General features: G+C 46.8%; 2 protein-coding genes across 2 annotated transcripts; both read left to right on the top strand.

The window, feature by feature from the left end:
- Positions 1-3,050: 3,050 nt before the first annotated feature.
- On the top strand, positions 3,051-28,014 carry STT3A (STT3 oligosaccharyltransferase complex catalytic subunit A). Its single transcript, XM_077839759.1, has 19 exons — positions 3,051-3,122; positions 6,320-6,399; positions 6,890-7,015; positions 7,380-7,440; positions 8,525-8,646; positions 9,858-10,003; positions 11,483-11,573; positions 12,833-12,939; positions 15,116-15,280; positions 16,430-16,610; positions 17,639-17,794; positions 19,021-19,112; positions 20,131-20,286; positions 20,631-20,819; positions 23,320-23,436; positions 23,680-23,782; positions 25,074-25,262; positions 26,042-26,157; positions 27,745-28,014. Exons 3-19 carry the CDS (start codon positions 6,928-6,930, stop codon positions 27,781-27,783), a joined length of 2,118 nt encoding a protein of 705 aa, XP_077695885.1. The 5' UTR covers positions 3,051-3,122; positions 6,320-6,399; positions 6,890-6,927; the 3' UTR covers positions 27,784-28,014.
- A 6,666-nt stretch (positions 28,015-34,680) lies between these two features.
- CHEK1 (checkpoint kinase 1) lies at positions 34,681-52,472 on the top strand. The gene is made up of 12 exons (XM_077839718.1): positions 34,681-34,745; positions 36,941-37,164; positions 40,064-40,128; positions 40,223-40,292; positions 41,254-41,442; positions 42,754-42,858; positions 44,013-44,108; positions 45,160-45,268; positions 48,862-49,039; positions 49,256-49,387; positions 49,617-49,718; positions 51,258-52,472. Exons 1-12 carry the CDS (start codon positions 34,681-34,683, stop codon positions 51,351-51,353), a joined length of 1,431 nt encoding a protein of 476 aa, XP_077695844.1. The 3' UTR covers positions 51,354-52,472.
- The last annotated feature ends 7,840 nt before the right edge of the window (positions 52,473-60,312 follow it).

Genomic DNA, 60,312 nt, shown 5'->3' with positions numbered 1-60,312 from the left:
GTAACCGATGGGAGATTTAAGATCTGTAGACTAAAAATGTTTGTGGGTAGCTTGGAGTGAGGGGTTACACCGCTGCTGTGCCATGTCCTTGGGCAGACTCTCCTGCCCCTTTTCCAAGCCCTACCCATGGCCCTAACTCACTTTTATGTGGCCTCCTTTTGCAGCGTGCTGAACATTGCTGTGTGCGCCACATAAAATAGGAGGTAGCACTGGCCGCTAGATGGTCGCTAATGGTTGTGTAATTAGTACAGTGTCACCTTTAGCATGATTAAAGCTCTGGGTAAAATCCTGCTCACAAAGGCAGCCACACTGAAGTTAATGGGACGAGTTATAGGAGTATAATGAGCAGAATTTGGCTGAGATAATATCTCCTGGGATTCACAGAAGAGATAATCTTTCAGATACTCCTCGGCTCTCAGCGTAACTTTAAGGCTGCCAGAAAGTCATTGCATCATTCTGTGTTGATGCAGCGTTGGGATGTGATGGGAAGATGCTGCACTCCAGAGGAGTCTCGCACCAAAATTCCCTTTCAGTCTGAGAAATTTGCAAATCCACAGGAATCCAGCCTCTTCTCAGAGAGCTATGTGAGCATATAGTCACTCAGTGTTGTCCCACTACACCTGCTGGAATTGTATTTAATCCACGGCAATACATAGCCCATAGACTCAGATCTATTTAAAGATACAGAATGAGTACATCAGGTAATGGAGTTCCCCCTCTTTTCCAACTGATTGCATCCACAATTTGGAGGAAGTGTACCCAGATGTGAGGAGAGAGAGTCAGGGGGAAAGAGACAATGTAACATTGTAGAAAGCAAGGGGTAGACAGTAACAACTGGACAGAAAAGTCACTCTGCAACAAGTCAAAGCAGCACACATGAGAAGAAAAAAAGAAAAGAAAATGGCCTGGAGATGGAGAGAATGAGTCGAAAATGTAAGGAGAAGGGGGGTGGGAAATGAAAAAAGATAATCAAGTTCACATTGTTTTCTGGTGAGTAACTTCAATGATGCTGCTTTAGTTTATTATACTATCTCCAAATTTGGAAAAAAAGATCTTGAGCTTATGGGATGTCAATAGTTTAGGCTGCTCTGGATCCTGCAGGCAGCTAATCAGAGAAGCCAGGGCAGATACTGGGATATTCACCAGGCTGCACGCTGCTCTCCATGCGGGATGCAGCTCTGGGTGTCTCTTACAGCAGTTATCTAGTTATCTTGAGTTATAAATCAAATGTTACCCCAGCTTGACTCCCACCCACCCACAAAATTCTCTAACTCAAGGTTAGTGGTGCTTGAAGCTCAAGCTGGCTGGCCCATCCAGGCATGTGGGTTAAAGCCCCAGTTAGGCTGATGCTGGAGCTAGTAATGCAGTGGGGATGCAACAGCTCCAGTTACAACTGCTCAGCAGCAGCCAACCCCATTGCTCTGGGCTACTCCTAAAATCGCTGTAACACCAGGGTATGTCTACACAGTGAAAAAACTCCACAGCAGCAAATCCCAGAGCCTGGACCCCCAGCCGGAGCCCTCATCGCCCTGCCCCGACCCCCTTCCCCATCCTGGTGAAAATGAGCGAGGGTGGGGGGAGAGCGAGTGAGGAAGTGGGCTGGGGTTTTCGGTTTTGTGCGATCAGAAAGTTGGCAACCCTGGGGGAACGGGGGACCCCACCAAGCCCGACAGCCCAGGGGGCGGGGAGTGAGCCCGCGGGGGTCCCGGATAGCCCGGGGGGCGGGGCGGGCGGGGAGTGAGCCCGCGGGGGCCCCGGATAGCCCGGGGGGGGGCGGGCGGGGAGTGAGGCCGGGGGGGGCCGGACAGCCCGAAGGAGGGCCGGGGGGGGCCGGACAGCCCGAAGGAGGGCCGGGGGGGGGGTGGAGGCGGGGAGTGGGGCGGGGGGGGCCGGACAGCCCGGGGGGGGCGGGGAGTGAGGCCGGGGGGGGGGGGCCGGACAGCCCGGGGCGGGGGCGGGGAGTGAGGCGGGGGGGGGGCCGGACAGCCCGGGGCGGGGGCGGGGAGTGAGGCGGGGGGGGGGCGGGGGCCGGACAGCCCGGGGGGGCGGGGCGTGAGGCCGGGGGGGGCGGGGGCCGGACAGCCCGGGGGGGCGGGGCGGGGAGTGAGGCCGGGGGGGGGCGGATAGCCCGGGGGGGCCTGGACAGCCCGCGGGAGCGGGGAGTGAGCCTGGGGGGCCCGGACAGCCCCGGGGGGGGGTGGGGAGTGAGGCGGGAGAGGGGGCCGGACAGCCCCGGGGGGGTCGGGGTCGGGGAGTGGGGTCGGGGGGGGGGGGCCGGACAGCCCGGGGCGGGGCGGGGAGTGAGGCCGGGGGGGGGCGGACAGCCTCGGGGGGGCGGGGGGCGGGGAGTGAGGCCGGGGGGGGGGGCCGGACAGCCCCGTGGGGGGTGGGGAGTGAGGCGGGAGAGGGGGCCGGACAGCCCGGGGGGGAGGCGGGGGCGGGGACTGAGGCCGGGGGGGGGCCGGACAGCACGGGGGGGCGCGCAGTGAGCCGGGGGGGCCGGACAGCACGGGGGGGGGCGGGGGCAGGGAGTGAGGCCGGGGGGGGGCCCGGACAACCCGGGGGGGGCGGGGAGTGAGGCCGGGAGCCCGCCCAGCCGAACAGCCCGCCGGGCGCAGCGGTCCCAGGCCGGCTCTGCCCACACCTGGGTCGCGCCGGGCGAGCGGCTGGATCACGTGGTTCAGGCTCGCCCCAGCCCTAGGGGGCGGAGCCGGGAGCCGTCCTCAGGCGCCGCCGCCACGAGCGGGCCCCACCTCGCCAACACCACGTCCGAATCCGGTCACGTGACACCCCGCCCACCGGCCCCTTCCGGGCGTCTCTCGCCTGGACCGACACGTCACTGCTCGCGCCTCAACCAAACTCCCCCGCTCTCCAGACCCCGCCCCTCCTCTCACTTTTCCACCAGCCACAACTCAGTCCTCGAGCGCCAGTCCTGCCCATCCCCGCGCTGAGTGACAGGCCTGACATCCAGTCAGCTCAGGCACCGCCCGCGGCGCGATGAGGGACAGCGGTCTGTGCCAATGGGGTGTGCCCAGGAGCGAGGGCGGGGAGGAGGCGCGAGCCGGGGTGGGTGCGCCGAGCAGATGGCTGGCTGAGGGAGCGGGGCGGAGAGCGGCGCCCAGGTGAGGGGGTGAGGGCCCGGGCCGGCCTGCGGGGTCTCCGCGCGTGCAGCGTCGGGTCGCCGGGGGCAGCGTCCGCGTTGGCGGGCGGGCTCGTTCTCGCTCCCCCGGCCCCTCCCCCCCGCCGCCCCGGCCTCCGCCGCCCCCTCCCCCGGCTCTCGGCCTCTGCGGCTGGGGGAGCTCCCCGCCCTCCTTGGCCCCCAGGCCTCTCGGCCGGCGGGTGCTCCGGGGCCCCTGCCCGCCGGGCTCTCGCTCTGGGCGTCAGGCCAGGGGCTCCTGGGGGCAGGGCCTGTCTCTTGTGTCGGTTTGTACAGCGCCTAGCACGGGGGGGGTCCCAGTCTAGGACTGGGGCTCCCGGGTGTTACGGCGACGCTGTCACGCATGACGGCGGGGTGCGGTAGCGGGTGCGCCGGACCTGCTGAGGGACCGGCCCCGGGGGGCAGCCGGGTGTGGGTCTAGCGCTGAACACGCCGAGGCCTGTGGCCACGTCGCTTTTGTGGCAGCGGGTCCCGTAGTCTCGGCCAGTGGGTCTCGAACTTTTTTCTTTTTTTCTGCAGACCCCGGGAAATGGCCGAGGGTCTTAGCGGACCACTTAATAATCTTTCCGAACTCTGTTCGGACCCTTCGCTAACCGTTGTAAAGCCCTTTGGATAAAAGCGCTATATATAAAAAAATTAATAATAATTAACGGTTTTTTGTTCTACAAATAAAAGCCCACAACTCATATTTTAATATCCGTAGGCTTACCTTTCAAATGTGATGGATGTGCCCCCTCTTCCCCTGCCACGGCAGCCCCCGAGCTGGAGCTGGGAAGGAGCGGGAGTCTCTCCCCAGCCACAGAGCTGGGGCTGGGAAGGAGGGCCATCTCTTCCCAGCAGCTGCAGCCCTGGAGCTGGAGAAAGTCGCCTCTTTCTCTGGCCGCTGCAGCCTCGCACATCCCAAATTCCCCCCCACCCCCTCTTCTCACCCCACTGCCCTCTCCCGCCTACCCCCTATTCCCCCACAAGCCGCCACCTCACCTTACATGTGCGACTTCTCCAGGGTCCAGGCACCTAATCAGTGGCTCCACTAATTAGGTGGGTGGCCCTTCATTCTCTTGTGTGCGACCGCCCAGGCGTGCACCTTAGAGGGAACTATCCGCGGACCACCTGAATGGAGCTTGTGGACCACTGGCGGTCCACGGACTACCGTTTTAGAACCTCTGGTCTAAAGTCAGCTCTCATGAAATTTCTGTCTTCTGCACTAAGGAGCCTTTCCCTGCAGATTGACAGTTGCATAGCCTCGGTGGAAGGTAGCAATTGTGAGAGGCCATGCTCGAGGTGGGGGTACCGAGGGTCAGTCCCAGGGCGGGCTATTGGGCTAGAGACTTTGAACTGGACTGTTCATTGGTGAGAAGTGCAGAGGGTGGAGACCTGTGATGAGTGACTTATGGTGCTAAGCTGATGGGCTGCTGTATTTTGTACCAGCTGAAGCTTTTTCGGGGCATGTGGCCTCTTTCCTCAATATGAGTTGCAATAATCAAACCCCAGAGGCCATGAATGACATTTATTATATTGATCACCACGAGGAGCTCTGTATCTGATAAGAGATGTGCAATCACCTGGCCAGTCATAGATGGCAGGGGGCACTTTTTTACATCATGATCATTTGGGTACCCAGTGCCATGGAGGAAGTTAAAACGGACTCCAAGGTTACTGACTGCCCTGCCCTCACTAGTAGGGAGTGCTGTAGAGGAGCCAAATTCCTTGAAGGACTTTCCCTCATCCTACAAGCATCACCTTCATCTTGCCTGAGTTCAGCTTTAGGGAGCTGGTCTTCATCCAGGTGCTGATTTTGGCTGGACATTGAGAAAGCTAGGAGATAATGCTGGCACTTTCACCTGTGTTAACTCTGTAGCTCTCCCAAAGGTATCAGAGAGCTGTTGAATGATATGGGGCAGAAGATTGAGTCTTCGGGGACTGCAGAAGAGGGAACAGTTGACTGTAATGACTCTCTGTTCAGTCTGAGAGGAAGGAGGGGATATGATGTCTCGGTGGTATCCGTTCCACAGTTGTTCCGTGGCCCTGAGCTCTACCCTTTTGCTTATTCCTCTTACTGAGGGCAGTTACTGTACAGGAATTGCAGGTTGCCCCATCTGGATGACAAAACCATGGCTGGACAATGTTCCTTAGAGCCAGCTTTGCCAGTTAGTAGAATGACCTGTGAGGCAGACTGACTTACTGTGTGTGTCACCTTCTGGAATCCAGACAATCTATAGGCAGCAACTCCAGCACCATATCCTTTGTTGCCCTGAGGTTCCTGGGGCTGCTGCCAAGCTCAGAGCTAGATTATCCGTTATCTAGAAAATCTCCAGAGCCAGTGCCAGATTCTCTTGCCCTAACGCTCCATGGGCATTTGCATTCCGTTACCTTTGAGTAGAATAATAATGGTCTTTCTGTGTCCCCCGAAATTGGGAAACTATTAAAAATGTAGCATCAGTGATTCGGTCTTGACTATTATTTTTGGGCAAGTTTGTAACTTTTCTGATAGGTAAAGCAGATCTGGAAGTGTTTCTGCACGTATCTTTATTTTATTTACAAATCCCAGGATTGTCAAGTCTGGTCTCCCCTGGCTTAATTGAAAGGCTCATTGGGTGTCTCAGACATATGGATATGGAGCTTTCTTTGTCCTTGAAGGGTTAGGGTGTCTAAATCAATAACAAAGAGAACTTATTTCCCAAATGTATTTGTTAAAGAGGTGAGGTGTCAACAAAATCAAAGATTCCCTTCTCTTTTTAATCAGGTTTCACTTCCCTCTTGTCTGATATCATAATCCTATTGGTTTTATATTTATAGTGTCTTTGGGCTTGTCACGATTAGAAAAGTTTCACCGGTTGATTTTAAATTGATTGATTTAAACTGGTGCAATTTTACTACCCTATCCTGGTCCACAGTAGAAAAGTCCTGAATTTCTAGTGTAAACAAATCGGGAGTGGGGGGGAGATCCTTTCAGCCCTCTTCATGTATCAAATGGGAGTAAAAAAGGGCACAAACTCTATGTGTACTGTTTTGTTTGGGATTTTTTTGGCCTTTGCAGGTCACTTTAAAAGTTGAAGGGAGGGTTTTAGTCCAGGGAATGCTTTCGAAGTATTACTTTTTGAAGTATTACTTATTGCTAATTGCTTATAAAACTTACATTTACATGGCACTTTACACACACAGAAACAGACACATCCTCTGCCCCAAAGAACTTGCAGTCTAAGGCAAGACAAACACAGACAAGACTGAGGACAGCTGATCAGGTGAGGGGGTTACTGGTGAAGAGGGATTGCTTGAAGAGGTGTGTTTCAAAGATGAATTTGAAGGGGAAAAGGATATCTGGCAGGTGAGGGCAGGGAGGGTGTCCCAGCCTTAGGGGGAGTATAGCAGAAGAAGCTGAGAGCGAAAGGAAGTGAGGAATGGCAAAGTAAGGGGAGGAGGGACTGAGATCAGAGATCTAAGTAGGGCTGGGATTAGTGAGAAGTTTGAATCAGATTCCATAAGAGACAGAAAGCCAGTGAAAGTATCCAGAGCGGGTGACACAGTCAGAATGACAGGAGGGGAGACTGCCTTTTGGGGCAGAAATGGAGTGTGTTGAGGCATGGGGACGGTCCCATTCAAGGGAATATGAAGCTGTTAATTCCTTATTTAGAGAGCTTCCGAATAAGCGTCCTAACAGGAATCCGAAATGCTGCTCTTGGGCTGCGGGCTGCCTTGCTCTTGGCTCATCCCTTCTGTCCTGTTCCCTTTCAGGTGTTCAGGCATCATCCATCGCAGCCTTTGATGTGAAAATGACCAAGTTAGGGTTTCTCCGCCTGTCCTATGAAAAACAGGACACGCTGCTCAAGCTTCTCATCCTGTCGATGGCAGCTGTGCTATGTAAGTCTGAGCCTTGGTAATTTAACTATGAACATCCTCAAAAGGCAACTTCCAGAATTTTGCTAGCTCAGCTCCATGTTCTGCATTTCTTAGGGTAACGGAACTCAGCTATTTTTAGAATTGCTTTTAAAAAAACCCTTTCCGTTATTTTTAATACATTGAAAATAACATCTCTCCACCCCAACTCCCTCAAGGGGTCAGTTTGAGCCAGTCCTGGATATCAGGCCAAACGCACCTTCTCCGATGACCCCACCACTTTTCACAGGTTTTAAGCTTTCATCGAACAAAGACATTGAACTAAATCAAGTTTCCCTTGCTGTGTGAATGCTGTGCGTTGATTCTCCCTTCTGCCTATGTTTTGCAGCTTTCTCCACTAGACTCTTCTCTGTGTTAAGATTTGAAAGTGTCATCCATGAATTTGACCCGTAAGTACCATTCTTGTGGGCTCTGGTTAGTCTTTTTCCTTGTGAGAATGCAGAAATGGTGCTGTGTTTGTCAGGGTCACATTACCCTTCTGCAATGTCATGCGCGAGGGTGCTGAGCAAATTGCTCTGCGTTAAAGATGGGGGATTGAAAACGTACCCTTCATCACAGACCTTTAGATTGCCCTCCCCCAAAAGCTGGCACTCCCCTGTTGCCAGTGATTCTTGCTGGAGTGTGGAGCTGGCTTAGATGGAGTTAACTTGAACAGGTTCCCTGGTAGCTTTGGTATAAGTATGTTGCTGCCAGGGCGTGCCTCTGGACCTGGTGGGGATGAATGCAGGACCCCCAAAAAGTAAAAGTACAATAAAGTACGCTTAGGTAGTAAAGCTCTGAGTGCCCCTTGCAGGTTTGAGCTCATATTGGGTTAATCTACTAGAATCTGGACCTTTGTGGTCACCTTTGAAACCAGTAGGAAGTAGCGCAGAGGTGGAGACGGACAGGGCACCTTCACTACAGAGGTTCAGGATGGTTTAGCGAAGCTGGAGTAAAGTAGTGAACAGTTTTGTGACATGCTTGCTGGGAGGATGGGGGATCGAATTGGCTCTGCAAGTGATCTCTTCTGGTCCTGCTTTTACTGAGGCTGTCCCAGTAAAAACACAATGCAACTATCTTGCAAAATGTTAGGCAGCCTAGATATGCAGAGGTCTGAGCTGCATTCTTTCTCTCTTCAGAAAATATACTGCCAACTGGGGTAGCTTTGTATTCTGTATCGTTAGTCATAAACGTCTACAGCTGGAGAGAGGTCCAGCTGATCACATTGCTACCTGCTAAAACTCAGAATGCATAGTAAAGAAATGGCCAGAGCTCCTTGTATCTAATACTTGGTGCGTTTGCACATGGATCTCCTAAGGGTTTTATTTCAAGACTGTGTACTGCTCAGCACTTGGGCTGGCACTCACGTGTCATAAATAGTGGCACTTCCTCGTGCATTGATTAGTTAAAGGCTGAGATTGGAACCTGAGGAGCAGTAAACAGCGTTTCCCGTGTCCACGCTGCAGACACACTCAACATCTCATGCTATTGCAGGTATTTTAACTACCGCACGACCCGCTTCCTGGCAGAGGAGGGCTTCTATAAATTCCACAACTGGTTTGACGACAGAGCCTGGTACCCCCTGGGGAGGATCATTGGTGGAACCATTTATCCGGGTAAAGCCAGGGTGTTTCTTTTGCACTAAACCTCACTTTAAAGTACAAGAAGTTCAGATGGTGCAGATTCCAAGCCCTTATCTTGGTTCAAGAGACTTATCCCTTAATCTTGTCTCTCCTGTTCCCTAGCTCCGATATTTTTGTGGCCAGGCAATCAAACTTGATTTTTCTCTCTCACTTTACATCAGCGTCATGAAACATTAGAATTGTTCTTATTAGTTGCGTAGCTGAAATGGTACCTAAGAAATAATTTTGGATAAACAAATTGACTAGTAATGTGGTAGCCCACTGGGCTAGCATCTGATTGTGGTAGTTCAGATAGTCCTTGCTAGGATTTAAGGATTATTCATCTAAGACAATGTGATCGGAGCGGCACATGGGTATGTCTTTCCTCCCCCTTCCCCCCCTTGGTTCGAGTTTTGGACAGTAGCTGGCTGGCGTGAACTATACTGTTGATTCTACTTGCACCATGGTACCTGATTGACCGAGAGGTGGAATTCTCGGAGTTCACACACGTTGCATCCGATGAAGTGAGCTGTAGTTCACGAAAGCTTATGCTCAAATAAATTGGTTAGTCTCTAAGGTGCCACAAGTCCTCCTTTTCTTTTTACACATGATCTGGGCATTCATAATTCTAATACAGGCCTCGAGATAACAGACTTCACTTAAATGTAGTCCAGTTTTGTCCTGCAGGGTTGCACTTTGTTGCAGATTCTCCAAAGGTAGAACATAGTTCAAAGCTGCTGTCTGGTTTACTCAAGGCCAACTGTGGGAGGAAGTCTGCACTTTATCCCATGTTCAGAGCCCAGTTAAGACAGATGCCAGATGTCTTTAAAAGGCTCTGGAGTATTTTGATGGCTGTCCCTTTAAATCTGACCAGCATTCTCTTGGATCAGAGGCACTGGCCAGACATCCCTGTTTTATATCCTCTCCCCACCAAGCCTCTAATTTAGGAAGGTTTGGGGGTCCCTGAGACCTTCAGATAATAGTGTTAAGGGCAATATAAGTACCTAGATAGTCATAATTTACATAAAGAATTAGTGTAAATGCTTTAATCTGACTGTGTCCTTTAAATTCTCTTTACAGCAGCTAAATTATCCCTTTCTTAACTTAAAACAGCATCTCAGTTGCCTTCTGTGCTAAATGAAGTATAGCTCATGTATTGCTGGTGAATCAATGACCCCTTGCTAACAAGATTCTCTGTCATTCAGGTTTGATGATCACATCAGCAGCGATTTACCATGTTCTGCACTTCTTCCACATTACCATTGACATCCGAAATGTTTGTGTATTCCTGGCTCCCCTCTTCTCTTCCTTCACCACCATAGTAACTTATCACCTCACCAAAGAACTCAAGGTAAAGAGTGATAAAGAGTAGATCTGTGCATAACTTCTGAGTTTTGTAGCTTTCCGTAGAGGGCATGAGATTTGCTGTCTGGTGTACCTATATGACAGAGCAGAAGCACTGAGAATTGCGGGGGGCGTGAGATTATGGTCCTTAATACTTCTGTTACTTTGTTGTCTATTGATTATTTGCTGTTTGAGAGCCAGATTCATCAGGTAGTTCAGTTTATTCATCTGGCCTTGAAAAATCCCCCAAACTATTTGGGAGGCCTGTATATTCTTGACTGGGTTTTTTATTGACTCCTACCCAATGGGATCTTTTCCGTGCTCTATTTCATTTTGCACTGACCTCTGAGTGCTTGGCGCTGACTGGCTTTGATGGGAGGCCAGCAGGTTAGCAACCATGCTGGGGTCTTACAGACTAGGAAAAAATAGCAGCTCTCCCCTTCTGTCATGTTTAGGTCCTGTGTCTCACACATGGCTCTGTGAGTGCTACAAATCCCACAATGCCTGGGGGTTTGTAAATGGCAATAGTTGGCCTCGGATTCCAGCTTGAGTCCTGTTTCCTTGCTCCTTGTCATGTTAAATGTGGTAGGGAGAATGGGAGTAGGAGGGGTTGGGGCTTAAATGTATTGCCTCAGCTTGACCCAAAGGCAGCTCTGAGAGTTGCTTCAGGATCTCTATTTGTTTGAGGCATCTGGGCCACAGTTTATTTTGTGCCCTTTAAAATTCTGTGCTGCCTGGAGATGCCTTTTGAATGACCTGCAAGGCTTGTAATTGCACAGGAATGTGTGTCCAGAGCCTCCGCCGTGTCACGTTCATCTGCACGAGCAACGCAATTTGGTCCCAAGTGCCTGGGCTTTATTTTCCCACCAGAGCTGCTTTGCACAGCGATAGTGCAAAATCATTCATGTTTGCTTAGTTCTGCCCACTGGCTTTTAAAAAGATGTTTGAGCTGGAGAGGGTGACCTTGGGCTACTGCCCAAAGATCCTTCCGCATTCAGTCTCATATGTTCGTGTTCCCCATGCCAGCCTGCCCAACTGGGAGTTTCAGCCTTACTGTCAGCATTTTGTAGCCATAATGAAGGTAGTTTCAGGATTCTGTTTAGATACAGCTCTGTGAGTTCCTTCCTTCTGCCAGCTTTTTGTCAGGGTGGTACATGCAGTAATCAGGTTTGACTCTCTGGTCTGTGTTTCAGTCTCTGTATTGATCCCCCTCTAGCAGACAAGAGCCCCTCTTATGGGCCCCAAAGGGGATCCTCCTCCAGCTCTCCTCAGCTGAAGGCAGGCTCTGATACAGGTCTCAGAGGGAGTGGGGTATGGCAAATCTTCTCTAGGGCCCCTTGGGCTGGGAGAATTGATTATTTTACCAAGTCACTAAGCAGGAACTGTGCCTTGGGTTAGTTTGCTTTTGCCAGCCATGCTTGTTTGTAAATCTCTCTTTAAAGACTGAAGTTGAATCTCTTTCCCTCTGACCATATGTGGTTCCCAGGATGCAGGGGCAGGTCTCCTAGCTGCTGCCATGATTGCCGTGGTGCCTGGTTACATCTCTCGTTCTGTGGCTGGCTCCTATGACAATGAAGGTGAGATCGGTGGGACTCCAAAATGGGGTTATGTAGAGACAGAAGGTAACCCCTAAAGAACCACTACGTGCTGAAAACTGACTGTAAAAATAGCATTGTGTGATTCGTCCTGTATTCGCTCCCAGAGACACACAGCTGGGTCATTCCTAATCAATAATGATCCACCAGACAAAATCTTCACTACATTGAGATGTGGCTTTTCTCCTGCCCATCCAGCATGTTTTGCCTGTCCAGTTGAGGCAGCTGACCTCTCAGGACAGAAAGCATCTTTTCTCTTTTGTACAGAAATGAGCATGCTAATCATACTCTAATAGGAATATCGTCAGTTTCATGTCACCAAGCGATTCTACCAGCTCCATAAACTCTACTACGCTTGCCATGTTTCTTCTTCCCCTTACCTCGCTGCCAGTAACAACAATTCTGCAGCTGAAATGGAGACAAGTTCGCTCTTGGTACCTAAAACAGAACAGAATCCAGCTTGCTCTTCTGTAGCTGTGTTGGTACTGCTGGGGCTACCAAGAAGCAACTTGTCAGCAAAGTTAGCAGATGTGACTTGGAGAGGCACCAGAAGCAAATTTGTAGAGTCAGAAGGAACCATGTTTACCTTTTTTAAACCTTGAATTGTGCTTTAAATTGTAATTTAATTTACATATACATTCACATACGGGGTAGATGTTTCTTCCAGGGGCCCAAGGCAACATAGACAGTGACATGTTAAGTTGTCCGTGTAACAGACAGTAATTTTGTAGGCCTCTGCTCCTTGCGATAAGGATTTCTGGCGTTCGCTCTGTGAAGGGTGCACACAGCGTGTAATATATTGAAATCTAGGTAGGCACTGCCACTGCACATGTGGTTCCCAAACCAGTGGGGGGTTTTTCAGGAGCTGGACAGTGTGTGCTGTGCCCTAGTCCCATGGCTGAACTTTGAGGGAAAGACATTTTGACATAGGGCAGTAACTTTCATAGGAGATCACATTGCCAGTGATGCAATGGCTATTACTACTGTGAGGAAATTTTGTCTCCTTGGACAACATGGTGGACCTAGGGTCAGGTTTACCAAGGTTTTTAGGTGCCTAAAGATGCAGATGTTGTCTAGTGAGATTTACAAAAGCGCCTAAGTAAGTTAGGCACCTAATCCCCATTGAATTAAAGGGCTTGTCCTTTTTGCCACGGTGAGGTTGTCCTGGGCCCTTCAGGGGAGATATTTGTTTTTGTGTCCATAGTTTTTCCAGGCTGATTTCTGTACATTATTTTGCTCAGGTATTGCAATATTCTGTATGTTGCTAACTTACTACATGTGGATCAAAGCAGTGAAGACTGGCTCCATCTACTGGGCAGCCATGTGTGCCCTTGCCTACTTCTACATGGTAAGTGTCTGTTTCTGTTCATAGTGTTTAGGAATCTCCAACAAGCCAGTGACCACTTCAGCTGTGGGAGTTGACCAGAAGTAACCAAAATACAGCCTGGGTGTCAAATGTGTCCTGCAGCTGTCTGTCTCTGTTTCAGCATTCAATCTTCCATCCTGTGTTCCTTGATGATCCCTATATGTAGGGTGTATCCTCCCTGCGGCACACCTGGGTATTGAAGTTGCGGGTGACTATATTTTGTATCATTTTATGCCAGTTACATGTGTCTGCCTAGTTCCTACCAGGTTGCTGACGGGGCCAGTGGTTGGGAGCCCTTGGATTGACTCCCTGCTGATTGAGCTTTATTATCCATTGACCCTTTTTATTATAGGGGGTGATGTTGCAGAGTCCAGGTATCAAAGGCCTTGTCCTCATTAGGAGAAAAGGTGTTTTTTTTTAACACATTAGCTGATCAAAGTAAAGCCTAGGGTTTCCATATACAGACTGACATGTTAAAACTACAACTTGCCTTGCCTACATTAGGATTTTAACATGTGTTGGCCTTCACCTCTTTTCCTAGTGTAGACATGGTCAAAGCAAATAGTAAGCAGAGCTGCCTAGCATGCTGTCTGGTGTTCGAGGACTCCAGAGCAGCCCAGCAGAGATGCTCTGTTAGCAACTCCAGTGTAAAGAAAATTTATCTGAGGCGTAAAAAAACTAGAATTTGATTTCAAAGCCAGAAGGACATGTTTCCCCCCTCCTGTGGAACATTCATCCTGATATGTTGAAATGAAGTGAGGGGCAAAGCTTTCACTCCTCCTGTTTCCTGTGTAGTGGGTTTCATTTTGTCCAGTGATCTAAGCTGCCTGGATGCTGTCATTAAGACCCAGCGGTCTCTGTATATTCTCAGATGCTATTTTCTGTTGCTTTTTCTTTATTTGGCTTTTTTGAGTGGAGCAAGTAGGGTCAATGCTCCGTTCAGCTTTTATGAATACTGTATCAGATTAACTGCTAATAATTCCCAGTGTTACATGCCATATTGTTTGTGCATAGTAGTAGCATTGGCGAGTCTGGGTAAGCGTCACATAAGACTATATTCATAATACAGCAGATAATGCAAGATCTGAGATGAGCCATTCTGAAATTCTTCCATGTGGCTACAAAGATAATTCTCTTTCTTTGGGTGCATTTTCCTGTCAGGTCAGTGCTGGAGAGCTCATCTAAACTAGCAGAGAAAAGGCAGATTTTTAAAGAAGAGTCACTTAAAAGGAAAGATGTTTGGAATTGGGGTAGCACTATGACTTTTACATGTTCTCTTCCCTCTAGTGGGATGTACTAAATGTACAAACAACAGTAACATTTGCCCAAGTCTGCTGAGAGAAACAGTGAACTAAGTGTTAGAAAAGCCAAAGAGGGACGTTAACTCTGCATTGTTTGAAACCATCACAAGAAGGCTGCTATATACGGACAGTGTTAATTCTGAAGAACGTTTTGAATTGGTAACTGTTTAAAAACGACTGGAGTGTGATCAAGAGTCCCACGTATGTGGCATTGGCTACTGTGAGAAATTCCATTTTCACATGGGTGTTGATGGGAATTTGTTTCCTTTTAAAGGGAACTTTGAAAGTATTAGTTTGCTTAAGAATCAGACCATTCCTGAGTGAAAATGGTCCTGTTTTTGAGCAAAAGCCCATGATACTTTGTGGGTATCTTGTAAAATTGGACCAGTTGTCCTATGTGGCCTACATGGCAGATGAGGGTAGCTGTAGTCTGTCTTACACAACCTATGAGCATACCATGCATTTCTGTGAAGTTGGCAAGCATGGGCCTGTATTGGATAGAGTTTGGATGCCCTGTAGTGAAAGATGCACAGCTCAGCTTAGCTTGTCTTCCTTAATATATTTTACTTAAATATTGATGGTATTTGATCTGCTGCATGTTTGTTGCTTCCCTGGCATATTCACTGAGTGCGCAGTCTTTCGTCCACTCTGCAGTTACTCTCCCAGTCACGTTAGCCATGATTTGTATAAAAGGGAGAATGGCTTTTCAGCATTGTAGGATTCTGGGCCCAGTTGTCTCCCTGTCAAAAGGAGTAAGGGAATGGGAGATGGCCTGTAGAATATTAACCTCTTTTCCATCCCCACAGTGCAACTGATTCTGAGCATAGAATTGTTTTTTTTTTTCTTTTCTTACCCAGGTCTCCTCGTGGGGTGGCTACGTATTTCTGATTAACCTGATCCCCCTGCATGTCCTTGTGCTGATGCTGACAGGACGCTTCTCCCACAGGATCTATGTAGCCTACTGCACCGTGTACTGCTTAGGAACCATCTTGTCTATGCAGATTTCCTTTGTTGGCTTCCAGGTAAGGGAATTAAATGAAGCAGTGAGATGGAGTATGGTCTAGCGGTTAGAGAAGGGGAACTGTAGGTTGATGTTTGAGTTCTGTTCCTGGCTCTGCCACTAACTTATTGTGTGACCTTAGGGGAGATGCTTCACCTCTCTGTCCCTCAGTTCATATGTAACAGAGGGATGATATGACTGAATTTCCTCCCAGAAGTGTGCAGAGCTTCATGAACTTCGGTAATGCTCTTTGCACTGTTCGTCAGAGGGCTGCAGACTGTTATCAGTGCTAGCAAATATCCTGACCTGCTGTGTTCTGGATATTTTAAGTTATTATAAAACCCATTATTATAAAATAGCTGTAAGTTCCAAATCACTTGGGTTTGCCTGTTCTTAAAACCACTTGGTCTTCACGGACTTACTCAATGCCATTGTGATTAAGGTCATTGTTTCTTATTATGGCTTTTCTAGTCCCAGTGCTAATTATGGAAGGCCGGGTTGTCCAGTGGGGGATGGGTTCTACTTCCAGCTTTGCCATACTGACTTTCTGGGGCCTTGGGCAAGTCACTTAACCTCGCTGTGCGTCTGTTTCCAGCTCCGTGAAATGGGGAGAAAGCTGCTTTACAGCCTTTGTCAAATGTTACATGTTTACAACTTAGCCTGGGCGTGGTTGTAAGGCTGGGTGACTTCTACAGCAGTAGGCTGGTATTAGATTATTCACTGCGTCTTTGTTGTTACCTTTTTATTAAAATGCCCCTATTTTCTCATAAACGAATGAGCCAGCTGAAACCATCTTGAGCTGCAGTTATGTTGTCTTTCTGGGCTCCTGCTTAGATACTCAGGAGACTTAATCTGAGCTACTACCATATGCTAAATGTTACGGTATCAGTTCAGGTCAGCATCTTTGTTTTAACAAGTTCTCGGGGAGAGAGTATGTGGAAAAAGGGATTGGTATGATCAGGGCTCTCATTGTGGCTCCTGGATTTAATTTTCTTTCTGGCTTCCTAAGAACTTTAATTTGTGTGAGAAAATGACTCTTCCTGGCGGAGTGGTGCACTCTCTGCCCAGAGGGGAAGGCTTCATGTGACTCGGTGAGAATGCTGCTGGAAAGCAGATTGAAATATCTGCTGTCGTTCTCCTTCGCATCTGATCCCGCTCTTTCTCCTCACAGCCTGTCCTGTCATCTGAGCACATGGCTGCCTTGGGGGTCTTTGGCCTGTGTCAGATCCATGCCTTTGTGGATTACCTGCGCAGCAAGCTGAACCCCCAGCAATTTGAAATTCTCTTCAGAAGTGTGATCTCCCTGGTTGGATTTGTTCTTCTCACTATAGGAGCTGTGCTGATGCTGACAGGTAGATTGAGATATGTGACAAAAGCTGTGATTGTGTTGGTGATGGAACACATGAATTTTCTGCTTCACTTTCCTGCTATTGCTTTGAAAAGTGGCATAATGGTTAATTTAATTCATTCCTTCAATGAAATAGGAAAGAACCCTTATCTTGGCTGAGAAGTTGTACTAGCTCTTGTACCAAAATCTGCATGCAAAGTGTAGCTCTACTCTGATAAGTAGAAATAGCTCCTTCTTCCTCAAACCTGATCCCCTGTGTGTGTGTTCAGAGTCATCATCTTCTTATTTCAGAGTAGCAGCCGTGTTAGTCTGTATTCGCAAAAAGAAAAAGAGGACTTTTGGCACCTTAAAGACTAACAAATTTATTTGAGCATAAGCTTTCGTGAGCTACAGCTCACTTCATCGGATGCATTCAGTGGAAAAAAAAATGCATCCGATGAAGTGAGCTGTAGCTCACGAAAGCTTATGCTCAAATAAATTTGTTAGTCTAAGGTGCCACAAGTACTCATAATCTTCTTATGTTATTCACTAAAAGCATGTTTTTAGTATTTTTGTTAGCCCAACAGAGCCAGCACAACTCTGGGAGCTGGAGCTGGAGTATATTCTGGTTCATGCTTCATCTTCAGAACAGTTAACTAATCTCCAGCAGCAGAATCTGTATGGCTGGTGATAGAAGTGTCAGAAAGGACTCTTGGATCCCATACTGAGTTTGCTGAGCTAGAGGTTACACAACTGCTGCTTGACTTGGAATCTGAACAGATTTGACCTGGAGTCAAGGAGAGACTATTACAAATGGCACTGTGGAGCTCCATGCTGAGAGTGCCTTTCAGAGGAGAGCTGCACTTTACAGCTATTTTAAAACCTAGTAATTCTGAGGAGTAATAAATTCAGTATATTAATAGTATTGCATGTGATCAATATTTGTGAGATACAATTACAGCTCTACATATTCGTCCTCTGTAAAAGAACTTTCTGGTGTAAACTGACCTGTGACTCCAGTACATAAATGTGGATTTCTCTCCTCTCTGCCAGGGAAAATCTCTCCTTGGACTGGCCGTTTCTACTCTCTGCTGGATCCTTCCTATGCAAAGAATAACATTCCCATCATTGCTTCAGTCTCTGAGCACCAGCCCACCACTTGGTCCTCCTATTACTTTGATCTGCAGCTTCTTGTTTTCATGTTCCCAGGTGAGTTCAGTGCACTTGTTTATGGAATGTGCTCACACCAATCCGATTCCGATGAAGAAAAAAATTGCTGCAGAAATTCTAATGACAGGCCCCTGCCCACACCAAGTGGGCAAAGCCCTAGAGTGGAGGAACTTTATACCAAAAGCCAAAACCCTTGTCCAACAGAAGATCAGTGGGAAATTGCATTGCAATGTACAGCTGGTTAGGCCTACATTTTAGGGCCACTTAAAAGCTTCAGCTAGTGCACCATGGAGCTGCCCCCGGCTTAGCATTGTCAGCCATGCGTTTCATACTACATCCACTCTGAAACCTGCACTTTTACTTCTGGATGCAGTCCAGAGTGTTGACCTTATGGCATGGCCTGTGTGGCTTGGGTCCCAACTGCCATGAAAGAGCATTATATAGCAGAGAGAACATTGGAATGGGAGTTAGGACTTCTGGGTTCTGTTGCTTTCTCTGCTACAGTGTGATCCTGAGCAAGTCATTCCATTCTCTGTAAAATGGGATGATAATGCTTAAACTGCCTTGTAAAATACTTTCAGATCTATGGATGGAAAGCTATAAACACAATAGGTGCTGGATATTATTAACACTGGAGAGACAGCCTATCCCTGCCATGAACTGTTGTCACTGCTGAGATTACCCCATGGCCTTCTGCCCTCAGTCTTTAGATCTGAGCATTTGGGGTTAATTGGTGCTAATATTTTGAATTACACCCAGATATGAATAAGAAGCAAGTGCAGTCTGCAGAGCATTGGTTGGTTAGTGAGGGTACTACAGCCTTGTATGCTTCGTACACAAAAACCCCCTAAATCAGCTGAATCATTCGTTGCTGTGCCAATAAAATGTCCTGCTCATTGTCTTAATGCTGTAGCACACCACATACTTATGGGTCCCTTGTTATGCACAGTAAGCCCAGCATTTGCTCTGTCTTCTAACCCTCAACCCCATGTTGACGGGCTAATTCATCACAAGACAGCCTTACAATACCTGACCAGCACTGCCCCATCCCTGGTGTTAATGCATTGTAGCCTTGCATTCTCCTTGGACAGCCTAATGCTGCATGTAACTGATTTCATTGTTGGCAACAGGTGATGCATTCTAAAATCAGGTGATTCATAACATTCTGGTTTGGTCCTGCATTTGTTTAATACAATGCGTTTTAACTCTTGGCCTAGAAGGAAATTGCCAAGCTGGCTGCTGACCTGTCTCTCCCTCTCTTACAGTTGGTCTGTATTACTGTTTCAGTAATCTGTCGGACGCCCGCATTTTTATCATCATGTACGGCGTAACCAGCATGTATTTCTCTGCAGTCATGGTGAGAGCTGCCACGTGCTGAGGATTGAATGTGCGAAGTCACGGGATTGACCATCCTGGGGATGGAAAAATGGGTAGAAAGAGGAAATGAGTAAAGTGGAGAACTAGGATGGCTCCTAGTCAGTCTGTTACTGACTCACTAGTGGCCTTAGAGTAATTTCTCCTCCTTATGTCTGAACTTTTTCAATTGTCAAACAGAGCTAATGTTACCCACAGAGTTAGTTAAAACAGTCATGACATTTTTCTGTTTTTCAATCACACATGGTTGTGAGGTTTTGTTAGGGAATGCGCCCTTGCGAGATTTTTGAAGCGGCAATGAAATATCATTAGTCTCTCTCTTGCCATCGCCGTGGGTGAGTAGATTTTTGGGAGGGATTAGTGAATGTTCTTTCTAGTTTTTCACAGCTGAGTTGTAAAGCCCATCAAGCTTCTAGGTGGTAGGCTCTGGATTTCATTATTAAAGCTGAGTGGCTGATGGTGAGCTAGTAGTTCAGGATTTTGGTTTAGCACATTGTGCCCCAGGTGAGAGTTGACCTCTGTGCATGGAAGCATCCGTTAATTCTTGGTTACAGTACAACAGTATTAGAGGTTGTAGAAGTGATGTTAAATTAAGATCCCTCCTGCACATGGCTGGTGGCCATCCCTGAGAAATTCAAAGACCCCATGGCACTAGGCATGTTGCCTTGCATTCCCCTTGGACAGCCTAATGCTGCATGTAACTGATTTCATTGTTGGCATTAGGTGATGCATTCTAAAATCAGGTGATTCATAACATTCTGCTTTGGTCCTGAATGCCAGTGTGTTCAACATAATGATGGTCCACTGGAAAACAGTCTTATGTCCAGGCTGGGATGGTTATTGCGAAGTACAGTATGGCTGTTTGCCTGTACAGTCACTGCATCCATGGGGAGGAGCTATATGCACCCACTGTCTGTATTTCATTTCTGTGCTCATTGTGCATTTTGCTAGGAGCTCATCATTCTGTGGCCAGGTACTAAATGTCCTGTTGTCTTCAACAGGTGCGTCTCATGCTGGTTCTGGCCCCAGTTATGTGCATTCTATCTGGCATTGGGGTTTCTCAGGTGCTCTCCACTTACATGAAGAACCTGGATATCAGCCGACCAGACAAGAAAACCAAAAAGCAACAGGACTCTACCTACCCTATTAAAAACGAAGTGGGTTTTCATGCATGATTATAATCCAGGTTTCAAGGGGAAACCATGTGGGCACTGATCTGGGGGAAGTGCTCCAAATCTCTATGGGGGAATGTAATTAAAGGAGGTGGGGGAAGGAGATTGCGGGGTGCGGGGAAGTGACATGGGGATGTTCTCTAGCCCTCCTTTTGAGTAGCTCAGAGAGGATCAGTGGTAGAGTCTCTTTTCTAAGCATAGAGTAGACCAATCATCGCTTGTGATCCCTGCACTTTGGTTGAGCACAGCTCTGTGATATGAGGTTGAGCTCTCTTTCAAAATGAGTGAACCTTCTGACATGCTTTTGATACTGTCTGTTGCTTCCCTAGGTTGCCAGTGGCATGATCCTGGTTATGGCTTTCTTCTTGATCACCTACACTTTTCATTCGACTTGGGTAACCAGTGAGGCCTACTCCTCCCCCTCCATAGTGCTATCTGCTCGTGGGGGGGATGGCAGTAGGATCATCTTTGATGACTTCAGAGAGGCGTATTACTGGCTGCGTCACAATACGCCAGAGGTAAACTGCCACAGGGTCTCTGCACAAACAAAGTGATCCTAGGGCTTGGTTTCAGGTGGAGCAAGGAGACTTGAATCCTGACAGCTTACAGGGCTGTTGCACCTTCTGTCGCTGGGGAGACAATGGCAACAATTTGGGCTTAAATGCCAGAATATTTGGCTAAATTAGATTTATTCCGAGTAAGAGGAGGAGGCACTGATCAGGTTTTTATTTAAATGTGCTAAATCAAAACTGAAACAGAATTAAATCTGTTTCTGACGAGCAGGGTTTTATGTTTATTTTCTCTACTGCCGTACCTGTCCACGGTGCACAACTGGGAGTCTGGACTCCTGGGTTCTAATTCCCCATGGTGTGTGACGGTGGGAGGTCACTTATCCGATATGTGCCTCAACTATTCCATCTGTAAAATGGAGATAATAGTTGCATAGCTCCCTTCTAGGAGAGTGAAGAGGCCTAACTAATTAATTACTGTTTGTAAAGGGCTCTGATAGCCTGGTATGAAAGGTACTACTTGAGTGAATATTATTACACTGAGTAAGCATGGGGTTACATTTGTAACCCATCCCTAGGTCCCAAGCTTCCTGGCAGGGGCCACAAGGCCCTATTTGCAAGATACTAATATTCAGCCTGATGGCATCACACGCTAATGGAAAACTGGAAAAGTAAGTTAGCTGCTTTTAGTGTGTCTGTACAGGAAGGGCCCTGATAAATTGCCCTTCATCGCTTGCAGAATGACTTGCTTTTACACTGTTCTTTTCTTGGGGAGGTGAAGGTTCTTTGCCGTAGTGTCTGTTGCACATCAGCTGGTTTGTGTTCTGTAGAGCTGCAGGTGGCACATGGATCTGCTGTTCACAGTGCTGGGCCGCTGGCCTAGACTTGTGGGAAGCAAACAGGTTTGACACATTTGTTTCATTTGTGGGAGGTTATGAAAGTGTAGGTTAGGTGTTGCTCTAACTTTACCATTATGTCCCTTTGGACTGGCACTGGGGAGTACAGCTCACCTCTGCAGAGGCATTGCCTATGAGGATGAACCTCAGAGTTCCGAACACATTGGGAATGGAGGTTTTTCGTAACTCTGAAATGTTTGTAACTCTGAACAAAACATTATGGTTGTTCTTTCAAAAGTTTACAACAGAGCATTGACTTAATGCAGCTTTGAAACTTTACTGTGCAGAAGAAAAATGCTGCATTTAACCATCTTAATGTAAATGAAACAAGCACAGAAACCGTTTCCTTACCTTGTCAACTCTTCTTTTTGTTTAAACTTTCCCTTTATATTTTTAGTAGTTTAACACAGTACTGTACTATATTTGCTTTCCCTCCCCCCCCCCGCTGCTGCTTGATTGCATATTTTTGCTTCCACCTGTGGTGTGTGGTTGACCAGTCAGTTCATAATTCTGGTGGTGTTAACTCCAAGATGATACTGTATGTCTCTGACTTGGCCTCCGAGACCCAGTGTGTCACTTTAAATTTAAAACTGTCCGGTGCAGTGAGTAGTTCTGTCACACACAACAAAGGTTTGGAAATTATCTCAGTCCCTGGGTCTCTGGAGCAATTGGTTGTATTGCAAGACTATCAGTCTCCAGAAGCTAACATATTAGTGACTCGCTATACAACTAACGCATGGAGCAGTTCCTGTGTTGGGCCTATCTAGCCATGAAAATCAACCGTTTTAGAAGGTTGCAGTGTAAGGCAGTTTGATCCTACCTATGTAGACTAGAACAAACTGCATCACAACTCCACATTCTAGCATTATAGCCTGGGTCATTGCACAACTGTAACACAATCTAAAGGGGTTGTAATACACCTTAATTCAGTCTGTGAGCAAGAATGCTGTCCACTGACATGGTCAGTTTGGCTGTGTAAATAGGTCTTTGGCCTCAGATTTCAGACTCAAAGAAAGGGATAAAATGGCGAGGTGAGGGTTCCTCTGGATACAGCCTGAGCTAGAGGTGATCTGTATGTTGAAATGGTTGCGGGGAATATTGGCAGGCACAGCATCTTTGAGCCCCTTCTCCATTTTAACAAAGCCTTTCTTGGCAGCTTTCAAGGAATTCCCTGTTGCAGTCTTGCTCTCTGTGTATTTTGTAGCTGGGAAATGAGATCGCAGATAGTTCTTTTCCAGATGTCTTTATTTGCAGAGATGGCCCAGTTTGCTGCAGAGCTCAGCTGTTTGAGCAAGCTTTTAATGCTCTTGCGCGCCCCGCCCCGCCTGCTTTGTCTCTGAACCTTTGGCATACGTGGCTCTATGGCTGCCCAACTTTTTTCCATCACAGACTAGTTCAACTTCAATGAACACTGTAGTGTCCTATAATAATGTTTATTCCTAAGCAACCCTAGAGCCAAAGGACTTTGGGAACCTGATGCAAATGTTTAAGCTTCTCAGAACAAATCACTCAGGCCTGCGACTTAAGTGTGTTGTAGTGGGAATAGGACAGCGCCCTTTCTGAATTTTGGTTGAAAGCAGGTGACTAATTGGTTCTTTCGTATTTGAATGCAGGATGCAAAGGTCATGTCCTGGTGGGACTATGGGTATCAGATAACAGCCATGGCGAATCGGACGATTCTTGTAGACAACAACACCTGGAATAACACACACATCTCCCGAGTTGGTCAGGTAGGTGCAGTGACTCCTTGAACGCAGGACCTCTCTTCTTAGTGTACCACGAAAAACCTCCCATGGATGAAGATGAATTCTTCTTGGGTGCTGCACTGAGTGGAGGTTCTAGCTCTCATTTGAGTGACCCGTGCTCTTATTTATTGATGGAGACGATTCCATGATGCAGCTTGTACTCCCGTGTGATGGGGTTACTGTGGATTTCATGGCTATGGCTTGACTCTGGCTTTGTTTTTCTCCAAGGCAATGGCATCCACCGAAGAGAAGGCCTATGAAATTATGAGGGAGCTGGATGTCAGTTATGTGCTGGTAATATTTGGAGGCCTCACTGGATATTCCTCAGATGGTAACATATGTCACTCTAAAACCCTTTCCTTACAGCTCTGCAGTGCAAACTCCTGCATGCTAACTCATCCCTCTAGCCCAGTTGCCCACACTCCCTTCTTGCATGAATAACCCTTATTTCTGTGCTGTGATGCTCTCATCTTCTGCCTGCACAATGCACAGTAGCAGGTTGTGCATTCAGCCGCTGCACCAGGTGACCACTGAAGAGCTGGCTGGAGCTACACTGCACAAGCAGCAGGGGAAGGAAAGACCTAGCCCATGGTTACTCTTAAATTGGGAGGGTTTGTTATTGGTGGTTTTTTTTTTAATCTAATGTAAATTAATCCCAACACACAGACTAGAATGGACAGGTAGGCTGGAGGTTCTGTTAGACTTCTGGGATGGATAATCAGTGTAGGGATGAGCAGGTGCGTGGCAAGGCCAGAATGATTCATGTAGCTGCTCCATCTTGCTGGTGAATGCCTGGATTTGTTTGTACGATACTGTTTGATCAAAGGGTGTCTAGGGGGCTTGCTAATCGAATTGGATGGTATCTTCTGAGCCTTCAGGCTGGGTATTAGAGAAACACAAAACCAATTCTCTGCCAGGAACAAGAACAATCCTGCAATTCAATTGTAGGTACCCTCTGGAACTTACAATAGCTTGTTATGCAGTAATTTTGCAAAGTATTTAAGTTACTGTGAGACTTATTACCGAGGTAGTGATTAAGTGCCTTATGATGTTTGAGGGAAGGTTGCAGTTTGGGTAGCAGGTGGAGCATATGTTCTGTGTTCCTGGGCAAAGTCACTTACATTCTCTGCCTTCATTTCCCTATCAGTAAACTGGAGATAATTCCCTACCTCCTGGTGGGTATTGAGGTTTAATGAATTCATGTTTCCACTTGAGAAGAATGTAGATGGCACCTTTTACCTATTTGCTCACTGAGCTCCTAGCTTGTGCGATTAGGGGAGATTACAGAGTTCAAAGCAGCTTCATCTACCTTGTTTCTTCACTCAGATCCACATATACAGTTTCAGCCTGAAGTGAGGCTCTCCAGGAGGTCCAGCTGCTACTGACATTTCTGAATATAGGGACTGAGGGCACCTGCCTTTCAGCCTTGTGCCTCCAGATGGGCAGTTGTCTCAATAACCACATGCCCTGTGTGTGGTCCTTCACATGGGTCATCTAACTGGTGGAGGCCTGAAGTCTGAAAGTTGACCCTGCTGAGTGCCATTCTTAGCTGCTTAGACTGTTTGCTTGAAGTACGTGTGATGTGTAAAAACACTTTGACCTCTCTTTCCTACCTCTGTTAGATATAAACAAGTTTCTGTGGATGGTGCGAATTGGTGGAAGCACAGACACCGGGAAGCACATAAAGGAGCACGATTACTACACGCCGACAGGAGAGTTCCGTGTGGATAGGGAAGGTTCCCCTGTGTTGCTCAACTGCCTTATGTATAAGATGTGCTACTACCGCTTCGGGCAGGTCTACACAGAAGCCAGTATGTAGTAATGGTCCTTGTGTTGGTATTGCAGAAGAGTATCAGGAATACTGTCTAGGCATTAGAGCAGGGAACATGGGTACCCAGATCCTGAGGTTCTGTTCCCAACTCTGATGCTAACTTGCTGTGTGAACTTGAGCAAGTCCCTTCCTTTTTCTGTCTCTACTCTGTAAATGGAGAGGATGTTGCCCTACCTCCTGGGGGTGGGGAAGGAGGGCTTCTATTGGCAGGACTGTCATTCCAGCACTGCACACCAGTGCAAAGTTTTGTTCTGGAATATAAAGTGCATTGCCAGGCTCTGGGCTTTCTTTGAAGGCATTGGCAGCTCTGAGCCTGCTGTGCTGATGTTGGCGCATGACTGCCTTTCATGAGAACATCTTGATACCTGACACCCAAAAGTTAAGGATGCATTTGGAAAGGAATACAGCTGAAAGGAATACAAAAAATAACACCTCCCACTTACCTTGTTTCCCTGCTCTGGCTTGCCCCGAGGAGGCTTGTACTGCAGCCCTTCAGAACATAAAGAGATGAAAATCTGACTTTATATAGGGGGCACAGACTGTGTTAGAACTCACAGGAGGCTGTACGTTCAGAATTGAGTCATCTGGGGAAAGAGAAGAGCCTGGCCAGCTCCATGTTTTGAATGCATTGTCTGCCCACTGGGTTTTGAGAGGCCTTGGGAAAGGGTTTTCATTTGGGTTGGAAGGACCTGTATTATTTTTGGCAGAAATGTGGACTCTGAAGCTGTTGGTCATTTTCCCCACTCCCATTCTTTCTAGAGCGTCCCCCAGGTTATGACAGAGTGAGAAACGCTGAGATTGGAAACAAAGACTTTGAACTCGATGTGCTGGAGGAGGCATATACCACAGAGCACTGGCTAGTTCGAATATACAAAGTAAGCAGGCAGTGGGTGCTATCGTCTCTCTACAGAGGAGCGGGGGGAAATTGTGAACAGTCTGGGTATCTGGGGTTTGCCTGTGCTGGGATATGACAGCCTTTTTGGAAGTGAGACTTTGGGAATTTTTTTCTTTTAAACAAAGGATGGAGTCCAGCTTTCTAGGCAAGTTTAGGCTACTGATATGGGCTACAAGTCCTGGGAAGCTGCCAGGAATGCCGTAATAACTGGACTGCTAAATTTACAAAGGAATCAAGCTTTAAACCAGGTCTGATGCTGCCTTTCCTTCAGGGCTCTTTGTTTCTTTAGTTGGCATTTTCTATATTGTTGTACCGGAAATGCCCCATTTTGATTAGGATTCTTGAACATTCCTTGCATGCCCACACAAGTGTCAGAGGATGTATTTTGTTAGCTATGCTGCAGGGGAATTGGGAAGCGTAGGCCACCAGATGGCTGTGAAGGTGATGCTCCATAGATTAGATCACAGATCTTATTTCTGCTATACTAAAGTAAACAAATAATGAATGCAGACTGTGGCACAGGTCTTCAGTTCCCCTGTACTGATGCCATTTGTTTGGTCTTTATATGCGATCACATCATACCTTCTCTGAAACAGCTAATACCGTTTTTGCCCTTTCCATTAAATACTCAAAGGCAGCATGGGTCCAGTGAGCAGGGCACAAGACTAGGAGTTAGTAGAAATAGGTTGTAGTCCCACTTCTGCCACAGATTTGCTCTGTGACCTTGAACAAGTCTGTTCACCTCTCTGCATCTATTTCTCCATCTGTAAAATGGGGTTGATGATGATAGTAAGTCCATCAATGGCTATTAGCCAAGATGATCAGGGATGCAACCCCATGCTCTGGGTGTCCCTAAACTTCCAGCTACCAGGAAATGGACTGGACAACAGGGGATGGGATCACTCTGAAGCATTTGACATCGGCCACTGGCAGAAGACTGGATACTGGGCTAGATGGACCATTGGTCTGATCTAGAGTGGTCTTTCTTAGGTTCTTACCTTAGTTACCAAGTGCTGTCAAAATCCACATATGGCTCCCATCACCATGGTACCTAAGCACTATAGAAGTACAAAGTGGTATTCTGTTACTGTGTTTGAAAGTGGATTATATCTGGATAGTAATGTGCAGCCAGCAGTCTAAAGAATTTGGGCTGAACATTTTGTTAAACTTTAAACACTGAAATTTAAAATTATCCTGTGGCTACTACAGCTAAGAATTGGAACCGATGGAGCATGTGTGTGGAATATAACGTTACAGACAAGTGAAATGATCCTAGATGTTTCTCCCCTCACTTAGCTGGATAGCTTGTGAAAAGGTAGGGAAACTGTATAAGTGAAATGACTTGCCCTTTTGGTGTTTAGAAGTGCATGAGCTACAGACAGCAAAGTACTTGTGAACAGGAGTAAAAAGAATGTAACTTTGAATGTTGAGTTGCCAACACAAAGTGGACAAGTCAGTACGAATAATTTATGATTTCTCCTAAACGTGCTGGAGTCAATACGCAGCAGAGAAGTTCCCTGTGTTAATGGAACTATGGAAAGCTGCAAAGATTATTTGTGTCTTGCAGGTAAAGGACTTGGATAATCGTGGATTGTCAAGAACATAAATTTGCCTTCAGCTTTAACGCAAACTGCACTGACCGAGCCTTTGCCTGTGAAGCAGAATTTTTTTATACAGTTTGTAAGTGCAGAAAGGAGTTGGATTTAACTGCCCGTGAAGTCCCATCCTCATGCGTTCAGTCTGTATTTGATGGAATGATTTTTTATAAATATGAACCGGTTACCAAATCAGAAATAATGGCTTTACGGTGGGTTGATTAAAGGGGGAATGAAAAAGAGTGTGTTTCTTTTTTCCCTTCCACTGATGATGCCAGATGCAGCAATCCAGATGTCTGCACTTCCCCTGATAAACAGGAAACGCATTTTGGCCGCTGTCGATCAACACTCAGCAGTCTATAAAACAGCAGTCCTTGTCCATTTAGAATTTCAGATCAAGTCTATGAAACCTCTCCTCCTATCTAAACAAGCAGTAAACTTCCTTGTGGTTTCCTATACTGGAGGGCACTGAACATATTGCCTAATATGAAGTGGCAGCTCCTGCTCCCCTGACATATAAAACCAAGCCTCTCCCTTCCAGCCTGTATCTTCTGCAGCCTGTGTCATTCTAGGCAGCCTCTACCTGACTGAGCCACCTTGTTCCAGACTTCCCTCTCTCATGCATCAGTGGCATGGTTCAGTGTTAACAGCCTCTGCTTGAACCATCCAGTTTGCTTTCTCCTGGCAAGGTCAGTCCATACACCTGATTAGTATCACCCAAAAGATGATTGACTTAATACCATGTGACATTTTGATTAAAAGGCTAGAATGATATAAAATTAATATGGCACACATTACATGGGTTAAAACCTGGGTCACTGCTTGGTCTCAAAATGTAACTGTAAATGGGGAGTAGTTAGCAGGTAGGTGTATTTCCAGTAGGGTCCCCCAGGTATCTGTTCTTGACCCTATGCCATTTAGTATTTGTATCAATGACAGACAAAAACAATCACTGATAAAGTTTGCAGATGATACAAATTGGTGGTAAACACTGCAGAAGACAGGTGCTTGTTTGAGAGTGATCTGGTTCACTTGGTAAAGTGGGCACAAGTAAGTAATATATGCCTAAATGGTGTGCAGCTAGAAATAAAGGGTATAGGGCTTGCTTATAGCATGGGGGACTCTATGCTAGGAGGCAGTGACTTTGAAAAAGATTTGGGGGTCATGGTTGCTAAGCTCCTACTGTGATGCTATAGCCAAAAGTGCTAATATGATCCTGGGATCCATAAACAGGAATCTCAAGTAGGGAGGGTATTTTATCTCTATATTTGGCACTGGTGTCCACAGCTGGTGACCAGTTCTGTTGTCCATAGTTTAGGAAGGCTGTTGATAAATTTGAAATGGTTCAGAGAAGAGCCATAAGAATGACTACAGGATTAGAAAGCATGCATTCTGGTAACTCAGCTCTTTCTCTTTGTTAAACTAAAAAGAGAGGCAAAGTTAAGAGGTGACTTGAATACAGTTTAATAGGGGTGGCCAAACTTGCTGGCCTTCTGAGCTGCACACAACACTCTTCAGAAGTTTGACAGCCAGGGCATACCTGCCGGGAGCCATAGTTCAGGGCTTCAGCTCCACTCCTGTTGAAGCGCCAAGCCCCAGCAGCCGGAAGCACCAAGATCTCCCTCCCTGCTGGACAGAAGCCCCTCCACCACCGCACTGCAAGGCAGAGGTCCTGAGCTCTCTCCTTTCTTCCCCCCTCCCCCAGTAGGTGGAGAATGGGGGCATGTGGGCGGCTTGCAAGCTGCACTTTTAACGGTAAAAGAGCTGCATGTGGCTTGCGTGCCACAGCTGGCTACCCCTGGTCTATTAAGTTTCTAGATGGGGAACACATTTAAGAATAGGCTCTTCAGTTTAGCAGAGAAAGATATAATAGGATCCAATGGCTGAAAGTTGAAGCTAGACCAATTCAGACTAGAAATAAGGTGTAAATTTTTAATGGTGAGAGTAATTAACCGTTAGAACAATTTACCAAGGGTGGTGGTGGATTCTCCATCGTTGACCATTTTTAAATCAAAATTGGATGGTTTTCTGAAAGATCTTGAGCAATTATTTTGGGTGATTTCTATAACCTGTTCTATAGGAGGTGAGGCTAGATGATCACAGTGGTCCCTTCTAGCCTTGGAGTCTCTGAAAATGAGACTGAACTAATGTTACTGCACCAATCTAGAGCATTTCTCAATGACCAGTCTGTGGGCCAGGGGTGGTCCCTGAGATCTCCCTGACATAGTTTAGGAAGGCAGCAAGCTGATCCCTGGTATCAAGAAGGTTGAAAAAAACTGCTTTAGAGCATACAGCAGCCAAATGGGTGTACAACAACTTGTGGCCACCTTGGATCCTCAGGCCAACTGAGAAAATCGAGTTAATACCTAAATCTGACTGCAGCTAAAAACCAGGAAATACCATGGGATATCTTTATCCTGGTGGGAAGTGGCTTTATTTGTAGTGAATGGTGAAACATCTAATAATTTTTTACTGTATTGAAATTTATCTAATTTTTTCTAAACATGAGTAATGCTCTGTGGAAGTCTTGTTGATGTTAGGGGAAGCTGTGGTAAAGTCACATCTGCTTTTTAGGTAGCTGAGATACTCTAAATCAGAAGATCTAGGGTGGTTGTGACACAAGATCCATCAATGAAACCTATTTTGCAAAACAAAAATAATGAGAAACTAACCGCCCACTATGGATACTGAGCTGGATCTTTAGCCTAATTTTCACTGATAAACTGGACAGGTGTTGTGTAACTAGTAGGGAAGGATGGCACCTGCATGTTGTTGAAGGCACAGCAGGTAATGGTGTGATCAGGAAATTCCTGATCTCTTCAATGTCCTACGTATAGGATGAAATTCGTGCTCCTTTACCCACTGGTTGCTAAAATGGGTTTCTAATCTTAATATATATTAACTGAAAAAAACCCCAAACCTTCTCCAGTAATGATCCCAACCCCTCCCATAACACCAATCTGTTGTGTTTAGGGCCTCTAGTATATTTATAAGGGGACAACAGATAAAACAACGTACATAAGGCACTAATTTCGGAGTACTCTTTAAAAACCACATGCTGAAAGAATGTAAGACTGATTTGCATTTTATCTGTCCAATGCCTTTAAGAGGAAAAGTTGTAATAGGGAGGCTAATGAAGACAAATGTGAGTCAAGGAAAATTCTTTCACCACAGGCCCAAGATAAAATTGGACAGTAGAATGAACCTCTCAATAACTGGGGAGATCCTGTATCTGCCAAATTAATGTAACGAAATAAACGGGACAGGAGGCAAGGGAGTAAACACAGCCGGCCAGTTTCTAATTGACACCACTATAAATCCAAAATAAATGAGGTGGTGGGGCTGAAGCCTTGGGATTGTGCAATGTAAGGAGCTTTCTCAAAATTATTTCACTTCTTTCAGTGAAAATCACAGCTTCCATTCAAATAGAAATGTTATTTCCAGCCACTCCTGTTGCAGAGATTCCTTCAGCCCTGTCCCTTGCCTTAGAAAGTTATCACTAAACAAAGAACAGCAGTTAGACTTTCCTTTGTTAATGCTGCTTAAACTCTCTTCCTCCCTCCCTCCCCAGCCATCCCTTAGTTAGGGGTCAGGTTGTTGCATGATGAAGCATGGGCTTGTCTACACTTGAAATGCTACATGGGCACAGCTGCAATCTGCACCACTGTAGTGCTTCAGTGTGGCCTATATGTACACCAACAGCAGGAGTTTGCCTGTTGGGGTAGGCGATCCACTCCTCGAGAGTGATGGAAGAACTCTATTGCCTAAACTCTGTCTACACTGGGGTTTAGGTCGGCTTTACTTCGCTCAGGTGTGTGGATTTTTTATACCCCCTGAATGACATAGCAGGGTTGACCTAACTTTTTAGTGTAGACCAGGCCACGGTGTTTGTGACGTTCTGCTAGAGACACGGCACTTTCTCTCTGCCTTTTGCATTTAACCTTTCTCTGCCTCTGTGCATCAAGGACTTTTTTCTCCACAGCAAGACCTCTGGCTTTCAGAGATCTTACCTGCCCGCCTATCCTTGATGTTTCTTTCTAGTTCCTGTACTCTTTTCTGTAGCGGTATCAATGTGGGGCCTCAACTGCTGTCTAGGACATGGGGACATGGGTATAGCAGAGTTAGCTATCTGTTAGCATGGGGTGCTGTGGGAGGACAATAGGAAGTTTTCAGAGCTCATTACTATACAGTCTCTTAGCCAATGTAACTAGACTTTCAAGTTCACTCTCTTCCAGCCTGTTTTTTCCCTGTCTTCTTACCTTTACTCACTTCTGACCTGTCTTCTTGGATATGTGTGACAGTGATGCCCAAAACCCATCTGTCTTATCCAGAGTCCAGCAAGGAGATGGGGGACCTGCTACCCCCATGATGCAGCTGCCTTAAAGGAAGGCGGGTAGAGTATGGCAGAGAGGGAAGCAGGACTGGGTTGGGGAGGAGGGAGTATGCCTGTTGCCATCTGACAGATGGAGTAGGCTTGTGCACACCCTGGGCTGGGAGTTACCTCAAAGCCAGTAGATGGAGTTGGACACTAGTGTTCCAGGGACCGAGGGAGGTGGTCTGAGGAGGGCATAGCCGAGAGAAGTGAAGCAGGTTAGGGTAGCATACATCCCACCAGTGAAGTTTATGGTTTCCCACAAGGTCCATCTATGAGGTAGTACAAGGCGGGAGTGTCCCGAGGCCTAAGCAGCTAGTGAGGAGTCTCAAGGGGAAAGGTCTTGCCTCCTGCCTGATCAGAGTCAGACCGTGAGACGGTAGTTTTCTTGAAATATGAACTGATAGTTTGTGTGCACGGGTGGGTGGGTGGAATCTCCTACAGCAGGGGTTCTCAACCTTTTCCTTTCTGAACCTCTCCCCCCCCCCCCAACATACTACAAAAACACCATGCTCCAAAACTGCTCCTTTTCTGCATATAAAGCCCAGGGTTGGTGTTAGGGGGTAGCAAGCAGGGCAATTACCCCTGCAATTGCCCCACTGTCCCAGGGGGTTCTACAAAGCGAAGTTGCTCAGGCTTTGGCTTCAGCCGTGGGTGGCAGGGCTCGGGGCTTCAGCTTTCTGCCCTAGGCCCCAGGGAGTCTAACACTGGCTCGGCTTGATGAACCCCCTGAAACCTGCTCGTGGCCCCCCAGGGGACCCTGAACACCTGATTGAGAACTGCTGTCCTAGGGCTGCTGCAGAACACCTTCCCAGAGGATTACTGTGCCCTGTGTTCCCTTAACAGGGAACCTTGATGAAAGAAAGAACAGGAAGTTCCACGAGCAAGGGGATCCTTTAGTCCCATTGCTCCCCCATCCTGCCCCTCCCCTCGAGTGCACCATCAGACAGGAAGCCTGTGCAATGCTGCGCCCTGTGCCAGGCATGGGAATGAGCACTACTGCCTGGTCTCTGCATATTTATTTAGCAGAATGGCATCAGTTCGGTTGACAGGATGCTTCTGTTTGGAGGTCACCAGATTTACCCTCAGGAGAGCTGGCTTCTACCTAGAGTGGCATCCAGGCAAGTACCTGGTACATTTTTCCCTTCCACAAATTAACTTGTGTCCACTGAAGCATGTGCTGGGTTAGAGCTTCTGTGCTTTGCCTCCCAATGGCCGGACAGGCTGAAGGAAGCTGCTTCCATCTCGCTCACCAGAGGCATCTCCTGCTTCCCACCTAAGCACTTTCTGTCCCAGCCTCTGCCAAGATCCAGTGCCTCTCTGCCAGGAGCTCTGAGCTCCAGCCTCCTCCTCCAAGGTGCTTCACAGACACGGATGAGTTCAGCCTCTGGCCATGGGCGTCAGCATCACTTTGTAAACAGGGACCCGGGGATGGGGGCAGAGAGGTGAGTTAGAGGCAGAGTGAGGAAAGAAGCCAGGAGTCCTGCACCCCACCCCCAGGCCTCACTCCTCTGGCTGGGAAAGAACCCAGGAGTCCTGCCTCCCACCCCATCCCTCACCCCCAGGCCACATTCCCCTGGCTGGGAAAGAACCCAGGAGTCCTGCCCCCCACCCCCAGGCCTCGCTCCCCTGGGGGGGAAAGAACCCAGGAGCCCTGCTCCCCACCCCCAGGCCTCGCTCCCCTGGGGGGGAAAGAACCCAGGAGCCCTGCCCCCCACCCCCAGGCCTCGCTCCCCTGGGGGGGAAAGAACCCAGGAGCCCTGCCCCCCACCCCCAGGCCTCGCTCCCCTGGGGGGGAAAGAACCCAGGAGCCCTGCTCCCCACCCCCAGGCCTCGCTCCCCTGGGGGGGAAAGAACCCAGGAGTCCTGCCCCACACCCCCAGGCCTCGCTCCCCTGGGGGGGAAAGAACCCAGGAGTCCTGGCCCCCACCCCCAGGCCTCGCTCCCCTGGGGGGAAGGAACCCAGGAGTCCTGCCCCCCACCCCCAGGCCTCGCTCCCCTGGGCTGGGAAAGAACCCAGGAGTCCTGCCTCCCACCCCATCCCTCACCCCCAGGCCACACTCCCCTGGCTCGGAAAGAACCCAGGAGTCCTGCCCTCCACCCCCAGGCCTCGTTCCCCTGGCTGGGAAAGAACCCAGGAGTCCTGCCCCCCCACCCCCAGGCCTCGCTCCCCTGGGGGGGAAAGAACCCAGGAGTCCTGGGCCCCCACCTCCGCTCTCGGCCCAGGGTCACTCACAGGCCGACGGGGAGACCCCGGCGGTGACGGGCAGGGGCGGGGCGAGCGGCTCCTAGGCCCCGCCCCTGCCCTGCGCCCGGCCCATGCCGCGCGCGGGGGGCGGGGCGCGGCGCTGGGCGGGAAAGTCGCGGCGGCTGAGGCGCGGGGCCGGCAGCAGGTGAGCGGCTCGGGCCGGGTCGCGTCACGCCCCCCCCCCCCTCCCGCCCGGCCCGCTGCCGAGCCCTGGGCCTGGCCGGCTCCCCCGCGCCCAGCCCGGCCGCTGACCCCGCTCTCTCCCGGCTGCAGGGCCCGTGGACCGCCATGGCCGTGCCCTTCGTGGAGGACTGGGACCTGGTGCAGACCCTGGGCGAGGGCGCCTACGGAGAGTGAGTACGGCGGGGCTCGGGCGCCCTGCCGCGAGCCTGGGCTCGCCCTCGGCGGGCGGAGGCCGAGGGGCCCCGCGGGGGCGTGGCCGGCCCTGCACCGCCGTCGCTCGGCAGCCTGCCTGGCCGGAAAAGCTGCCCCGGAGCGGGGCGCGCCCCGGCAGCAGTGGGTCCAATAAAAGACATCGCGTCGCCCCATGGCCCCCATTGCCTGACCCCCCCCTCACCTCGCCCCATTGCCCTCATTGCCCCGCCCCCCTCGCCCGACCCCCATCGCCCCCCTCGCCCGACCCCCATCGCCCTCGCCCCCCTCACCCCCCTCGCCCGACCCTCCCCCTCGCGCGACCCCCATCACCCTCGCCCCCCTCACCCCCATCGCCCGACCCTCCCCCTCGCGCGACCCCCATCACCCTCGTCCCCCTTACCCCCATCGCCCGACCCCCCCATCACCTCCCTCGCCCGACCCCCATCACCCTCGTCCCCCTTACCCCCATCGCCCGACCCTCGCCCGACCCCCATCGCCCGACCCTCGCCCGACCCCCCCATCGCCTGGCCCTCGTCGCCCCCACCCCATCGTCTCACCCCATCACCCACATCGCCTCACCCTTGTCACTCCCATATGTACATCTGAAGGGGGGGGGTATAGTTGCCCCCTCCACCCCTGTGTTAGCCCCAGGGCCACTTCTGATCAATAAGGGCCTGCAAGGCTGCGGAAGGCAGATGCTTGCGGAAGCCGGTGTTGCTGGCACAGCGGTGCCAGATTTCAGCCTAAGTGAGAGTTGACATTTTTATCTGACGTTAACTTGATGTCCAGATGTAACATATAACTGTCAGAAGGGAAAAAATGACTGAGCTGCAAGGGTTGTGCAGACCTTTATAGGTAGCATCTGCCAGAAATTACAACCAGTCTTCAGGACTTTTCCGAGTAATGTCCAGGGTCCTGCCCCTGATAGGAGTCTTGGAGGTAGAACTGACTTTCCAAACTATTTTGCTGTCAACAGTGGTAACCCACAGTTGTCTTTCACGTCAGGTCCATCACATCATGTCAACTTGTGCTTCCCTGTACAGAGAGGTGCTTTAACCAAAGGACTGGGAGCCCCTTTCTAGCTCTGGGCAAGTCACTTAATCTGCCTTTTTTTTGGTTGTGAAGTGCTTTGACTGTTTAATATTGTAGCAGTTTGGTGGTGGTGTTACTCTGTTAGGACATGTTCTGATGGTAAGGATACATTCTCCTTCAACTTAACTCCCAAGACATCTTGAGACACACTGTATTATATTCTGATATTACCATTATATTCTGTGTATGTACGGTATGTTGTATCCACCATGTACTGTGGCATACAATACGTTTATGATGCAACCTGAGTTAATTAATGTCACTACTAATCTTGTTTTCTCTTGCTTTTATATAAGTCATAATTAGGGATATGCTGCAACTTCTTAAACAAATGTCAGAATTAATTTAAATATTATGACTTTTGTGATCATTGACAATTTCAAAGCTAGCTTTATGTGGATATTTTTAAAGCTCAGGCATGACACTTGGGTGAAACTCATAGATGTAAGCGCATGCAACTCTATTGAACTCCATATAGCTGCATCCATTTACACCAGAGCTGGAATTTCCTCCATATAATTTATGGAGACCACAAATTTCAAATGCTTATCAGAATTTTTACAACTTGAACAGCTGTAAGCCTTCTATGTGTCCAGGCATGTAATTAGTTGTTTTGGAACATGGACATGTGGGTCTGTTGAGCCTGGTTTTTGGCACTTTTCATCTGTCAGGCTATTTTTAAACAACATATCGAGATGGGGGTATGTAAATTCAGACTGGGGGTAGACCTCACACTAACACCTGATTGATAGAGCTGCCCACGCTCCCTATGCTTTGACAGGGAGTAGGGTGAAACTCTTATGTAAATAAAGGATGGGGCATCCTAAGCTTCAGGCTAGACCACTACATATCTATATTGGAGATTTCTCTCTAGCACCCATCACCATAGTGTCTCAAGCCCTGGTCCTTAAAGATGTTAGGTGCCTAACTCCCATTGATTTAAGTGGGAATTGGGTGCCTAACTTCCATTGAGTATATGGATCATAGTGTTAAACATGCGAACTAGCTGTGCATTCCGAGGTTCATAGTGCACTACCTGCTTCATCCCTTGTTACCTTGCTTTTCCCCTTCTTCTCTTCAGAGTTCAGCTTGCTGTGAACAGACGCACAGAAGAAGCTGTTGCAGTAAAAATAGTTGACATGAAACGTGCTGTGGACTGTCCAGAGAACATAAAAAAAGAGATCTGCATTAATAAGATGTTAAATCATGAGAACATTGTGAAGTTCTATGGACATCGTAGAGAAGGCAGTATTCAGTACCTCTTCCTCGAGTACTGCAGCGGGGGAGAGCTCTTTGACCGAATAGGTACAGAATTCTTGGGGCAGGGGAGGGTCTGAGGGCAACTCCAGTGGTGGTTGCACAGACTCATTAGAACACCATAGTTGTCTTATAAGACCGGAGGGATTCCTTACTCTACTCTTCCAGTGCCACTGATCTTAGAGGGAAAGTGTCTAGGAGAGGCTGGCTTTGCGGGTGACTGTCCTTCTGCACATTGTGAGTCAGTGATTAAGCCATGGCTAGAAGTAGAGTTCCCACGTTTCAAACCTTTGCTTAGCTCACTATACCACCTTGCTTCACTTTGCATGGTCCTAACAATTCAGAAATTCTACATATTTAATGCTATAGGTTAAATAAAAGTTAGGGGGAAAAACTGATTGGAGAGCAAACATGATAAATGGGCTGGAAAATTTAATGCGTACAGACTTGCGTTCCAGTGGTTACCAGTTTGAAAATAAATATGTAATATATTCCCCTTCCAGTGTACAGTTCTATTTAGTGCTAATGGGAGATGCATGCACCCTGAGAAGGTAGCCATTGAAATCTGCAGGAGTTTCTGCTCATGACTGTCTTTATGCTCACTATTGATAGCGTAATCCTGGTAGAACTTCTGTTACAAGACTATTGACAGCCATCGTTTTTCACAAGTAAGGATAATTTAATTTAAACAAATAAAATAACCTGCTGTGAGGAGCTTGAGAAATCCAAGGAAGGAAGTTTTCCCAGGCCAATGCTTTCAATTTCTGCGGACTCTAAGCTTTCATTTAAAAAAAAAATAAATAAAAATCTAACTCTCATGGCTACAAAACTCATTTTCTGAACATGAGCCTTGGGGACTGAGGCAGTGGTATTTTTCAAAGTCTGTAGCCAGAGCACTGCTGCCTCTGCTGCTGTTTGCAGGTTTATCAAGCTGAAGCAGAGTAAAAACTGACTAGTTTTGTCAGTTTTAACTGCTGCTATTCAGACCCTAGGGTGCAGCTGTGAAGCTGAAAAGAAAGGTCAGTTTCACTCTGCTGCTGGTTGGGAAAACTCTGAGCAGTATGTAGGTAACAAATATTGGTATTGCTAAGGAGAACACAAAAGCATCATAAACATGAGAAGTGTTGGCGGCCACTCCTCATGTCAGCAAGGAAATTGGGGAAGTGGAAGTGTGCCAGTGGGGGCTGGTTTCTCACTTGTGTGCCCTTGCACACTGGGATCCTCCAGCTTTCTTATACGGCTGTGGCTAGAAGACTTGATTCTGTGGCACTTAGATGAAACTTACCCTGAGGACAATGTAAGAAGAGATGTCTTACAGGAAAAGAGAGAAAATGGAATGAAGTCAGGAATTAAAGAAGGTATAATAAATGCAAAAGATCTAGGGAGTTACTTTATTTTAAAAAGCTATTAAATATCATAGTACACAACTGTTTTATTCCTTAAAATGGCCGGGGAAGTGGCAGCACAGCTATTGTTCACCGTGGCTGGTAGGCTTAGACTTTGGGCTAGCATGTGTTGGGCAAACTTTACAAGCCCTGGTCTGGTGTTCAGGCTCTTTCATCTTGCCAAAGTCCTCCAGAAAAATGAGGATAGTCAGACCAGGATATTTCTAATATAGATAACACTTTTTAAAAGAGAGTATTTTGATGTAATCTTTATAATCATAACGGAGCAATGAAAAGCACAAAATCCTTAAAATTTTTTCTTTGCATTCGATTTTGTAAAAATCGCTTGCCTACAAGTCATGTGACACAGTTTTTATTACAAAAGATAATAAATCTTTTAACCAATGTCTTCTGGATTTAATGTAATTGGGAAGATGTTATATTTCAGAATCATTTAACTTCAGAGATTATGTGCTGTTTTAAGTGTGATTTAGAGAATGATTATCTTGTAAATCACTAACCAAGTAGAGAAGAAAAGCTGGAGTATTGGAGACTCAAATTGCACAGATCAAACAGATTAATCTGTGCAACAAAAAATCCTTTTGAAGCTTTTTTAAAACAAAATGTTTGGGCCATAAGTAGATATCTGTCTCTTGGAAGTTTTAATCAGTATTTCCAACCACAAAAGCAATTTGGTACATAAGGTATGTCTGCCATTTTTCTTTAATCTGTTTTTTTTCTACCATTGTAATGTGAAACTGCTTCTGAAGTAGAGCTGTGCAAGGAACGTTCTGATACAAGTTTTAACAGTACATATTGTGCAGTAGTAATGATCTGCAATAATATACAGGAATTTTCAGTTTTTATGTAGAGAAGCCTTTCTTCTAACATCATAAACTCCTGGTTCTTTTTTCAGTGTGCATCTTAATATTAAACTAGCCTCATTTTATTAGCTTTTTAAGTGGAGAAGCTGTTGGCATTACTGAAGAGGACTGGAGTAGAGCCCTGTTGGAACTATTCTTAGCTTCGCTCCCAACCACTCTTGCTATTATGGCAGCGGGTCTTGTGTGACCTGCGGGATCCTGGTCCCGCTGCAGGGCTTTACACTAAACCCACCCAGGGCTCTAGACTGGAGTTTTGAGGCAACGAATTTGCCCCTAGAAAGTGGAAAATAGACTACAGTGGGACTATATATGGGCACAAGGGGTCTGTTGGTGTAGAGCAGCTTGCAGGATCTGGGCCCTAGTGTTTTGATGGTATAAGATTTAAAGAGAACATTTAGCATTTTCCCCCATGGTGCTTTGGGAAGATACAAAAAAAGTAGCATCTCAGTTTAGATTAAATAGATGCAGACTCTGCAGTGTAACTCAATAACCTTTCATGACACTTTTGCATTGCCTGTAGTTACTGTTTCAAGGCAGGTGAAAAATAACTGTTGTGCGGAGTATCCAAGAAACTTTGTAAAATAGTTACAAAAACATAGTGTAGAGTCTCCGTTCCATAGTTTGTTTATGATGGAAGAAAAGTATTTTGGTATGTAGATTCTGAATTACTTTTTACAGAGCCTGATATAGGAATGCCTGAACCAGATGCACAGAAGTTTTTCCATCAGCTTATGGCTGGCGTGGTACGTGTTGTACTTTATGCATTTATTTCAAGCTCCTTTTTTCCAGTTAAATTAAACAGAACGTGGTATTAAAGCCTTTTATTTATTTGTTCAGGTATATCTTCACAGTATAGGAATAACTCACAGGGATATTAAGCCTGAGAATTTACTGCTAGATGAAAGAGGTAAGTATAAAAACTTTTGACTTCATATTCTCTTAAATTCTTGGTCATCGGGAATATAGGGGAGAAAAGAAACACTATCACTCAATGAGTCTGAAAATACTCCTAGAGCTTCTGTGGCGTCCTGCTACATTAAGAATAATTAAATGCAGTAAGCAGATTTGTGCTGTCAGGGCTTGTATTCATTCCCTTATCCTGTGTAAATAGACTAATCAGTGTATTCTAGAGCAAGTTATTCTGGGTCTCTGCACAGTGGCCTTTAAAGGAACACACTTGAATAAAACTTAAGTTTTATTAAAGCTTGTTCTTACAAAATTTAAAGACCAATAGAAATGTTTCTATGTCTGCTGAACAAACTTTTTATTTGAACTTTTGTAAAACGGTGTTCAGAACCAAAATATTACAGCATGGTACTAGTGCATGAGAATCCGAAACAGACTAGTGAAATGGATTGATGTGTTTTTGTTAAAGCTGAGAGGAAGACCAAAACACTAAATAATCGGGATATGGTGAAAAGTAATCTAGATTTTTAAAACTTTCAGTTTAATAATCAAAGGCAGTGTTAGTAATAAAAACGTATTTTTTAAATGGTTTCTAACATGACTGTTCTTTAAGGAGAGAATAACTCTTCACAAACTGTCTTAGAGGTTTTTCTGTACCCTGAATCTCTCTTTGAATCAAACTCATGTGCTCCTTGAATCAAAGTCAGGTTCAAACTTCAGATCAATTGTATAAATGCCTATGATCAGAAACGAGAGAAAAGTCATAAGGGCCTGATTTTCACTTTTATTAAGGCCCCTTTATGCTGCACTGGCAATGTAAAGGGGACCTTAGAGTGAGTGTAAATGTGCTTATCTCTGGTTTTATCTAGCTTTAACGTAATATAATAGTCTTCTAGCCGAGAAAATATGAACATACCTTGTTACACAATATACTTAATGACTTTTTTCTTTTGTTTGCTTAGATAATCTCAAAATCTCTGACTTTGGTTTAGCGACTGTATTTAAACACAATGGTCGTGAGCGACTGTTAAACAAGATGTGTGGCACTCTCCCATATGTTGCCCCAGAACTGTTAAAGAGAAAAGAATTCCATGCAGAGCCAGTTGATGTTTGGTCATGTGGGATAGTACTTACTGCTATGTTGGCAGGAGGTAGGAGTTGGTCAATTTCTTCTCACATGCATATTTACTGCAGCTTCAGTGATTTAGAATTGCAGTACAAATGCTCATAACCTACCTAGATTTAAAGAGTTGATCCCAAATCATGGAGGTGGTCTTGGTGGGGAAAGTAAATGTTGTATTTTAAATATTTTCTCAAACTTCCATATTGTGGTCAGCTTTTTTATAGATTCTCATAGGGGTCATCTGCCATGGACCATCTTGTTCTGTAGCAGCTCTAGTATATGGCATTTAGTATTTACCATTGTGGGCTGCATATGTAGCTCTCTTTTATTATATATGTATTATATGAGCTGCATCCACACAATATATTTAGTACCTGTATGGCCCTGAGGATGTCACCTGGGCTGCAGCTGTGTGCTGATTGGGCTGCAAACAGGCTGCAGATTGAGAACCGCTGGTATATGTAAGGGAGGGAATGGTCCCTCTATTGTGGAGAACTTTTCTGGCTTATAAATTACCCTGGTGAAATGGGCTAGCAAAAGGATCTGAGTCCTCATTCCCGCTTCCTTTACCCAGAGGCCTGCCTGACCTAAAGGGCTCTCCTTCTATTTTCCTGTGTGGCAGAGTCCTTGTAATCCCGATAAGGCTGGGTCCAGGATTTCTGGGGGGCTTGACTCCAACCTTGTCGTGGTCACTGAGGGCAGGGGCTAGGGTGCCCCAACGCCGGGGTGCTCTCCCCACACTGGATGCTTCCCTGACCCACTGATTATTACATATAGTTCAAAGCAAATACAGTTTATTAAACCGCTTTTTTGACAAGGGATATAGAAATATCCAGTCATGATGTTGAGCAGGGAGCGCCTCTCACCACCAGTGTTGTAGTGATCCTTCTGAAGGTGTTAGCCAGAACCTTGCCATGCTTTGCTAATGCACGTTGTACAGGATTAGTGCTGTTAGCCAAGTGTGCCTCCTCACTAACCTTGCTGTTAGAGAAGAATTTACCAAGGTTTGATGTTGCTCAGAGGTTCTCTGTTCACTGTAGAGCCACTGACTCACCAGTTTGAGGTCAGGATATTTTCTAAACAGATGATGTCATTACATATGTAACTAGTTTGGAGCAATGCAATGACTTTTAGATTTAACCTGGCACTTCTATAACTTGTAACCACAATCAGGATGGACCATTTTTTCCCCTTTTCCACACATTGAAATCCATTTAGTTTCATGGCAGTGCTCTTTACATGTCTTTCACTCTTTCCCCAGCCATCCTAAATTTTTAATCCTTAAACTTGTGTTCAGAGGCATAAAAATGGTTTGGTACCCTGGCTTTTTTACTTGCAGAATTGCCATGGGACCAGCCTAGCGACAGTTGTCAAGAATACTGTGACTGGAAAGAAAAGAAAACATACCTTCCACCTTGGAAGAAGATTGATTCTGCACCATTAGGTAAGTTGTCAGTGGAATGGCTGGCTGATTTTTATGGATTTGAGTAGGACAGTGATGTGTCTAGGGGAATAAAGTGCTGGAGTTATGCATGTCTGTGTTCAAAAATCATTCTGTCTAAAGGCTGGATTCTACCATGGACTCACGATGTCACGTGAACTGTCACTTGTAAAACACCTTTAGGGAGCTACCTGAAAATTGGGTTGGGGGGAGGGTGGGTGTTCTTAAGCAAGACTGGTGGGAGACATCTGGTTGACATAGCAGCGATGGCAACAGGAAGAGACTATTCAGACAGACTTCTAAAGATATGGGGCCTGCCTCCTCCTTGCTTGTGCAGTCACTTAGCTGTGCAAAGCACATGCAAAGATCTGTCATTCTGATCTGGTACTATTTCACACCTACTTTGCACAGCTGTAATGACTTCACAAGCTAGTAAAGAATTGGGGCCCGAGATCCGTTAGACAGGAAATTATTTCCCAAGGGAACGGGCAGAAGTCCTGTTGATGAAGATGTGTACAACTAGGCTATGTTTTATTATTTTTGAGTAATGAGCTTAAGGACACTTGGTAGGTCTGAGCCGATTAAATTTAACCCCCACGCCAGGCTCTTTGGTCACTACATTTCTTCCTGACCCTGGAAAGTCTGAGGGTTGAAGTGTTGCTAATATTTCTTTCTTTGCTGAGTGACCTAAAACCCAGGGTACTAGATTTGTTTGGTGTACTCTCCTACGCTGTTCTTGCCCAAGATGATTCTTGTAAGTAAACAGGCCTATAGAAATCTGCTAGAAAGCCTTCACGAAGGTAGATCTGAGATCAGCTATAGCAAGTTTCTTATTTCTAAGGCTCTGTACACTGGCTGCAGCCCATGTGGAACACGGTGGACTTTGGTACACAGTCACAAATCTATACAAAACTTGGGTTTTATTTTAGGCCTCCCAGATATGAGTTTACCGTAACTTGGTGTTAATTTATGAGTGATCAAAATGTGGATTTGATCTGGTTAGAATTGATAAACTCTAGGATTTGGGGATGGAATTGAAGTATCATTTTGAAATGTAATGACCTGTGGACAACATGATATATAGAGATCTAGGAATCAGGATATATGGCAGTTAATTCATTGTTGTTTCTTCCTATGAATGTAATGTTTCTCTCTAGCTTTGCTCCACAAAATACTAACTGAGAGCCCCACGGCAAGGGTTACCATTGCAGACATTAAAAAGGACAGATGGTACAACAAACCTATGAAAAAAGGTAAATGCCTTTAAGTGCTTTGTCAGCATAGACAAATAGCTTAAGTAAAGGTTGAGAGCATATGTTGGGGTAAAATCCTTGGAACGCTATAGTTAGCAGAAACTACTCTAAAGGCAAGAAATTCAGAGTTAAGGTTAAACTTACAAGAAATTTAAACAACTTAAATCCTGGAAATTCACAGTTGAAGTGTGCAGACTACCTTAATTCATCCTCTGGATATATGTCTCCTTCCCAACTTCTCTGCTCTGTGAGTGAAGTATCAAAAATGTACACTGCAGAGTATTGGTTTTAAGACTTTCATAAGTATGTTTGATATCAAGTGTGATATTTTTGTTACCTCATTAACCTTGGGTCTTCTCATATAAGTGCTAAAATGTCATCATCTGGCCTGGGAGACTTACATATGTGGGCATGTTAGCTCTGTCTCATGATGCTCTTATAACTGGTTGTCACACAATATCATAGGAGATGGTGCTGAATGCTATCAGCACCCCATGGAAGGGGTCTGCTCTTAACGAAGAGTGGGGGAACAGTTGTCTTCAGGATGAGATCTTGGGAATTTGCAAAGCATTTTTTTCCCTGTGGACACAACCATAAAGAAAGAAGGATCAGCGCAACCAGCATAGGCTTAAGGCATTATAGTTCCTGTCTTTTCTAGTGAGATGTTACTGTTTTGGATGAAAAAAATAATTTCTCATTTTTTCTCATGGTATTCCTATAAGGGCAGGATTTTTCTGCCCCTTAAGTGACGTTTTTGAAAACGATAATGTATTAAGGATTTTTACCCTTGTGGCTATGCTAGCTGTTCAGCTATTGAGATTGCTGTTCAGTGATGATTGGCATCATAGTTTCAAACATTGCAGCTATTGGAACACAAATGGAAAAAATAAACAAAGACAGTGATCTGTGTGACAATTCAAAGACCAACCTATGCGAGAGCTATGTATTTTTAATGGGGGAGCTCCGCCTAATTCCAAATGCTTTAAACCCCTGGTGACCCTTAGGATGATTTTTCTGACCCCTGATTGTGTGATCTGTCTTCTTCTGTTAGGTGTAAAGCGGGCTCGTGTCTCCTCAGGGGGCCTTTCAGACTCACCAGGTGGCTTTTCTAAGCACATTCGGTCTGATATGGACTTTTCGCCGATGAAAAGTGCACACAGGTCAGAATGCTATATGCTTGTGTTTTTTGTTGTTTTCAGTGACTAATACACAATGGACTCCAGCCTGATATCACCTTTTGTTTCTAGATACCTGCTTTTTACACCACAGTGCTATTCAGATGGGGATATGTATAATTACATTCTTCTCCGCTACCTGTGATTCAGGGTTCCCTTCCCCGCGATACCTTAAAAGATGATTATAGCCTCACTCTCTAACCCCACACACTACTTTACCTGAAAGCCTTTACTTGAAAACCTATAACTTAGTTAAGCTGACTTCAGAATTATACCCTTCCTGTTGTATTTTATCCAAATTTCCCTCTTATGTGAAAACAGGTTGTAATCTGACAGCTCTTCTCCCCATACTCTGTATTCATAGATTCAAAGGCCAGAAGGGCCTTTGTCTAATCTCCCGTATACCACAGCACATAGAACTTCCCCCAAATTCCTAGAGTATATTAAAACATCATGGGGAGGGGGATCCTTAATAGTTTCCACCCGATGAATGTTCCATGAATTAGCGCAAACATACTCCAGTATTCAGATCTGTCCGCACCCATTAAGACTGTGGAGGTGGCTAAACCTTGTAAAGTGGGTCTTTTAATATAAGTTCTGTAATGCAAATTACTGTTGTTTTTAAATATATATGTATATGTAGTCCAGCAGTTCCCGAACTGTGGGCCATCAGCAGATGGGGTAGAGCCTGTGAGGTTTTGCCATCTGACCACAGATGTATCCAGACTGTGCCAGTATGGTGTGTACGAGGTCATGTTGTGTGGAGGCCACCATTTTGTACATCAAAACGGCATTTGTGGAGCAGGCCCGGACACATTGGCCATGCGGATGGCAGTTTGGCCATTTGCACCGTCCAGCTGTGCAAGCATCCAGCTGAGGGACTTGAATTTAGAAGATCCTTATCTGTGGGCAGCAGCATTATCAACAAAACATCCTCTCTGCATGAGCTAGAAGGATCCTGTGCTAGCCTCTTCTGAGATGAGAATTTGCAGTGGCTTATAAACGCCTTAAGGGCCCATATCTTTTTTGAGTACCCTGTTGGCACTCAGTAAAGATTCATTGTAAGTCCCTGTCCCTGTGCTGCCCTACTATCACCACACAGGGCTTTCTTCCATCCTGGGCTCATTTGCTTAACAGTGACTTCCTCTTTCTGATTTGTGATAAAAGGCACAGTGGACTCTGTGCTTCAACCTCCAGCAGTGAGTCAAGTGATGCAGTAATGAACGAAAAACAAGAGTTCAAGAAATGTACTTGCAAATATGATGAGGTTTTCTTTGATTATGGCTTCACCGGTGTTTTGGTCAAGAACGAAGAAAGGCTAAATGTCTGCTATGCCACACAGTGTTGTTAAGTGGAAGCATTATCCCTAATAAACCTAAACTACGCTTGGAAACATTTTGCAAAGAACACAGGGAAAACCAAGGTCATTTTTCCAGTGTTGGAAAAAAGAACTTTTGCATCAATCGTTGCTATTCAGGGGAGTCAAGTCCATATCTGACCAAGCTCAAAAGTCGTCATTTTGAAGTTAGTGACCGCACTGCACAGGCCAAGAAACCTCACAATTGGAGAGACTTTGATTTTGCCAGCTGCAGTCAATATGGTGAATATAATGTGTGGGGAAACTGAGGCCATGTCTTCACTAGCACTTATGTCGGCAAAATTTTGGTGTTGAGGGGTGTGAAAAAAACACAGCCCTGAATGACATAAGTTTTGCTGGCGTAAGCGCTCGTGTGCACAACGCTGTGTGGGCAGGAGACACTCTCCCTCCAACATAGCTACTGCCGCTCATAGATCGAGTTTTATTATGTCGACAGTAGAGTTCCCTCCTGTCGGCATAACGTGGCTACGGGAGCGATCTTACAGCAACGCAGCTGTAGTACAACTGTGCTGCTGTAAGCTTGTAAGTGTAGACATGGCCTGAGGCAAACTCAAAGCCATCTCACTCTCCAACAACACGGTGAAGCAAAGGATTGAAGCATTAGCAGCAGATAGGGAAAACATGTTAGTGGAGTGGCTGAAAAACACAGCTGCTTTTGCTCTGCAAGTTGATGAGAGAACTGAGGGTTGTGATGCACATGTCTTGACTTTTGTGAAATACACATGGGAGGCTGTGGTTCTCAAAGACATTCTGTTCTTTCTCTCGGACACGACACAGCCACGTAGCACACTGAACGTTCCTTGTGCTACATGCAAGACAAAATGTACTGTGATATCACAATGGTGAGTTTTTGCACAGATGGAGCGTTGTCTGACAGGCCACAAAGCAGGTCTGTGTACCAATGTAAAGGAAGTTGCTCAGTCTCCTGTGTGGACTCACTGCATGATTCACAGAGAGCAGCTGGCATCTAAAGGTCTGTGTCCAGAGCTAGGTGACATTTTGCAGCAGGTCTCATCTATTGTGATCTACATCAAGACCCAGCCTCTCTGTGCACATCTATTTGCAAAACTGCCAAGAAATCTGATCATGATGTGTTGGTCCACACTAAAGCTCGTTGGCACTTGAGAAGAAAAGTACTAGAACAATTCTGTTAACTGAGATGAGTTGCATGATTTGCACGCCCATGTAATGGTCTGCGAAAAGTGAATTTATTGTTTTTTTTTTCCTTTGTGGCTAAAGGAAGATGTGCCTTGTTGCCTATGTCACAGACATATTTGGGAATCTGAATGAATTGAATACAGATCTGCAAGGAAAGAACTCCCATGTCCTTCAGCTGAGTGATTGAATCACAGGATTCATTCATGAAGAAAATTGTTTTCTGGAAGAATAATCTATAAAAGACGAACTATGAATCCTTTCTGAAGCTTTGCAAATTCCTGGCTCACCAGCTATTCAGCCTCCAGTGCAGGTGATGGCTGAGCATCTTAGTTGGCTGGAGGAATAGTTTCCATCCTTTTTCCCTGACTTGGACATGACAAAGTATGATTGGGTGCAAAACCCCTTTCAGTGCAAGCCTGATGCCATGGATTTGCCAGCAACTGAAATCGAACAGGTCATCAAAATTTCCTGCAGTCGATTCTTGCAAGGAACCTTCTTGCTCAAATAAATTTGTTAGTCTCTAAGGTGCCACAAGTACTTCTTTTCTTTTTGCGAATACAGACTAACATGGCTGCTACTCTGAAACCTGCCAGAGTTGTGGTTCATTGTCCAGAATGAATATCTTGCACTCTCAACACTTGCCTTGAAGTTGATGGTGCCATTCACAAGCACATACTTGTGCGAAGTTGTATTCAGCACACTTGTGTCCATCAAGTCTCTGCAATATTGAGCTACTGTTGGTGTCATGTCAGAGATTAGATGTGCAATTTCTACCATGCCACCAGACTTTGAGGAGCTGTCACAAAATGCAAGCCCATGTATCACACGAGAGCACTAAATAGGATACTTAATGTGTAAATTCTTTGGATTCCTTGGTTGCTATATTGTTGTCTGGGGTCACAGAAAACAGTCTCAAAATTGTGGTCACTCAGGCAAAAAGTTTGGGAACCCCTGGTTTAGTCTGTAAAAGTCAGCAGAGAAATGTAACATTACTATGATGCACTTTATTATTAACATAACTAATTGTGTTTTCATGTTTCAGTGAGGAAAAAGTGAGCTACTCCACTTCTCAGCCAGAACCTCGCACTGGCATTTCCTTGTGGGACAGCAGTCCAACCAATATCAACAAACTAGTGCAAGGGATCAGCTTCTCCCAGCCAGCATGCCCTGAGCACATGCTAGTTAACAGTCAGTTACTTGGCACCCCAGGCTCATCACAGGTAATATTTGGAAATGCTATGTTCATTCATCTTTGTTCACAGCAGCTTGGCAATTTGTTCTTTGGCTGCTAGACTATAAAGATGCAGTTTGGACCAATTCAGATACATTATCCTAATTTTAAAGCCAAGTAAATTGGGTGGGGGGGAGGCGGTATCCAAACGTTCAGCCCCGAAAAGTAGTTGGTTATCTGTGGAATCCACATCTCTAATCTGCAGAACCCATGGCAACGCTTGGTGAAGAGGATGACCCGTTTCTTTACAAAGCTGGATGCTGACCGCTCCTATAATAGTTTGAAGGAGGTTTGTGAGAAGATGGGCTATGTCTGGAAGAAAAGCTGCACAAACCAGGTACAGTCCATGGAATTAAACAAATTAAAGCTTCTGATTCCATTTGGCAAATCTATAAAAATATCTTTTAGTCAGATGTAGCATTTTTCTGAACCAATACAAGACCTGTAAATGAGATCTCTAGTCAGTCAGACTCCCTTAGTGTAGTTTCTAGTATACTGTGAATATAGTGCTAGGAGCATGTGAAATCTGCCCTTCTCATAAAAATGTTCTCCCATTTGCCTTCAAGGTCACTATATCAACTACTGACAGAAGGAATAATAAACTGATTTTCAAGGTGAACCTGGTAGAAATGGAGGACAAGATTTTGGTGGATTTCCGCCTGTCTAAGGTATGCAAAATAAGCCAACAGACTTTAGCATTAGAGAGAGGGGTGGGTGTTAGAAGCAAACTGGACCAGCTTCCATATGATAAAGCTACATGTGCAAGTGGGATAAGATGACAAGCCTGGGGAGAAGGGGTTTTTGCATGGGCATATTGTGTCTAACTGAAGAGAGAACCTACAAAATGGGAGCTGGAAACATTACTTTTGCACTGGTGCCTGAAACAAGGGCTGTGGTACTGAATGCCCCATGCAGTGCAAAAGCTATTAACTCTCACTGTCTGGAAATCCCTCCTTCCAGTTAATAAGTGTGGAGACCTAGTGAGAGAGCAAGCTCCTGGAGTGCCCAAAAACTATGGGAGAAGAAATTGTAATTATCTAAAGCATAATGACTTCTAGGCACTGGGGGAGCACGCTGGGCTAGCCTGATCCTGCTTTCGTGGAAATCAGTGGGGAAATAGAGTTATGAACTCCAGTGGAAGCAGGATCAAGCCCTTAAAGGTGTAGTTAGCCTTATTCTATCTCCCCATTCAGCTCTGCCGATACCTACTGTAGTGGGGAAGAAAGCATGCCCACACTCAGACAGCCTCTCTTGGAGTTCGGCAGCCACTAGCTGGACTGTCTGCCAACACTGCAACTGTATTATGGCTGTTGGTGTGCATGGGGTTCCCTGTGTCTTGTCCCTAGCGTAGTATGCAGGGGCTGCCATAAATTTGGCCCACAGTATCAAGCTAAGAGAGATCTGAATGTAATGGACCATAATAGCTTTCTGGGAAAAGGTTAAGCATTCTGTCTTGAGTGCAGGGGACTGGACTAGATGACCTCTTGAGGTAGTTCCAGTTCTACACGTCTGTGATTCTGTGAAACAGGGGCCTAACCTAATATTAAAGGTGCTCTTCATATCTAGGCAGAAGGTGCAGAATAGTCTGCTGCAGGTGAGACAGAGAACTCCAGCTTCTGCCTCTGCCAGTGACAATTAACAGTAATAGGCTGATTTGCTTGCTGTGTTAAAGATCCCTGATAGTTTTGTTTCTATAGAAAACACTTGTCAATGTATTTGGAGGGAGAGTCTATTATAAATGTGTGCATGAAAAATAAGTCTCTGAAATGGATTAGGTCATGGTCGGGCCAAGCTGTTAAGAGCATAATAGTAGAGGTGGGGACTCTTCTTGCCATGTCATATATTTCCCTTCTTGAAAGATAAATAAAATTAAAATATTTTTAAGACTTAAACATGGGTTCAGGGGAATTTCTGCTGCACCCTAAGTGGAGAAAATCTACAACTACTGTCTCAAAGGGGCAAATGAAAGAGACACTTTTGTAAAAGGTTATAAAAGTAATACCATGCATATAACGATAGAGGAGGTGGCAGCGTTTCTTGAAAACTAATTATAAACAATGAACACAAAACTTGTAAAGGAAAAAATAAAATCTCTATAATAGGTCCCAGTGTCCCTCAGATAGGCAGGCGTTAAAGCGTTCCCATTCCTTTCTTGTCTATTTGCACATGCATGCAGTCCCCAAAATAGTTTTGTTTTTATTACCTAGGGTGATGGGTTGGAGTTCAAGAGGCACTTCCTGAAGATTAAAGGGAAACTGAATGATATTGTCAGCACCCAGAAAGTATGGCTTCCTGCCACATGATCCAGCTGCCGTTGGGAGGTGGAGTGAATTGGATGCTGCTACACTGATCTAATTTTTTTTATTCCGCATCAACAAATACTTGTGGGTGCCAGTATCTGAGAGTCACTTGCGATGGAAACCCATTTGTTTAGGGATCCGTCTTGACACCAGGACATTTCCTCAGAGGACAGACTTAGTAAATACATGTCCAGATGAATTTGGGATAATGATCATGAAAGTGTTCCTGACTGTAGTAAGTTAGCTGGTGGCATGCCTTCCTATTGCTAGCTACTGGCATGAGGATTTTTTTCTTCTGCTCAGTCAGAAAACCCTGTCATTGGGATGCTTTGTGCTTCTGTGGGAGCCAACCTGACTGTTCCACTGATTTATGGAGCATATGCCTCCTGTCCCAAGGTTGTTGCAGCCACTGACTGATGCAGACTTAGGGGTGGGGGGAAGAGCCTATACCTAATAAAAACATTGTTTCAGCCCCCTTACTGCATTGCTGTATCTTCTGATTTTAAATCTATTTGAGCTATAACTTGTCTGTTACCCTTTCATTTAAAATTTGATGACATGGGTGCAGAGGCTTAGAGACAATGTGGGTCTTAGTCATGTAATTTTGTTAAATTTATTATATCTTTTTGGCCTTTCCTTTTATTAAGTAAAGTGGTTGGGTCCAAAGCACTAGTTCTAGTGTGTTGTTCACCTGTAGTTTTACACATTGCAGGCTAAGAGGTCTGCAGCAGAATAGATGCTGTATTAACATTTTATGTACCATTTATCTTGTTTTTAACTATCTTTTCCCCTTGTTCAGTGTTTTGCAGTTTTCCCTACATTGGAAGGTAAAGTCAAACCTATTATATACAACAGCTTATATTGGGAATTTGCTGGAGGGTAGCAGGGCCCCATGGAAATAAGAAATGCCCCTTTCTCTTACCCCTTTCTTGGTACCTAAAATTCAGACTTAGTTGGACAGTTATTTCTTTTAATGGTACATAGTTTATTTGTATTAACAAGGACCACTTGCTTCTGACCAGTCACAGTCAAATGTACAATGATGGGAAGATAAACACGATCTGTGTAAACTTTTGTAAATTTTACAAAATAAAGTATAATCTCAATTTGAAAGAAAGCAAATGGCTGCCCCAGGGTGTTCTGAACAGAATTTCATTTCAGAAAAGTTTGCCCCTTCTAGGGATCTCAACTTATTAACAAAGCAAAGGATCCAGACAAGCCGGTGTCTCATTCCCACAACACCACCTCCCAGCATCTAGGAGTGCCCCCTTTCTGTTCTATTTCAGTAGGAAGGTAGGGAGTCTTTTCATGGCTTCCACATTGGGCAGGGAGGGGGTTCCAGTTTTGGCTCAGGATTCAGCTTTCTGCTATGCCTCTGAGTCCTTCAATCAGTCAGGCTTGCTTCTCCAGCAGGCCTGGCAGTATAGGAGCAGTTCAAAGCTCACTCCCATAATGACTGAAGTCAGGTATGACACTGCCAGTTTTCAAGCAGTGGTTTAGCAACACGTTTTGTATTGTGACCTCTTCTTTCCTAGCTTTAGCCATAAACTTGAAAGGAAAGGTTTACATATTCCTGATACAGGCCTCCGGGCCATCTGATGTAGCTTCCCAAAACAGAGGTCAAACTGGGACTGTGGTTTAAATTAATAGACTATATCTGGCCAAGAGTGTTGTAGGGTTTTTTGGCATGAAAATGCTTAGGAGAGATCAGAAGGCTGCCTGGCTTATGCAAGGGGAACCCCTGATACAAATCAGAACTGCTGAGATTTCAATTTAGTAATAATAAGGTTTATAGACCAGGAAACAAAGTAGAGAAATCCAAACAAAGCAAAGTTCACAGTTCAGCAGCGCAATATCATAGGCGAATGGATACATGCTCAGTACACCAGCAATATTTCAGAGACCACTGAAATGTTGCACCAGCTGCTGGCTCTGGATATGTGAAGATTGCTTGAAAGTCAGTCTCCCTTGCATAGGCGCTCTTATTTCAGTTTTGAGTGTTTTTACCAACCAACTGAAGTTGATTCCTTATCAGCTAAATCGATTCAAGACCTAAATTGGTGTAGGTAAGCTGGTGCAAGCCCCTAATGTAGATGCACTTAAACCAGTTTAACTTGCATCTTTTTAGCTTCCCTCAGTGATTACTGATGCAAGTTAAAGTGATTTAAGTGACAGTTTCACTGGTTTAAATATATGGATGTTAAAGGTTGCATTAGTTTTAAATAGATTTTAAATTGATTTGGGCAAACTAGTGCAAATCTCCTAGCATAAACAAGGCGTAAGACGTGCAAAGGTGAAAGCACCTGCCCTAGAATACAGCTAGTAGAGCTGGAACTGGAACTCCAGAGTTCCTAGCCTGTGCTCTCTCCAGTAGCCCACATTACTATCTTTTGCCTGAGGGAATGGTGAAATGGGATAATCAGCGAGGCAGGGGTGTGGGTGTGAATGCAGCTAACTGGGATCTCTGCTGAGTAAGGCAGAGGTATATGAGCTCCCAGCTGTGAGGACCTCGATTGTGGCTGAGTCAGTCTGGCAGCGAGCCTGTTAGTGCCATGTATGGCAAGAGTTTTCAGAGTTAGGATCGTTTTGGAAATGTCAAATTAGCACCATAAAGGCAGCGAGGTCCTAGGTGGTGGTCTTGGATTGTGGAGGCATCTTGAAGCCTGAGATGGGGGATGAGAGAAGGGCTTGGGATCCCTATAGCATGGAGGAGGCAGGCCCCGCAATTCCACGAGGTGGAGATCCACATTGGTGCTGTTGGTAGTTCTAATTGTTGCAGAAATCAGTGTTGCAGCAGGAAATTTGGTGGTGGCCAGACTTTGTTGGTTCCATGATGTTGCATCTGTCGCCTTGCATAGCACAATCTGCCTGTGAAGAAAATTGAATGCCTGCTGTGTAGGGAGGAAAAACACATCAGGACAATGCACCCAGGAATGAGGGCTCCTTCCAAGATTCTCACAAGTGCCTGCTCAGTTCAACTCAGTGGCAAAGGTGGAGTGTCTAACCAGAAATAGTTTATGTACTCATTTCCTCTCTCCGCTCACAGGGCTAGATTAACATTTAGGCTAACAAGACATGTGGGCCAAGAAAGAGATGAGAGTGCTGACCCTCGAAAGAACATGGAGGTAAAGAACTGCTCTTGCTGCCCTGCTCTACTGTGTGGACACATATGGATCATGACAGATCAGGACTCATGGGGTTATCCACATAACTCAGTGCTGGGGGAAATGGCTAACTTCTGCTGGGGCAGACTAGAGCTTGATTTAAAGTCTTCTCCAAAGGACCACTTCCAACAATAGCACAGCAACCAACCAACATTCTTCAGTCCTACTTTGTGAGCTCAGTGTTTGGGTACACACTGGAGATGGGGACAAAAAGGTAAGCCAGCTACTTAATGCTGGGATCCATGCTGAACCCCCAAAGTAGGTCACATCAAGATTTAGATGTACTGTGCTCCCAGGTGATCACTGAAGCTCCCAGGTTCCCTCTGATAGGAAGAAGGGAGTAAACGCTGGTGTCCCAGCCACACACAACCTTTGGGTGCACTGTTCCTAATGTCGTTTCACTGGGCTACAGGATTCTTCTTTATTTCCTGCCCTAAAGTGCTGTCCCTGGTTAAACAGCTGACACATTCCCCAAGGTGACTGCCTTTCAGAATTGGGTGATGTGCCCCATATGGTCTCACCTATCCCCCCGGCATGTTGTGGCTTCCATTCGTTGATTTCACCTTTTGAGCTCCTTGGATGGGGGAGGTGCTAAAGAAGTGGCCAGTACTAGTCTGTGTCCTCTGCCCGGGCAGCTCCCCTTGTTTGCCAGTGCAGCGCAGCCACTATGGTACTGCATGGTCTGCAGCTGGGCTGGGACTTGTGAATAAGGCCCCCTTTGGCCATGGGTCCAGTGTCTCCATTGACCCTCATGGGTCCTGCTGGCCCTGTGTGCATGCAGTTAAGCCACCTTCCCAAAGCCAGTCCTCTTCCCGTCTTGGCCCTAAGATGGACCCTCCTTGGAGAGAGGGAAGTAGCTTTTCATAGCCCATTACTGTCACTTCAAGCTCCTTACCCTACAGCTCTGCAAGCAGGGGTTAAATAGAATGCTGCATAGGTAGCTCCGACAGCCCTTGCCTGGACACCCAGCCAGAAGGTGAGACTCATCGCATTTCTTGGCCACAAGGGGTCACTAAGGGTACAGCATGCCTTTTCTCCCTGTCCCTGTCTCATTTGGGGCCCAACTGAGAGAGAGGCAGCCTGAGCTGATATAAACCACCCCGTGGGGAGTGCCCATTTTGGTACATCCTGGTATAGACTCTGATGAGTTTGCAGGGCAGCCCTGGCGGAAGGTGGCAAATGCCCTGTCCTTTGATGCAGCCGAAGATGGGAATCTTGTTTTGGCAAACGATACGTCGAAGGGCTTCAGCTGCAGGAAAAAGGAGGAAAAACCCACACAGAGCCAGACAGGAAGCAGTTAGCAGAGAAGGCCACAGAATTCCCCATGCACCTGCCATGGAGAGTGTGTCATGTGATGACAAAGACCACCTGCAGATGGAGCCAAAGAAGAGGCCTGTGGAGAAGCAAGCCAGGCAAAAGAGTCTGCTCGTGATAAAGGTAAATTCCCTGGGCTGGCAGTAGCACATGCCAATGTCCTCCACTAGGGGGAAGCAAACGCGTTAGAGGGTATTACACAGGAGGCAAGGCTGGGCACTAGTTGGTTCCCAATCCCTAAGGACAGAGGCAGGTAACACAAAGACAAGTGGGGATTGTTCTCCCCGCGACTGCTAAGCAGTCTCTCCAGTGCCCAGAGGAAGCCAGTTTCTGACAGGGTTTGGTTACACAGGAGACAAATGCTGTTAGTCACCATCTAGCAGTGAAATGCAGGAACTGTTCATGCAATACCCTGTGCACGCGACACGAGGACAGCTTTGTTAGCTGTGTTCCATGTCTCCAGTGGCTCTCCACAGGCAGCTTGGATATGCTGCATGGAATGGACTAGCACAGTGGGGGTGTTGGTGCTGTGATCTGCTGCTCACAGACCTTGGAAAGATCCGGTTCATCGAGGCTAGATTACAAAACCAGAAGGGACCATAGATCATCTAGTCAGACCTCCTGTATAGCACAGGCCAGATAATTTCACCTAGTTACTCCTATTCCCTGCGCCCCCCAGGAATTCTGCCACTGCAGCCCAGGCACTTATCTTTCCAGCGCCCCCATTTTGTTTCAGGGACTCACCTGGGACACAGCAGAGCAGGGCAGAGAAGCCCAGAGCCAAGAGCTTGTTCATCTTTAGCTTCGTCTCCGTAAAGCCGCAGTCATGTGGGGTGAGTGGGGAACCTGAGACTGCAAACCTCGCTCAGTGGCTGCTGGGCAGGGCAGAACTGAATTGATATCCCCAGGGCAAAGGCGAGTCCTGGGAGGAACCAACATGCACCCCCGGGATCTTACTCGTTGGACTCTTGTCGTATGGCAGACCAGGGGCAAGACGCTCCCTGCCCAGATGAGCGGCTGCTGCTCCATAAACATGCTAATGCAGGGGTCGGCAACCTTTCAGAAGTGGTGTGCCAAGTCTTCCTTTATTCACTCTAATTTTAACGTTTTTAGAAAGTCTCTTTCTATAAGTCTTTAATATATAACTAAACTATCGTTGTATGTAAAGTAAATAAGGTTTTTAAAAACGTTTAAGAAGCTTCATTTAAAATTAAATTACAATGCAGAGTCCCCCGGACCCGTGGCCAGGACCTGGGCAGTGTGAGTGTCACTGAAAATCCGCTCGTGTGCTGCAGGTTGCCTACCCCTGTGCTAATCAGAGACTAAATTTGGCTGAAGGCCCGAGGGATGGAGGAGGCAAACTGGCTGAAGGGCCCTGCACTGTGGTGCTGGCCAGGGGAAGGGTATGATGGGAGGGCTGGTGTAACTGAGGGAGAGGAGAGAACGTGGGATCCGATCCCAAGTTACTCGGTGGGCCAGATCCTGAGCTCAGGTACACCTGTGTGAGCCCAGAGTCCCTCCCCATCGACCCGGTATCCCAGGGCTCAGCATCTGGCCCACTGAGGTGAAGTTGGTTTATTTTAAGGTTGTTTGTACAGCAAGTTCCTGTTACGGCCATGGCCCCGTGTGACAGGGACACACGGCGTCCCTTTGAGGAGGCCCCTCGGGAGGGGGGGGAGTGTTATGGAAAAGAACGAGACTTTCAGTGCCAGCCTTGTCAGGGAGTGCTACCAGTAGGGCAGCTTTCAGAGTAGCAGCCGTGTTAGTCTGTATTCGCAAAAAGAAAAGGACTTGTGGCACCTTAGAGACTAACCAATTTATTTGAGCATAAGCTTTCGTGAGCTCCAGCTCACTTCATCGGATGCATTCCCATCCGATGAAGTGAGCTGGAGCTCACGAAAGCTTATGCTCAAATAAATTGGTTGGCTTCGAAGGTGCCCCAAGTCCTCCTGTTCTCTTTTTTTTTTTTTTTTTTAGTAGTGCATGGAGCATCTGGCAGGATTGGGCTCTATGGGACCCGCTCGTGTGGCCCTCCCCCCCCCCCCCCCCCGACTTAGGTACGACACTGCAGGAACACGGGGGCCCACATCCCTGCAGAAGTTTGCAGGATTAGGACAGTTCGGGGGAAAGGGTGGGGGAGGGGATGAAATGGGGTTCAGCTGCGGTTCACCCAGGAACTGTTTTCCAGTAGCATCCTGATAGGTTAGCAGTAGCTGTGGGTGCATGAGCTGAGAAGGAGAGACGGGGTTGAGTGCCACGCTGGCAGCTAAGCCAATGGCCTCTCATGCTCTCTCCCAGCCATTGAAGACAAGCAGGGATAGGAGGGATCCCTGTGAGACCCACAGTGGGGCCTTTGGAGAGGGGCCGTTACCCACCGCCCTTCTGAGTTCTGCTGCAGAAGGCTGACTGGAGCCACTGAAGCAGCTCCTGCTGGGATCTGTGTCAGCAGGTAGCAGGACTTTATGGTGCACTGTGTCAAAGGCTGTGGAGAGGTCCAGCAACAGGGGCATAGAGAGCTGACCTGCGTCCACGGCCACGAGGCTGTCGTCTCTGCTGTGCCCTGGTATGAACCCTGCTGCGAGGCAGCCCCATGTTGTTGGGCCAGCGTGGTTATGACCGTCTCAGTTGTTATAGGAGGTTGGAGACAGGGCAGCCGTTGGAAAGATCTACTGGGTTGGGGTTTGGGTGGTGAGAACTGGTCAAGCACTTGCCTTTTTTAAAGGGTTTGGTAGCTGTGTCTCTCTGGAGGAGGCATTGACTAGTTCCTGATGACTCTCCTCTAATGAGATGGGATGGTCTAAGTACTATGAACCCCGAAACATACAAATGGGACAGAGTCCCCCTCACAGAGTGGGGAGGCAAAACACCCTTTCTCCCCCTCCCCCAAACATCTGGCCAGCCCACGCTCAGCTCAGGTCTGCTCCCATGCAACCCCAGGGAGCAGAATGCTATGCTCTGGATCCACCCACCTGAGCACGTCGAGCCTGGCTGGAAGTGATGCAGTGGGGGGTTGTGCTGGGAGCATGGATGACAGCTGGTGGGAGTATGTTTAGCCCTGTGGAGGGGACAGCACCGGATCAGATGGAGCTGATTTGTTTGGGGACAGAGACTGTGGCTTGGCACGTCCCAAGGTCACTCTGAACCCAGAACACTGAGAAGCCCACTTTGTGTCAGGTGCTGTACGTGCAAATCATGCCGAAGCATCAACGCACTAATGTCTTAAGTGGGGCCAAAGGGGAAACAAATCTGACTGGTGCTGTCTGTGTCGCTACCTTGCTAAACTCACCCATGTGTCTTGTGCTAAGGAAGTGCCTTTAAAATCTCAGTGCACCCAGCACATCACAGACTGTGCTAACAGACCCTGGCCACCATGCAGCGCCCCTCCCCCTGCCAGCACAGATGGGGATGCACTGCATGCTGCAGCCTGTGCGAATGCAAACCTGTTACCACTTTTGGTCCAAGTAGTTAGCCAGTATTCGGGGCTCTGTGGGTCATTTCCATTAGGAGGAGAGACTGATGAGAGAGTCAGGTATTTCTTTGTTGCAATCCTGTTTAGTCAAAAGACTGGCCACAAAGTCCTATTTCCCTAAACAAAGCAGAACCAAACAGCAGGCAGTTTCTTTGCCCAGAAACCCAAGTCTGCGTTTCCAGCCAGCACTGTGCCCAAACAGAAGCCCTGTCTCTCAGCTTCCTGTCAGGGCCATGCTCACCCCTGCTTGTCTTGCCTGCTGGTGCACACAGGTAGCTGCAAGCAATCAATCCCCTAGCCCCTGTGTTTTACAGTCAGTCTCAGGGAAACCTCTTAGCCCCACATAGAATCACAGAAGTGTAGGGCTGAGAGGAACCTTGAGAGGTCACCAAGTCCAGCCCCCAGCCCTGAGGCAGGACCAAGTGAGCCTGAACCATCCCTGACAGGTGTTTGTCTAACCTGTTCTTAGAAACTTCCAATGATGGGGATTCCACAGCCTCCCTTGGAAGCCTGTTCCAGAGCTACCTTTATGTCTAACTTCCCCTGGTCTTGTTCTCAGGAACAGCTGGACCGTTTTGGCTGAAACTTCCCAAGAAAATTCAGCCAGAGGCAGACACCGGTCATGGAAAATGTCTGTCTAACTAGCTAAAGTTTGGCAAAGGTATCAGCAACTGAAAACAGGGCCCTATAATGAGATGTCTTGGGCAACAGTAATAACAAGTGGGGCTACCAGCCCCTTCACCGAAGGCTGGACTATGCAGCCACCTCTCGGGCCCAGCCCAGGTTTAGGACAGGACTGGATGATGGATCCCCTGTCCAGTTGAAACTGCCAGGGGAGGGGGTGTTTCAGGAGGTGGAATGTCATTGCTTGAGTTGGACGCCCTGGCTAATGCCAGTGAGGTCCCTCTGGGGCCTGGGCATTGGCCTCCAGCAGCCAGGGTGACAACACTAAATAGCGTGTGGCTGAGATGGTCCAAACGACTCCATAAAGGGGGCATCCCACTGTGCTGGGCTT

Source organism: Eretmochelys imbricata, chromosome 22 (genome assembly GCF_965152235.1).
Source record: "Eretmochelys imbricata isolate rEreImb1 chromosome 22, rEreImb1.hap1, whole genome shotgun sequence".
Classification (NCBI taxonomy): Eukaryota; Metazoa; Chordata; order Testudines; family Cheloniidae; genus Eretmochelys; species Eretmochelys imbricata.
This window is presented reverse-complemented; position numbering and strand designations above follow the sequence as displayed.

Bases quoted from the DNA above. Each gene is read 5' to 3' on its own strand.
- STT3A (XM_077839759.1), top strand. From the start codon at position 6,928: ATGACCAAGTTAGGGTTTCTCCGCCTGTCCTATGAAAAACAGGACACG. The intron at 7,016-7,379 runs GTAAGTCTGAGC...TATGTTTTGCAG, and splicing joins GTCGATGGCAGCTGTGCTAT to CTTTCTCCACTAGACTCTTC. The intron at 12,940-15,115 runs GTAAGTGTCTGT...TTTCTTACCCAG, and splicing joins CCCTTGCCTACTTCTACATG to GTCTCCTCGTGGGGTGGCTA.
- CHEK1 (XM_077839718.1), top strand. From the start codon at position 34,681: ATGGCCGTGCCCTTCGTGGAGGACTGGGACCTGGTGCAGACCCTGGGC. The intron at 37,165-40,063 runs GTACAGAATTCT...TACTTTTTACAG, and splicing joins AGAGCTCTTTGACCGAATAG to AGCCTGATATAGGAATGCCT. The intron at 49,719-51,257 runs GTATGCAAAATA...TTTATTACCTAG, and splicing joins TGGATTTCCGCCTGTCTAAG to GGTGATGGGTTGGAGTTCAA.